The following is a 72,089-nucleotide window of genomic DNA, read 5'->3' as shown; positions in this document are numbered from 1 at the left end:
AAGTCAGTTATACGCCGGCAATTGATGCGACAGGCATTTAGTAAGGCGATTTCTATGGTAACAATCCTCAGGAACATTTTCATTTTCAGCATCAAATGGGTAAAAACGCAGCCGTGATAATTAGCACTGTGTGTGTAGCTTAATATGTGTGTGTGGAACCTGCTTTAAAGGACTTCAAAAAGCCTGGAGGAAAAACACAGTTTGGTGTTTTACGACATCTCACCACTCTCTCTGCTGTCAGTCAGCATTATGGGCTGTTTTTGCCTCTTGTATTTTCTTTTGTAATCTAAAGCACCGTCCTTTTAAAACGACTCTGCTAATTACTTTATTTAATCGGGCGCCGGCCGAGGAATTATTTTTGTAGCCTGGAGCTAATTTTGAACCTGTAACAATAGCTTTTGGAATATCAGTTTAAGATAAAAAGCTTTTATAGTTAATCCTGGAGGCTGTTATATCTACACATATTGAGTTGCACTTTCATGTGGACCCTTCAAGATCATGAGGACTCTGATATAGTTGTATTGTACCTGAGGATAATTTGAAAACCAATGCAATTAGTGTGACTGTGCACAAAACAAGGAAGAGTAGAATATTTAAGAAAACAAGTCACAGTCGACACAATGTTGGATTCTTTTCGACAAAATATCCACAAAACCGCTCTCCTTTTTCTGACCCACACCTGTTCCTTTCCTAGCACCCCCTACCCCACGCTTCTTTTTCCGTTTTGAATTAGAGGGACGAAGCACAGGGCAGCAAATGGTGTTTGAAAGACCAAAAAAAAAAGACAAGGTTGGGGGTTTGGTGGTGGTGGAGAGGGGTAAAAAAAATCAAAGCGAAATCGGCAGAATGCGTACTTTCAGAGGCTGCGGCACAGTTGAACTGAGCAGGCCCAAGTCCTGTGAAAAGAAATGGAGACAGCCTGAATGCAAATTAAATCCCCCTCATTCCTGCAAATATTGTCTTAGCCATTAGTGCGGGCTTGACTAGAAAGGAGTGGTCCCACTCATTGTCGCTCGGCCAGGGAGAAGTCAGGGGAAGAATTCTATTCAGTGGCCGTCTTGGGGGCTCGGTGCACTTGGGCGCTTGTTTGGTACCATTCAAACGCCACAGACCGTGGCAACAAAGAGAGCTTTCAGCGTACCTCACTGTAAAAGCATGTGAAAAAGAAGAAAGGAGGGAGAGAGGAGGTTGGTGGGGAGGGAAAGGGGGGAGAAGCAGCACTGGAAAAGTTTAGGTGCAGGTCCTGAGTGGAACTGGGCCTGTATGTTGTTTTTTTAATCGGCCGATTGATTTTGCTTGGTAGGGTTTTGGAGCGCTTCATGCAGCTTGTGCAGTTCTCCACTGGGTGAGAAGCTGTGGGCACACACACACACACACATACACAAATGACATATGACAGAAACATATGCCCCTATATCAAGAGGAATGGTGCCATAGAGCTTTACCACACATCCTCTTAACATATGAAGATATAAGTTTATAACATAAGTCAAGAACACCAGTAAAATTAATATATGTACATGTCTATCTATCTATCTATCTATCTATCTATCTATCTATCTATCTATCTATCTATCTATCTATCTATCTATCTATCTATCTATCTATCTATCTATCTATCTATCTATCTATCTATCTATCTATCTATCTATCTATCTATCTATCTATACATACATAACATAACATAACATATTGACAGGCTCTGCGACATTATTTCTATTATATACATTATGCTCATACTGTAGACGTGTTATTTACATATAATACGATATATAAAATGAATCTTATATGGTGCGGACATATATGTTAACCATGTAGATTTAATTTATACATGCAAGTTCATGACAACAAAATACACGGTCTCCCATAAAGTTGGAATAATTTTGTTTTTTAGACACAATCTTCTGTTAATTGTGGTTTTGAGAAGACATACACTTTATCTATCAAAATAAATCACATTGTCACAACCATCTAATGGAAAGAGGTTAAAAATATTTTATTCCAACTAGGGCTGCAACTAACGATTAAATAATCGACAGATTAATCAATAAAGAAGATTGATTGATTGATTAATCTGTCAATTATTTAAACGATTAATCGATTAGTTGTTTGGTCAATAAAATGTTGAAAAATATCAATCAGTGTTTCCCAAACCACAAGATGACGTCCTCAAATCTCTTGTTTTGCCCACAAACCAAAGAGATATTCAGTTTATTGTCATAAAGGAACAAAGAAACCAGAAATATTCACATTGAAGAAGCTGAAATCAGAGAATTTGCACATATTGTCTTTAAAAAACTGGTCAAACCAATTATTCGATTATCAAAATAGTTCACTAATTAATGTAGTAATCGATTATTGTTCAATTAATCGATTAATTGTTGCAGCTCGAATTCCAACTTTATTGAAGATGTCGATGCATATTACATTTATGTATGGATAGACACACATATAGAAAGCCTTCTAGCGGCCTGCTTGGCCCGTCTTCATGTAGCACCCATGAGAGACAAAAAGATCAGTATAAAAGCGTAAAAGAGTGTTGTCTCCCTTAAAGCTGGCTGTGTGTATTTTTGTATTTACAGACATTTTTACAGCCAGGCTCTGCTTTGCACATCAGCTCTAGTTTTGCTCTCAAACTTCTTCATCAGGCCGTCTGAAGTGTGCTTCTGACCCAAAGTGACTTTCATGCACACAGAAGACAGGTAATTTTTTAAGGCAGAGCACATATATCTGAATGGAGGGCCCCCCTTATGTTCAAATTCCAGAGCCTTCTGCTGTATCCATCTGCTCCTAAACCAAACATGACTGTTCACGAACAAATTATTTGTGTTTGAATCCACATGAGAAAGTTAAACCTGCAATGCACAAGTGGATGAACGCTAAGTGAGCCAGAAGGTTATTCTCTGCCACAGGCCTTAAACATTACCCAACACCAAGAAAGACTATTATAGAGCGATGTCTCATGAAGCACATACACAGGAGTGAAGAAGTCAGTAAAGAAATACCGCACAGGTTTGTGTTTGTGTGTATAGGTGGAGCTGGGGTGTGTGCAGAAAGCAGAATAGCCCTTGGCATCCCAGATTTGTTTTGACTGGTGCGTTTACAGCTGCTGCATAGCATGGGCGAGGAAGGGCCCGGCCGAAGTAAAACAACCAAATTCTTACTTTTCTTCTTCTTCTTTTCTTTCACTCTTTCTCCTCTCCTGTCTTCGGAGAGATGGCTCCCGGCCAGCCAGCTGTATAATCAAGCCCTTCGTTTCTGCTTTATTGACAGATGCTACTTCCAGCCTTGGTTGGGGGAATACGGTTTGTTTTTTGAACCTCTGGGAAAGATTGAATTCCATGGCAGGGTGATATATGCTTCGGAAGGCTTTGTTAATGTTGGACTACAGCTGCATGGTAGAAGTGCTGGAATGCTTTCCTCCGTTTTGTCAAGAGGGAGAAACCTCAAAACTTGCACTAAGCGAGAGAAAAACAGTATAGAAACGAATACTGCTGCTTCACACTGTTGAAACATATTGTATCCTTTCCAAAGACGTCAGAATGAAGCGTGTATTATAAATAGTGTTGGTCAAGTTACTTAGAAATAGTAATTAATTACTGATTACTTCCCCAAGAAAGTAATCCAGTTACTTTACTGATTCATTTTTCAAAAGTAATTAGTTACTTTCATTACTTTTCTTAGTTACTTTTCAAAAACATGATGCACTACCTAAATACACTATAAAGCAATAGACCTTTTAGCCTTATTCTATTTTTTCTGCATATTCCATCATATAAAATTGAATCAAATGAAACAGTCGTATTCTTTCTCAAGGTGTAGGAAAGTGCAGGAAAGTAACACTAATCTAATTACTGTTTTTGCAATTGCAGTCCCTTACTTTACTCGTTAACTGAAAAAAGTAATCGGATTACAGTAACGCATTACTTCCTGTGCGTTACTGCCCATCACTGATTATAAATTCATATATTTATTGCAAATTTACTGTCAAGTAAACTGAGTTTTGCAAGTCTTGACATGTTTATTACATGATGTACAGTGTAGCAGTAAGGCCCCCCTTAGACATAACCAAGACAACTGCATCCCCCTATTATAATCATATCCATATTGATGGATTTCACCACTCTAATTATTATTATTATTATTCTTTTAGGGGGCAATTACGCTCTTATTTTTTGAACCACAGCTCCTATAATTTGGAGGCTCGAAACAGGAATTATTTGCACACAATTCTGTTTTTAGCAGCATCCCAACGACTTGGAATCAAGGTTGTGCCTGAAGCTGCAACAATTATTTGATTAATCGAACAATAATCGATGATTAAATTAATTGTCAACTATTTTGATAATCAGATCATTGGTTTGAGCAGTTTTTTAAAGACACTAAGTCCAAATTCTCTGATTTTAGCTTCTTCAATGTGAATATTTCTGGTTTCTTTGTTCCTTTATGACAATAAACTGAATATCTCTTTGGTTTATGGACAAAACAAGAGATTTGAGGATGTCATCTTGTGGTTTGGGAAACACTGATTGATATTTTTCAAAATTTTATTGACCAAACAACTAATCGATAAATCGTTTAAATAATCGACAGATTAATTAATAAAGAAAATAATTGTTAGTTGCAGCCCTAGTTGGAATAAAATATTTTTAACCTTTTTCCATGAAATTATTGTGACAATGTGATTTATTTTGATATTATTTATTATTATTTTGATATTATTGATATTTTGAACATTTTATTGACCAAACAACTACTTGATTAATCGGTCGATAATGAAAATAATCGTTAGTTGTAGCCCTAGTTGTGTCATCTGTGTGTTCAGATTTGACTGACTTAGGGATGGTGTACAGATTTTAAATCAAATTGCCGCAGGCAGGTGAAAATGTCCACTGCTGCAGCTCCAACTGCTAACTGTGTTGGTTAAAAGGCCAAATCAGCAGAACAAACTACAGCACGTAACCTCCTGTTGTTGTTTTCACCGCCATGCACCTGTTCTTTTCACCTCAAGCTGGATCTTTGCCTTCCATCTCTGCTGATATTGACACACAAGCACAGATTTGTTTGTAAATGTGCACAATTTGGCATGTACAAAATGTGTGAGTGATGGCAAAGGCTCAACATTCAAACAAGTCAGCCGTCACTTCTCATTCTCTGCTCTGTAATGTCACCATCTCACCATGTGCTGCCTCATGCTACAGAAACAACCAAGAAGACTCTGAATTACTGCATGTGCTCTTTAGATTTGGCTAATGCATGTCAGCCAAGAAATCCTCGCTCACACGAAACAGAGGAAGGCACACGGTGCCAAGACAATCTGAGGTGACGGAGACGGCAGGTTGGTGTCGGTGACAGATGGGATGGAGAGGCTCACTTCTTTATTTTAAGGACGGTATCTTGTATCTCTTCCTGCCAGCATGCCGTTTCACTCTTCTATCGGTGCCTGCGTGTTGTTGGGGTGGGACAATCTTTCACCTCATGCAGTTGCTGGGAAGACTGATGCATGTTTACAGCACACACAGTGACAAGGAAAGTCACACACAAAATAAACACATTTGTGTTGTTTTCCATGTGCACAATCACACACTGCATAACAGGTTTGTCTAAAAACAAGATAAAAACACTAAATCTGAGGGGAATGATCTTGCTGCATGGACAGATTATTTCACTTGACAAGATTTCTTAAATTAAGATGATTAAAATCTAGAAATAAGCATGTTGTACACTTTAAATCTGAGGGAAATTATCTTGTTTTAAGAGTTAATTTCTTATTTTGTGTTTTTATCTTGTTTTAACCCATTTAAGCCGGGAAAGAATTACCGCATTTCTACCATTAAAACCGGGATCGCTCTTGCGTTATTCTACCATTAATAACGGAATGGTAGGCGTAGAACGACGTATCCGAAAGCGGATACGTCGTTTTGTATTTTTTTTCCACCTATTTTTGGTCTCTTGGCCAATGAAATGCATCAGAATACATGTGGGAGTGTCGCAATGCAACATGGGACTTTTCCAGAACTTTGAAATCATGGTGGAAGACGACTATAGCGGAGGGGGCTCAGAAGTAAGTGACGGAAGCGATCTTGATGAAAACAGCACCGATGATTTTATTGCTGATCCGGACTTTGAACCCTCAGAACCAATTGACCGGGATTTATGTATGAGGAACATGTTTTTAGACGACATATTTTCACCGAAGAACAGACAGATTTGTGGCCATCTGGAGATATTAACAATAATAATACTAATTGATTGTGATGATGATATAAGAAATCATGACTGTTTATGTCTTATATTACTTTATGCGTCGTTGAGTACCCTGAAAAGTGCAATATAGATAAAATGCGTTATTGTTTATTATTATTATGATTTTTTTTAATTTTTTAATTACAGTAGGCTAATGAGAACTATGACTATTTCTTCCAATGGTCATATCATGTTTGCATCTTGCTAATGGGCATGTATTAGTGTTATGCATAGGATTTTTTATTCAGTCAAATGTAGCATTTGCTGAGTTTGTTGATTTTTAAAAAAACTTTATTGAAGGTTTGGACAAATAAAGTTCTCATGAAAGCCACGGGTATAAGCTCTCAAATACTTTTTGAATTTCATTTCTATCTGCTACAGAGGCTGAAAAATCTATTTCCAGAAAAACTTCAGGTTTTAGGGGGTTCTTTCAAAATCGCCCAGAGGTTTTCCAGGCATTTTTTCCAGGCGTTTTAGGCCTAAATGGGTTAAGACACATACTTTTTTTTTTTACAGTGCAGCCACAGGTTTGCAACTAGCAGCTCCAAATTCTCAGATTGTGGGGAGAGAAGGGTTTAGAAACATTGATGAATAACATCAGCCGCTTTAGTAAAGAGTTTATCCTCCAGTTACTCAATGACATAATATTGTTGACTTGCCTGGGAAAAAAGAAGATTTAAAATACCTGGACTCTATTTACATAAGATCTCTCTGAATCATATTATGCAATATATTTGTCTAGACGTGCAAATATGATTTCAAGTGAGAGAGCTTTTTATTCATACTGCATTTGCAGGTGTTCATTAACCCACTGAAATACAGAACCTAATCTTTATATAAACGTTGGAGGTTATAATTTCTCAATGATGATTTGCAAAACCAATTCAAGCACAGAGAGGAAATGTCTTCAAGGTCATTCCAGCTAATTACAACATGGGTCTCATTTTCATTCTCCTTTTGGTAATATACTCAACAAGTTAATTAGTTACATCCAGTTCTAACAGGTGAGAAATATAAGCCGTCACTCTCTGTGTTGAAAGTGACCCACAGGTTAGCCCAACATCATTACCCAAACTGTCTTTGTGTTTGTAAACATCATCAACAGTTCGCAGATGACCTTATTCTTTACATTGACCCACCATGCTTGATATAGTCCTGGGCATAAACTCACAATAGTGTTGTTTTGTGCTGTCCATGCAGTGAATCGATTATTGGAAAATGCAAGTTAGTTCATCATGACAAATCATCTATAATAATGATTCTCTTAAAAAAAATCACACAAATGCTTGCCAGCCTGAAATTCCATTCCCATACAACCAAACCATATGGTTAATTACATCATGAGGGACATATTTTCTCCTGGATTGCAAAAACCTTTTAATCTTAGGCCCCGTTTACATGAGGACGATTGCGGGTAAAATCGACAAAATATTTTATCGGAAGCGCCTTTCATTTAGACGGTGACAGCGTTTTTGGGGCTTAAAACCGCAAAAATGTGAAACCACCCTCCAGAGTGTAAAACTGTAATCCGCTCCACCGTAGCATGTCCGTCTACACTGCAAAGACACAAAGCTCTGCTCAGATCTGCTCACGTCACATATGTGTTTACGTCACATACGTGTTTACGTCACATACATGCTCCAGTACAGGGAAATAAACAAACGTGGGATTATTTCCATGCGTCGGACCTTCAAGCTGCTCTGGCAGCTCTAATAAACTTACAGGAGTCTTTCCACCAAATGTACAGGATATGTACAGATAGTATTAGTGAACAGAGAAGGATCGTGAATTACCTCTATCATATTTTGGATGCACCAATTGGTCGGAGCGAGCCAGGCGACTTTGGACGAGACCTGGGAGATCTAGTGGATGGAGTAGCTGATGAAAATGCGTGGCATGAAAACTTGCACATGCCCAAAAATGCTCTTATCGCTTTAAGTGATGCCGCCTGGCATGCATTCCCCAATCCAATTCCACACACTTTAGCGTCACCATATGCACACAGATTTCCTCCTGAAAACACTCGTCTAAATGCGGAATAAAAAGTGAAGACGTGACGGCACTTTTGCGTCTTCTGTTCAGACCGTCATCATGTAAACGTAGCCTAAGTCTGCATAGGGAGGACATCGAGGTTGAATGCTTGGGTCAAACAAACATTCACCTGTTGTTAACATCATGAAACCAAAAGTCAAGATTAGATTATTCTCACTTACATAACTAAGCTAACTCATTTAAATGTTTTACTGTTGTTTTGTCAATCCACACAAACCACAAGGTAGTTGGCAGTTAAAATGTATCTTTCACAAAAGAAAAACAACACAGAACTTCTTGGACATGTTCAGGCTACAAAAGTGCTTGGTTAGGGGTCGGAAAAGATTGAAAATTTACTAAACCCAAAACCACCCAATCAACGGGTTCTGGGTTAATGCCATGGAACACGCTAAAGAGGTACCCTGCATGTTAAAAAGTGATGCTAAGGGCTCCAGACTTAGCATCCGTCTGAGATGAGTTGGAAGTAGAACAGGTTGGCTCATGTCTCTTGCCTCGCTGGACTTGTTGGACTTGTTGTTGCATTATCACTGTGTTACCAGATCTCAGCTGCTGTTTTGATGGATACAATTTTATCGTAAGTGACAGAAATGATTTCTAAAACTACCAAAATGAGACCCACGTTGTGATGAACTAGAATTATCCTTTAGCTCTGCACACTCATGGTGACTGTGTCTGGTTTTGAAATTGTTACCAACTTTAGTGAGAAAAAGGAATGAGGTGCAAGATTCCAGAAAAGGCTTGTTGACATCTGTGTTTTTCCACTTAGAGAGAAACTCTGCCAAGTCACAGGAACACCTCAAACCCACATCCACTATCCACTGCTACTGTGGCTTTGTGTTTTTAAAAATATAGCTCTACCCGCCCCATAAGTGCTGGCAGACACTATTTACAGAGGATAATTCTGCTTATTTCTAAAAATATCTTTGGTACAGGTGTGTGGTAGAGACAGCCACACCTGGACACATAACCCGGACTATTTATCATCTCTACTTCTCCGCTCTCTCTCCGGCTTGCTTGCCTGCCGGCCTCGACTATTTCCCCTCTAGCAATGACAGGATTATGTCTGACATGTTTAAGGAAGTGGCTTTGGCAGGCAGTGTTGAGGAGGCAGGCAATGAGACGCACACAAAAACACACACACACACACACACACACACACACACACACACACACACACACACACACAGGTGCACGCACATTCCTGATGCCAGCCTTGACTCAGTAACCTTGTATAGCAGGGCAGGTTTCGACGATGCGTCTGTCTGTCAAAGCGGAGCTGAAATTAATCTGCGTGTAAAGAGAACTGGGAGATGAGGCAGGGAGGCTTTAGCATTAACTCTGTTATCATTACAGATGTCAGGCGGGATGACAGGGGAGGGCTGATGCTGTTGGTAAACCGATCGCAGCCGCTTGATTCCAGCGGGGAATTAGCCTCGCTTCGTTTAATGGAAGTGTTGGGACAGGTGAGCTATTTATTTACACTGCTGCTGCTGCTGCTGCTGGTGATGATGGCGCTTTTTTTTTTTTTTTTTGGGATTGAAGAGGCCTTCACTTGTCTCCTCCGGAGCTGCATTTGTCTGCCAAGAACATGACAAATGACACTTTGGAGGAAGAGGAGAGTAAATACACTCCAGCTCTGGCTTCGCACGGCCCAACCAGACCGGCTCCATCTTGCGTTTCAAGGCCGCGGAGCCAAATTCCTGGAAAATGACTTAATTGTGGGGTAGATTTCCAAATGATGATTCGAGGCACAATGACAGACAGAAAAGAAAAGAAAAAGAGAAGCCAGGGTAGTGTGGGAGTCTCATATGACTCCTCGATTTTCCCAACAGGTGAAATCACTGAGGCTGGAAGAGAGGTAAAGGTGGAAGACGGAGGAAATAGAGAGGAAGCAGGGATACCCTCACAAGTTCTCCCAGTAAGAACTCAGACGATAATTGCAGACAAACGTGTCCAAAATGAGGGGAGCTGTCTACATCCGACATCCTGTGCTTTCAGCCGGGTTTTTATCCCAGAGACGGAGAACAAATGGCAGGAACTGGAGTGCCAAGACGTGCTGAGGGGCTCCTTGTACCTGCTTTTAAGTTGACGTGCCTGAACATGTCGTCCCCTCCGTCACCCCGGAGGTTTGCTTTTTCCACTCTTGATGCAGACAGGACGCACTCTATCTCCCTCTACCCACAACCCCTCTATTCATCAAGTTTTATATGAAGTCACAGGCTGTAAATCAATGCTCTTAAAGAAGGGGATGGAGAGAAGAGGGGAGACGATCAAAGAGCGTCTTTGAAAATCTTGCATCGTCACTAACAGGTGTTTGGTTTTATGGTGTTTGTGTTTAATTGGGACATTTCTCAGATTCACATGAAAGGGAAGGTGAATTGCTATTTTTCAGGCTGAGAGTGGCTCAGTTTGGGCAATTTTCCTCTGAAAGATGCATTCACCTCCACACCCACCAAGCACCCCGGAGATAATATGGTAAACGTTCCTTAGTGGTATTTCAGGAGTTCACCAAATATTTGGCCTTATAAATTCTCAGGGAAGAATTACCAAGGTGTTACCTGGAGGGTTCTTTACTCCTTCGTCTTTTTTTATTTTTTTAGTCACGCTAGCAGCTCTAGGGATGGCAATATTGGCCCACCACTGGGGTTCAGACTGAAATACAGACTGTAAACAACTACTATGTGGATGGTTGTTCAATTTCATACAGAGTGGCATGTTCCCCAGAGGATGAATCCAAAGCACTTTGGGTCATCCCAGACTTTTCCTGTAACACTACCATTAGGTTAATATTTACATTCAGAGAGAAAAACCTTCACATCGATTGTCACGATCACTGTCAAATTTGCCACAGGCATTCATGGTGCCTAGGGGATATACTGTATATGAATTACCCCTACACTTTACCTCAGGCCCCACTACCTGGTTAAAATAAAATTGCTTGACGTCTTCTAAATTAAATGGCACAAAACGTATTATAGACATTGATGGTTCCCAGACCTAATGATTTTTCCTCTAGTGCCCCACATATTTGGTCAGGAGTGACTTGCTAAATGTTGGATGGATAGCCATGGGATTTGGTACAGATATTCTTGATCCCACAGGATGAATCATTATGATCTTCAGATTTTTTAATTGCAGCCCATTGATTTTGAGAACTACTGGAAATTTATACTGAAAATACTGAAATTTGTAACAGATATTTATGTTCCCAAGAGGATGCATTGTGATGATTGTGAAACTCAGATGGTGAATGGCAGACTCCCATGCACTCTTCAAAGGTTGACATGTTACTGTAAGAGAGAAAGGGAAAGCATAAGACCATGTTCTGTTCTACTATTACACCGCAAAAGCACATCTACTATATAATCTTAATCTTATTATCTAATCTAGAGTATGATGACAAATGCTAAGGACTTAAATGCTCCAATGCCACATTTCCACTGCATAATATGGCAGGGCTGTCAATTAGATACGCTCTTTTATGTTTTTTTCATTAGCAAAAGTCGCAGATAGTACCTCTTACCTGATCATTTTTCTGTACTACGTTGGTTGAGGTTTCAAATAGAGGTGGGAATCCGCAGAGGCCCCACGATACGATTTTATCCAGATACTTGAGTGTCAATATGATATTATTGCTATTTTAGGCATTTCGCGATATGGTGAATATTGCGATACATTATATTGGGATTTAACTTTTTAACTGCATTTTATGTACACAAAATTAAATTCTATCAAGAATTGTTTTGTCCAATAAGAGAAAATGATCAGTCTATTCATCTCACTTCAGTCTTTTTATTTCTCCACAATGAGAGTCAAACCAACAGACTGACCAACAAAGTATTCAGTCAAACTGAACTGAATTGATATCAAACATGTATGGACAACAACAACTGCAGCATTTTCTTAAACTTTCCTCAACTTTAAGCTTTACTGCTCTGAATTTTTTTGAACAAAACATAAAAAACGTAACTTTGGGGCGTTATTTCTAAATCTTAGATCTTCTTGTTTCATATGATACCAGTATCTCCAGTATATTTCTAAGAGTGAGCCCACTATGGCCTCCGAAAACGTTGGAAAGCTAAATATCGATAATTGGTGGCCATGAATCGATATAATATTGCCACGCAAAATATCGCGATATTATGCTGTATCGATTTTTCCCCCACCTCTAGTTTCAAACAGTCGCTAACACGACAGAGGACATTGTGTTCAAGCTTGCCATTTTAACTCTATGGAGTCTTGGGCTATTTTGTCCGTTGTTGTGTCTTATTTTAGTCATTTTGTGTCTTTTTTTGGTCATTTTGTGTCTTTTTTTAGTCCTTTAGTCCAACATAAAATGTGATTTTGAATCTTTTTTTTTCACTTTCAATACACTATCATGCTCAATAAAGAATTTTAAATGTTGAAAATGTTAACAAAGGTTGCAAATATAACATATAAGAGGGTTACATCCAGTTCTATCAAATATATTTGAGCTTGTCTCCAGTTTAACTTGGTATATCATCATCAAACTGAAACTGGCCTCATGGAGTTTACAGCCAGGACTTTAGAAGTAAATTTACAGTAGGGCTCCACGCTGCTTTGTTTTCTAGTCTGGATGTAATGAAGAAGTCATGCTTTGGCGCTTTTGTTGACTCCAGAGTGTTAAATAGCCATACTACCACCAATAGCAATTATTTGTATTCTTTTTATTCACTCACCCCAGATTTTAAAGAAATATTATTGACAAAGTGCAGACATCATTGCTGATGAAACAATCTGGTGACTGTGACATTGAAGATAATGTCCAAGCATTTTCACATGGTGTTGCTATGTCAATCAGCTGGGAATCCCACCTACACTGAGCGGGTACTCTCCGCTGTGGAAAACGAAAATGAGAAAAGTGTGATGGGTTGAGCCGAACCATAGTGGAAAAGAGGCAATAGATCAAACACCTCTCTCATAGAAAAAGGGGAAAAAGAAAAACAAGAAGTAACCTCACCAGTCCTCTATGATCAACCTTCCCTGATTGCCTATTTCTCCTATTTTGCTTTTGAAAATTTTCCTCTCTTTGGTTCTGGTACATGAACAGCATGCCATATAAAATAAAAACTAATTGCAGACTCTCAAAGCAAGCTATGTTGTAATGGGGTGATCTTTTTCTATTTTATGGCTGTTATTCTTGGCATTGTGTTTTATTTTTGATTTATTATCTAATGGTAATAGATTGTGGTTCTGGTAAATACCGCAGCTGTCCGCTCAGAAGCGTGTGTCCTCTGGACTGCTCACCAGCGAGGCTAAAATAAGTCTCGGTTTGTTATGCTTGTTTGAACAGAAGCTGTGGCCTCTTCATTTTGTGGCTTCCAGCAGAGCTGCTGTTTTTTTTCCTCTAAATATAATCCTGAACACCACTACCTCATCTCACTCTCCTTGTGCCATTGTAATAGCTGACCAACCCAAACACATACATTTTTACATTTGAATTTACTAGGGGGAACAAGTTCTTGGAAACTTGTACAGGACATTAGTAATTGACTGATTTTATTTTCTTAAAGCCAGACGCCACTAAGCTAAGTGGTGCAATTCATCATAGAAATCCACTTCAGCCAGCTTTTACTCACAAATGTGGGAATTGTCCAGTGTGTCAGTAATGTGTCACTTGCTCCATTGCTGAAGTCATTACCATTGAGGAGACCTCTGGAAATGGCCAGAAACAACACATATTGTTTCATTCCAGTGAAGTGCTGTAAGTACTACAGATGGAGCAAGACAGCGAGGAAAAATCTCAGAACAGCTTCGCATGAAAACTCTCCACTAGTGAAGCGCTTACTAATGCCTTCAGCTGTCAGTCCAATAATGTAGTGCTCCGAAGTTGGTGCTACTTTAATGACCTGAGGCGTGGACAGATTATATGCAACAAAAAAAAAGCGTGCTGTCAAAACTGTGCCAGAGCGAGCGAATCAGCAGCACCTCATCTGTTTTCCACTAACACGCTGAAAGAGAAATCACAAGTCCGTGTGTCTATTGGAGCAGATTGAACTTGGCGGATGTGTGTTAAACGGCCGGGCCCCTGGAGTACTGAATAATGATTCCCAGTCGCCCCTCACTCGCTCGGTGTGGGAGTGCAGCGCAGGAGAAGTCTGAATGGAAAAATCTTCTGTCCAAACAACGGTCTGCTGCTGTCTCCGCCGCGCGCCCTGAGCGTCTGTCATCAGCCGTCCACATTGTTTTTGGACAATTGGCACTAATTTGCCATCTGGTTGAGGGAGCCTTTGTTGCGCGGGAAGGGAAGCATTGTGTAGTCATCAATGGCGAGTCCACTTAGGGAGCCACCGGTGGACAGAGACAAATGAGGAGACAATGCTCTTTATCTCGGCTCCGCTCTGGTTCACTTTACTGGCGTGACTGTTTATCAGACGATATTATAAAAGCAGAATATGTAAATTTATGTTTAACCATACTGATATGAAGAATTAGTTGATTTTAAAACGTGATTTACAAAACATTACATGAGCTTCAATCGGTAACACTTTACAATAACCAACTAAGTGATGTTTATAGATGGTTTATAAACCAATTATTAACCATTTACAAAGTGCTATACATATTTAATCTTTAAATGTTTTCAACCAATTTCTTAAAGGTAAATGAATCATTTCAAAATCATTACATACTTAATATGGTGGTAAAAATGTTATAATGACTGCAACGAAAACTATTAAACTATTACTTGTAATTTAATTGTTTGTTAATGGTAAAGTAACTATAAACTTACATTAATATACCATCTATTTGCCATTTATAAATTATTTAGTTAGTTAAACATTCATAAAAATATGTATTTACCATTCTAAATGGCCTATATACAAATATAACATACAGTACTATGTACACAGAAAATATCTGCAATAATTGCTGAAACATACAATCAGAAACTGTTGAAACTGAACAAAATATGTATATCTGAGTCTAAAGTCAAAGTTAAATGCACTGCAAAAAAAAGAAAAGTTGGGTGAACTCAAAATTTCAAGGCAACAAACTTTGATAAAATTTTAAGTTGGACAAATAAACTAAATATTTTAATTTAACTTTTGTTTTTGAGTTTGCTCAACTTTGAATTCAGATTTTTGTCATCTCAACTGTAAGTTGTACTAATTTATAATTTTACATTGTAATAACTTTTAATCCTTACTTCTGCTAACTTCTGCAATGTGCTGAATTGGCACGATTGTAACGCCGCTATGAAATGTCAGCTAATGTTGCGACCACAATTTTGAGTTAGCATTGATATGCTAATGGCTACTTTTGTAGCTGTAACAAGCAGCGCCGCTAGCATCAGTTGGCCACTAGCATCAGTTAGCCACTAGCAGCAGTTAGCCGCTAGCTTTCGCTAATGACCGAATTTCACCGCTTTCCTGCATTTCACAACAAAGAAATAAGAGTCAGCAGAACTATTGTCCCTTGTTGTGAACCCCAACTGAAAGATATAGGTAACAGCAACCCACAAACTTGTTTTTGAGCAGACAACTGGCTTCCTTTGTTGTGCTAACTTACATTATTGCCCTTAATGTCAATAATTTATATTTCCAAGTCTTACCAACTTAAATCACTGTTTTAGGCCAAAAAATACAAGTTGGCTTTTTTGCAGTGTGCATGTCTGTATTTGGTCGTGTTGTCTTTATTTATTAATTTTACTGTTTACTGATTTAGAAGTGTATTGCTGCATGTTTCAAAATCCTCATACAGCAGTGTGTATATCTTACAAAAAATATTTTATAAAAATTGTGCGTCATCATATGAATGTCAAGCAACACAAGCGATCACTTTGTCCATGCAAGCCCCCGCTGTAGAGAGCCTGCAACAAGTAATTGGTTTAGTTTCAGAAAAGATTGTGGTTTCGAAAAAAAACAACTAATATATTCGTTACGTAACTTCTGTTTGTCAAGTTATGTAACATGAGACATAACAGCGATCTCCTGGGTGAAAAGTCCTGCGTTTGTCATTCTTCATACCTGTTCTGCTTAGTTTGGTTGGTTCAAAACCTGCTTGTTTTCCCTCTTGTAGTGGTCCATTTTGGGCAGGTGTGAACACAGCACATGTTAGTTGCGCGCCAAACCAACTGGAGGTGTCTCGTTACGTTTTTTTATTGTTCTAAACAAACTCTGAAGTGGCTTGTTTGTGGTGGGAACATAATCTGACCTCGATCCGACCCAACTACCAGCTCTACGGCTCCTGTAGCCAGCATCGGAGTAGGAGCAGCTTACTGGAGAACTGCATTGCAATGTTTCGCTCTTTATTTTAATATACACTGTAAAAAAAAACAGTGGAGCTGTGGTTGCCAGAACTTTACCGTAATAATTACGGTAGAACTTTTTTAAATATTACAATAAAAGGATATTGGCACTGTTGATTTCATGTTTAAGATTGCCATTTTATTCCATTTTTTACTGTGTAAATAAAACGTTTTTCCATCAAAAGAAATGCTGTTCTGCCATATAATTGACAAGAAAATACTGTATAAATGCTGCATAAATGAAATATTTTACCATTAAATATTACAGTATATTTTTGCTAGAGATATGGTGTTTAGTACATTTAACAGTTAGAAAAAGTATATTTTACAAAAAGAGCAAAAATTACAGTGATGCTATATATTACAGTGTATTTTTTGCTACACAAACACAGTGACAGTGTATTTTACAGTGGAGTAATGTATTTTAAATACTGTTTTGGCTGATATATACATTTACAGTGTTTCATTGTTACTGAAACTTAGTTAACCCATTTATCATTTACGGTCTTTTACTGTCATGGTTTAGCAGTTTTTCACCCTAAAATCTACAGACATTTTTTACAGTGTACACTCGTCCAGAACGCAGGACAAAAACTCTAAGTACAAAACTAATCAACTGATTCTGCCCAGTGCAAACTAACTATCGCTATAAAAACACTGACTTCTCCATAGAGGCATGCTGCACATCCTGGCTCACGATTATGTGGATTATATATGAATAATAGTGCAGGTATACGCACTTTTTGCAGGTATAAGCACAAACAGTGAATGAGAACAGTCTGCATATTTACATGTTTCTTCACTTGTGGTGCACTGAGCTTCTCTGCTGAGAACATGTCAAATGAGCAAAAACACATTTTCTCTGGCTGGAATAAAAATTTGCACCCTCTTGGGCTCAAATAGCACAGAATCACACACTTCATGGGTTAAGACTCTTTCTATTGCAGAATGCCCAAGAGGTTAAGAAGACCAGGAAAGTAGCTTCTCAGAGCAACAGCCACTTCTCTCCTCGCCTCAACTTTTCTATTTTTCTTGCCTCCTCCTCTCCACCCCCCACCTCCACCTTCCTCTCTCTGTTCCATCCTCCGGGAAAATGCACAGTGATGTCACCGCAGCTGAAAGAGTAACAAAGCGCTGGTGCCTCTGTTGTTTTTTCCAGCTTGTTTCCCTCTCTCTGTCTCCTTCGACCCCCACCCTCCCAACACCCTTGCACCCCTTCTCTGCCCTCTCCATCTCCCTCCGGTTTTTGTTGTGTACTACCCCCACCACCTCCACCAATACCACCACCACCACCACCACCATCAACCTCTTCACTCCAATCCATTTTGCAGCCAGGGCCTGGAAAAGATGAGAAGTGGTGCTTTCTGTCCACAAATCAATAGGCCTTACTCACCTTTGAGTCAGGCTGCAGAGGCAGCATCATCACTGTATTCGGCTGTACAGTATGTGCAGTGGGGGGGAGGTAGAGAGAGAAAGGGGGGGACCCAGGGGTGCTAGCCTGCCTGTCTAATGCATTATTGAGGAGTGCATCTCAGCCATCAGTTGCAGGTAGAAGGCTGAAATAGTCTTATTAGCTGCTGCAGACTGAAGTGTGGTGGAAAACACAGCTGACCGCAGCTGAAATCCAGCGTCTGTGAGGCAAATACTGATCATACTTTGTGTGGGGATGCTCAGGGATTTGTCTGATGGGACTCTGGAAAAGTTGACTTGCATTGAAATACTGCTTGAGAGTTATTTTAGAGGCAAATCATCCTCTCTCAAGATTATCAAGATTAAAGGTCATGTGGCAGCACATTTTTTATTTTGTTTTCTTTGTCTGAGAGGAAATGTTTAGCCATTTTGACATATTAAAAGAAAATCCTGTCGGAAATCATAGCATTCTTTATCAAAATAATAACTTCATTGTCTTGGCTGTATATGGATCCATGTTTTATGAAACCCCCACTGAGTGTTACAGTAGATTCATATCTGTATCTATTTAATTCATAATGTGTTGGAGGCTGTTTTGACTCCATAAGCATGGGTCCTTTTCATTGAATTTTCAATAAACATCTCACCCTGGGGTTGTGCTCTTGGAAAAAATAATCTCTTCAGGCCCTGTCAGCATGGAGATCCAACAGCATAGTTAAATATTCTCCACCAAAAACCCAGAAAGCAGGTTTAATTTGGAAAGTTAATTCACGCCCCAGTGGGTCTGTAAACGCTATGAAAAACCAATGAGCATTGACATGCTATTAAAAATGCATGTCCCCAATAGAAGCATTTGATTCAGTCATCCATGGGTGAAATATGGGTGCTGTGTTAAATGTCTGACATGTAACTTATTCATTTAATGTTTTGAAATTTATGTGAATTCCATCATGCTATGAATGAAAACACTGCTACGCTGCCAGTTAAAAAATAAATGACAGCTACATTCGTAGAGTTTGAGAATGAAAAGTCAGAAGTATTTCTATGTTCTTCTGTGTTTTAGTGATAGTGAACAAGCTTCGGCAAATACAACTTCCTGCCTTAGTATCCTGCCTTAGTTAATATTAATGGCTTACACTCAAAAAGCAAACACTTTGTGAATAATCCAAACAATGTCAGTATCTCTTGTAAAATAATCTCATGTAGAGTGTGTGTGGAGAGAGGGGGGGTGACAAATCAGACTGGTTTGAACAATCCTGTCAATTTGGTTTAATTGGTTTGTGGAGTTTTCTGGAGCGTGTGACAGCGTTCAGCAAATGGCATTTCATAGATCTGAATCCTGACATTCCTCCACAGATAATGAACAGAGCTGCATCTGTTGGTACGCAAAGGTCCCTTTTGTCAAAGCGGGTATGGTCTCTCCTTGTTAAAAAATGAATGTGCAACTTTGATCAGCAATAAAGGCGCAGGTGTTGCGCTGTCTTCCTCGTCTATGTCGAGTATACTTTACAGTGAATGTTCTAACTGTACATGCTCTGTCTGTCCGATGAGAAACCTCAGTAATGTTAGGCTGATAAGATTTACAGGAGGGAGCTGTTTTTGTCTAATTAGGTAGAGCGGAAAGGGAACTTTAACTGGGGCAAAGAGAATCCAGGCCAAACCCTATTATATTTAAATACCTGATGCTGTGAGACAGCACTGTAATTGCACCAGCTAGCTAGCTAGCCTCAGGACGTGCTGCGCAGATCCACCTATCATACAATTGCCCAGCTGGGTTCGGAAAGAGCAGCTACGCAATGTTGCTTAATTACATCTCGCAAGACTAACTTAATTAAATCTCCTCTGCCTCTCATACGAGGCCTAAAAGCTGATGATTCAGATCCATGAAAGGAAAATGTGTGAAATTGTGGGAATACAAGCATCCCTTCAACCATGAGTAGATGGTAAAGGGTTTATATTTTAATCCCACTTACTGCTGGGATGTATGTAAATGAGTGATTCCCAACCAGGTGTAGGCTACTTGTACCCCAGAGAGTACTTTCTCCCATTGCCAAGGGGTATGTGATGTGAACAAACAGAAATGTATGATTTCATCACATATTGAGTCAGCTGTAACACTTCAAAAGGTAGTGTGTTCCATTTGAGTGTGCATGAAAGTAAGCATGCAGGCAGAGAGGCCTAACCTTTTAGTTAAAAGAAATGGCTACATAAAGTTGCTAAAAGTACCCAAATGGTGAAGCTGAAACAGTTCAAAGAGCTGAACATAATCTCCAGATGGATAAATGGAATTATAACTAAAACCGAAAAGTGGTTCTCAAATGGGGGTATGCGTACCCCTGGGGGTACGTGAAGGCACTCCAGAGGGTACGTGAGATTTTAAAATATACATTTAAAAAGGAGCATCCATGCAAAAATCCTTTAAAAATAATTATTTAATAAATATTTTAGGAAAATATAAGTATAAGTTAATAAAATTAATTTTATATTCAGTAGGCTATTCAATTTCATTCTCCTAAAAACCCAGAGTCTCCCGCATACCAGGATGGTGCGACCCAACCTGCCACCTGGCATCATCTGTCAATCACTTGAAAACTCAAAGATGGAGTTGTGGTTGAAGCGTAGCAGTTATAGTTTTAAATGGTTATATGCTCACTGTTTTTACTATATTAGTTTGAATCACTACATTTTAGTGATGAGAAATATTTACAATACATTAAGTCATGGATTATTAACATTTAAAATGTTTGAAATAGTTTTTTTTTTCAAATGTTTGAATTTTGTATGTGTTTATCAGTTTCAAAAATGTAATAATAAATCAGACACTGATGGCACAGCGCTCTGTTTTTAAGTCTTTTTTTTTTTTTTCAACCAAAAATGCTTTGCCCTGTTTAGGGGATACTTGGCTGAAAAAATATTTCACAGGGGTTACATCACTGAAAAAAGGTTGAGAACCACTGGGTTAAAGTAATGAATGAATGCTTGAAATGGTTAGCTAAAACTAATTGATCTAAAAAGTGTTAGCTAAAACTAATAGGTCTATAAATTGTTAGCCAAAAGTTCTGATAAATATGGAACATGTTAATTAAAAGTAATTAATAAAAAACTCTTACCTAAAATTCGTTAGGTAAAAGTAATAGATAAATGGTTGGAGTTGAAATTGTGAACTAAAATGAAAGGACAAAAACTGTTACAAAAAAATGATGATAAATGGAAGAACTTGTTCACTAAAAGTAATAGATAATTGTAGTTGAAAGAGCTCAAAGTAGCAGATAAATGGTTGAAACATCCGTTTTTTGTTTTTTTTTGCAATAAGTGATAGAACTATGAATGCAAACTTGATCCAACAGGCCAAATCACAGACAGTTCTTAAACAACTTTCAGTGTAAAATCAATTCAAATGGACATATTTGGAACATGGCTAGTGCCCATGAAGGGTACTTGAGTTAACATAACCCAGTTTTAAGAAAGAATGTTGGTTTGGAATCACTGGTGTGAATCAGACAACTGTAGTTCAAGCAGAATATTCACGGGCTGAAACTTGACGGAACGGCGTCAGCCCATGCTGACAAGTCAGACCGCATTGCTGCTCACATTAGTTTGGTCGTCACTAGCCTCACAGACGTGTCACATCCAATTACCTAAAGAGTGAACTTAAGTGATATGCATCTGGAGCAACTGCCATCTTACAACTACACTACCAAATATTGTGTGAATTGATTCATTGGCCCGTAACACAATCTCTTATTCACACACTGCAAAAACCAACTGACAAAAAATAAGAAATAAATAATAACTAGAATTAAGCATGCTTGAAACAAGTAAAATTATCTGCCAGTGCAGTAAGTACATTTTTCTTTGTAAGAATTTTTTAAATAAGTAAAAAATATCTAGGCACTGGAAAAACAACGATAGCTTGGAATAAATACAAATGTACTTATTTTGAGCAATTGTGGCTTGAAAAGCCCAACTGTAGTAACATTAAAATAAGCCAGCAATACTTGAAACGAGCATGTTTTGGTGAGAGAAAATGCTTTTTAAATAAAATTAAAACTACATGCAACTAAAACTCTCATCCAACCAATATTTTAGGTAAAAACTCACCAATTCAACAGCAACAATCAGCTTGAAAAGCATGAAAAAGCTAACAATGTTAATCCTAAAAAGAAGTCTTTAACAATAAGATAATTACATAAGCACATAATAATAATAATAATTAAATAAGCACATAAAGCTATGGTCAGTAGGTAAATTATACTTAAAACAATATAATAAAGATACTATTGCTAGATATAAGAAGCAAATACTTTGTAAGCTTCAGGTTTTTTTGCAGTGTATGTTGAGGCGCAGGCAGATGCATGTATCTTTCTTTCTTTCTAACACATACATACACACACAAATATACGTGCTGCTGCTCCACTGAACTGTGCATCCCCTAACAGGTCCTCAGTGGAAGTGAGGACTCCGCAAAACACTCCTGTGTTTTGAACAGTAGCTCATGGTGACATAACTGGACACAAAAGACCTATTGTTGGCATCCAGTGATACTGAAACTGCCTTTGTCATTCCTTCTATACATGCTAGACTCACCATGATACTGAGGCAGATTACTGTCAATAGCTTCAGTGTATTATACGTTCAGTCAGTGGCCTCACATGAAACGTTAGAGGCTGGAACCTGCTAAAGCCTGTGTCAGGGACCAGCAGATAACACAAGTAAGCTGTATCCATGCTGACCACTTCAACCCAGCCAGTAGTAGGCTCTTCACAGCACAGCACTGGATCGCCTCACATTCCTTGCTCTTCTCTAATACTGTAGGTAACGTGCAAACAGGCAGCAGGCCACGCCCTGAGGCTGAACCCAGTGTGACCTGATAACTGCCTGCCAGGTCAGGGTAGGGTGTTGTCCAGGAAATGGATAGTTGTCCTCTGCACTGCTCACCCACGGCACTGTTTGCAAACCCCTGTTTACTCAACATTGTGCTCAGTTTGCATGTCCTTGAAAAGTGAAGCAATGACGGAAAACTGCCAGGAATCTTGAGCAATTTACCAACATTTCTGGAGAGGAATGCAATGCAGGTGGAAATATTCTAAAAACCAGCAGCTGTGGTTGCCAGAACTTTACTGTAATAAATACGGTGCAACTTTTTTTAATATTACGTTAAAATTATATTAGCACTGTTGATTTCCCGTTTAAGATTGCCATTTTATTCCATATTTTACCGTAAAAAATAAAAACGTTTTTCCATCAAAAGAAACACTGTTCTGCCATATAATTGACAAGAAAATAGTATATTTTTGTTACAAACACGGTGCCAGTGAATTTTACATTTTTCAAAAAGAAAATGTAAAAAATACTGTTTTGGCTGATTTATACATTTACAGTGTTTCATTGTTACTGAAACTGAATTAACCCATTCAACATTTTACTGTCTTTTACTGTCATGGTTGAGCAGTTTTTCCACCGTAAAATCTACAGACATTTTTTACAGTGTACATTAAAATGACTTATTTCTCATTCTTGTTTGACTATTTGCAAGAAAAAATAGCTAGTTGGAGGCAAAATGGTAAGTACCCCTTACGATTGTGTGTTGTTGTAAGTCTGAACTATGGATCATTTTAATAATTTGTAATGTCTTTTTCAGTCGATTTTCTTCCTTTAGAAAAAAAGGTGGCTAACACTGCTCATGGTGGAAACCAAGTTTGACTCCCATTGGTTTGATGACCCAATAATCAATAGTGATCTTTCTCTACCCAAAACCATGCCTAAACCTAACCAATCCTTAACCAAAGCACTGTCAAACCATTAAACATTGTTATTATTTCAGGAAAACCTTGGCAGTCGCTGGACATATCTGTATGTCAGACAAATGGGATGTCAAAACAATGAGCAGTCCCCTTTAAATCAAACCACTCCTGCTGTACAAAATTACAAAAAAAGTTACCACAATTTACCATTAGAGAAAAAAGGTGGCTAACACTGCTCATGGTACTGACCCACTTCGACTACTTTGTGTTCCCAAATCCCAATGGTCCAGTGGCCCAATAGTCAGAAGAAGTGATCTTTCTCTAACACTAACCAAGTGTTTTTTTGTGCCTAAACCTAACCATTATTTAACCACAGTGTTGTCTCAACATTAAACATTATTATTTTTTCAGAAAGAAATTAGCAGTCACTGCAGTCTTACATATCATATGCATAAGACCAATGGGATGGGATCCTCTTCCAAGTAAGTCATTCCTGCTGCATACAATTACCATTATTAAAAGCCTCTCTAACAACCAGAATTCACTACAGGTTGAAAATAGGGCTGTTTCCACTACCGAGTAATAGCCGGACAATACCTGGAAAGAGGCGGGTGTCACTCGCCGAAACGCCCCTAATTTGAATACGAGCAGTCCACAGCCGGCTTTTGTCGGGACTTTTTTAGTCCCTGTAGAAGAGCAGGGTCTTTTTTCTCCCCTGAAAACAGCCTGGTTACTGATTGGATAGATCACTAAGCAGGATGTGACGTAGTACTCTACACAACAACAACACACGCCATTTGTAAAAGCCGGCATAGCAGTGTTCACAACTTAGTCACTTTGTCGCTGAATTTAGCAACTTTTCAGACCCCCTTAGTGACTATTTTTCAAGAAAGCGACTGGAGGCAAATCCAGTGACTCCTTTTTACTCTTCCCTTCAAAGAGCCGCAGTTAGCTACAGTTAGCTCTGTAGCAGAACAGTGTGTATGTGCTGCTGCTACAGGAGGTGTTCACTTAGCAATCTCTGTTTGTTTACAACAAGCACCGGACACTATGTGCACAGTTAGCGATGCCGTTAATTCACAATCACTATGTTTATGTGCATAATTAGCCATGCTGCTTTCATCTGCTGATGTTGAGCACAGTTAGCGACGTCGAAAACCATACGTCACCTCCGGAGTCTCTAAATCCCTCTGGGCTTGGTTTGTAGTGGAAACACGCAGAGTGAGTGGACTTTTGAGAGGGTGTGGCCTGAGACTTTCCTGGTGGCCACTTCCCCCCCTAGTCGAAACACGGCTAATGTATATTTACAGCATTTATGTGAAAATTCAACAAAATCCAATTTTTAAACAAAAGCCTCGAAAAAGCAATGCAATCACATTGAAGAAGACATGATCCTGCATACAACCTCTGCATCATAACTCCTTCCAGTGCTGATAACACTAATATATGGCAAAGGACCAAAATCCCCACTCTGTGTAACAGCCAGAGTCAGATTGCATTGTGATTTAAGGAACAGAATGTGTGGACCTTTCCCTCTGTGCACGGTGGTCTCTGGTTTGAACACTAAGCAGGCCTGTGGAGGTACAATCCCAAAAAGGGGCCTATCCAATCAATCTAAGACGTCCAAATATAAATAAAGCTGTATGATGGCAGCAGTGGGTGGCTGGGTAGCGTTCTCGGCGTGGGGAACCTCAGGGAAATAGAGCAAGAAAAAGCAAGCAAACCGTGACCCGAAGTGATTTGTACCTCGAGAGTAACTTCATTGGGACCCTCGGGGTGCTATACAATGCGGCGTATATTGGATTTGTTTACACCTCACTTGGCCTCAAAGGCCACCACAACGGGTGGTGGTAGAGGGAGGGTCACAGAAGGGGATCATGGCTCCGTTTGCAGATTGAGGGCGCGGAGGGAGAGCTCTGCCTCTCTTTTGAGCGCAGACGCGAGGTCAGCGGACTCAGATCTCGATTGTATATGCTCCAGATGGGAGGACAGGCTAATAACTGTTTTGGGATCAGAGGGAGATGAACGCCCGTCTCAAGGCAGACAGGACACACGCAGAGGCTGCAGACACGACTTGACTTGTGGATCACATTAATCCCATCGGTGCAGCTTAACTCCTTAATTGATGTCAATCTTCCTAACCACAGTCTTTATGCACATGGAGAAGACAGACAGACAGGGAGGTGGTGGTTAGGAAAATGACAGAATGTGTGGTTATATGCTGAAATATGAGAAAAAAATCATTTGGCAGTTACAGGTGGATTACATGAAAGAGTTAGGGTACGATGAGTGGCAACAAAACAAATTGCCTGTTCATAGTTTTATTGTAATTCCTCAGGATATAAAAACTGGAAAATTTTCTATAAATTCATCATTTTCATTCCCTGTTAGGAGCTCACCAGATGACCAGTATTCTACAGAGTAATGACTGAACTGTCTGACAATGTTGGTACTGTACAGCCGTGGACCTGAGGCCGTTGTGTAGTTAAGGGGATCACTGTGTGAGTGTAAAGGGCCAGGGAAGCAGGAGCTGCCTGCCAGCAGAAATGCAGCTGCAGGGCTTAAGGAGCCAGAGGCCCGGCTGTATGAATGCATCAAGTAGATGTTAATTGGCAGCCCCGCTTTCTGCCACTAGTTGAACTCCTCCCCCTTCCCTCCCTCCCTCTCTTCCTCCCGCTCTCCCTCTTTTTAAGAACAAATGCCACATTCCTGCCATCAGTTATCTGCTCTGCTGACAGCCCCAGTGGCCCGTGGAGGACTCCCCCCTGCAACCTGTCCACTCCAGGAGGAGGCCTGTTTACACAGCGCTGATTGGGAGCGCCCTGCACTGCCCTTGTGACCTCTCCCCCCTCTTACGCCCCCACTCTTTCTCTCTTCTCCCTCTTTCTTTTTTCTACATTCCTATTCTCTCTTGGCCTCTCGCTCTGCCCCCCCTCTGTGGTTCTTGCGCCCTCACAACCCACCCCTCCGTGGTTCTCTGAAGCACTCACAGTGGGACGGGGGGCGGCGCTGCTCTGCGGAAGCCCAGGCAGCGGAGATGTAAATCAGTCATGGTTTTTACAGGCCTTCCTTAAGTGAGCCCAAGGGCCATGGTGGGTCTCAGTGGTGGTTGGCCCAGATTTTCAGCTTATTCATAGGGAAGAAGTGACTTTTGTTCTGCTTACAGACACTCTGTTTCAATACTCCAAGTTGCCTTAATTAAAAGAGATTCAGAACCGGACTAATGTTTCCATTTTTTTAAATTGAAAAATAAGATGGCAGGGGAAATGACTATCGGGAGCAGGATGACAGTTGTGGTACATGTGAACCTAGATTGGACATTTGATAAATTAAGAATGATATAGCTGATATGTGAAACTTTCTGGAGGTTTGAATGTAAATTAGAAGAAACACTGGCTCAGTGTTTTCGTAAGTCAGATTTAACTTGAGATATTTTGTAGTTTTGCAGAGCCATTTTAGAGCTTCATCAGCTCTATCGGCCAACACTCACTGTAATTACCAACTTATCCTCATTAAAGGTCCGTATATTGCGATGACCCCCTCCCCCCTTCTGTGTTGTGGCTTGTTGTATTTGTCTTCCGTTGTAGGAGGAGCCACAGGTCAGGCCACTCCTCCAGTCTGCAGAGGCTGGAGGAGACTGGAGAGGCACACCTGAATCCAGTCTCAATCACTGAGGCTACATAGAGGAGCTGAGGCCTCAGTTCTCTCTCTCCTCCTCCACAGCCACCACCTTGGTTTGTTTTAGTTGGTTTGGTCTAGTCTAGTGTAGTTGGTTTGGTCTAGTTTAGTTGGTTTTGTTTAGTTTGGTAGTTACTTTCAGCTTATACACCTGCATTTCACCACATTGCATGCATGCACACACCTCACCACTGATATTCTGACTCACATAATTAAGTTTCTTTGCGTTTTCAATTAATTAAATATTATTTTCTTATAACTTGAATACATGTGTGGTCTCGTTTTGTCATGATCATGAGCCGGTTCATGTCTTGTGAAAATCTGTGCGCAAAGGTTTTTATATCTTACAAAATATGACCATCCACTTGGATGATTTTTGCTTCTACAATTGCTGTTTTAAACATATAGTTAACGTTGTGAAACAAAACTACTTGCTTAAGTTTATGCACAAAAATGGTTAGAAAAAGATCACAGTTTGGGTTAAACTAACTACTTCCGTATGTAATTACTGGACACAATAATGTTGTATGTAGTATTTGACACATCTGTGCATGGCAGTTAATTTGCACGTTCAAACTCCAACAACAATGTTGACTTTTGGTTTCACAAGAGACACAAAAGTGAGTCCTGTATTTTTATTTAAGGACTTTATCTGTCTTTATACTATGTCGCCTTAGTTCCACCCTGTCTTTTATTGTCATCTGTCATAATTACTATGGTCACTAGAGGTCTTAGGTTGGCTCAAAATTACATGGGTTATATACAAATTACAGTGCATAACTTTTTGATGGATATAACTACAGTGAATGAGAACAGCCTGAATCAATTCTACCAAATAACAAGAAAATCTAATTTAATGAAATGCCATACAGGCACCATGCAATAAACACTAGCTTTGCAAAACCTATCATGTTTTTCAAGACTTTACTTTTCAGATTGGACTTTTGCATTTTATTTTGGGTTTGCTGCAATCTTTTATTGCTAGCAGCTCTGTGAGGCTGGTCTTGTGCTGAATGCTAATGCCAGCATGCTAACATGCTCACAATGAAAATGCTAACAATGCATGTAGTTGTACTGAGGGCCACTTCAAGTGAGGGTGCGGGCCGTATGCGGCCCCCAGGCCTCCAGTTGCCCATCCCTGATATACATGATCAGATATAATATCCTTGTGTCAATTGATGTTCAAGTAGCCAGACAACATGCTGTTGCTAAGAGAAGAGTGCATTGCACAAACCAAATTTCTACTCCAAAATAAATTCCATAAATTAACTGTTTGCTGTGCTGTAAAAAACAGACTTCAAATGAACTGTTAAAGACTTTGAGAGAGAGGGCGTGTCAAAGTGAAGCAGGAAGAAAAAACAGGCAGAGCGAGAAGGGAGGGGAAAAGAGTTAGATAAGGAGGGAAAAGAGGGAGGGAATGGGCGGGAGAGGAGCAAACAGACAAAACTGTACATTGGCGTGGTTTGTGTCGAGGGGCCAGGCGCACGCCTCTGAAGACTGGGGCCCCACGAGCTTCCAGCTGTGTGAAGGGTTTCTCTGGAGCTTGTCATCACATTGGGAGGAGGCTGCACAGAGGCGGCTAATATCCTCCAACAGCAACCGCCCCATAATCTGCAGACTACACTACTCTGCACTAAAGAGAAAACAAGGGAGGTAGAGAGAGTCTGAGCTGCCTTCAGTTGTTTATGTGGAACCCAAACTCTAATTCTAACACAATAAATGAGGAGAAAATTGAGATGCTTAGCAAGTGAACCGCTATCAAGTAAAACAAATCACGCCCCAGATATTCTTTACAGGAAAAAACAGAAACCAAGCTCTGCAGAAGACTGTTTGCTGCAGTACTCACCAACACACACTGAGTATGTTTGCATGCACACTTATTTACCACTATTGTTCCTCTTACGACATTTTAAGTATGATATGCCATGTAAACAGCATATTCTGTTTGGATATTCAGAATATGCTGTTTCTTTGGATATGTATAGAATAAGATAATATAATAATATTTTTTATTTGTAGAGAACTTTTCAAAACAAATGTTACAAAGTGCTTTACAAATACAAGTTAAAAACAGACATGAAACAACAGATAAACATAATGTTAGAGAATGACATATTCTGTGCAATTAAAATAAAGTTCAAGGGAAGGTACAGTTCAGGTAAAATCAGGAAAGCTCTCCGATAAAAGTATGTTTTAAGAAGAGATTTAAAAGAGATCACTGATCCAACTGACCTGATAGAACACATTGAGGATATGCATCCGAATTGGGTTTTTTTTGGTTTGTGACTGCACCTTTTAAAGTCCTGACAAATACTCTTTCTTCCTCACTGAGAATTTTGGCTTCTGGCCTCATCCTACCCAAAACGCTAACCTTTTGCAACTTTTCAAAAAGGTTGTTGAAAAGAAAGAGGGAGGCTGTCCACATGGCTGTGCATGGTCCACCACCAGAGGAAAACTCCTATTTTGATGCAAAGAAAGCAAAAGATACAAGCAGTTCCAGTTGCTCCACTTTTCCATGTTTTGCCTTGATTAATATGAATTAATTGGAGTATGCACGACTGCATGTACAGTAGCTTGCAAAAGTATTCATACCCCTTGGAACTTTCCACATTTTGTCACTTTACAACCACAAACATAAATATATTTTATTGGAATTGTATGTGAAAGACCAACACAAAGTGGCGTACAATTGTGAAGTCGAAAGAAAATTATACATGATTTTAATTTTTTTTACATATAAAAAACTCAAAAATGCGATGTGCAAAAGTATTCAGCCCCCCTGAGTCAATACTTTGTGGAACCGCCTTTGGCTGCAATTACAGCTGCAAGTCTTTTTGGTAATGTCTCTACCAGCTTTGCACATCTAGGGACTGAAATGTTTGCCCATTCTTCTTTGCAAAACAGCTCAAGCTCAGTCAGATTAGATGGAGAGCACTTGTAAACGGCAGTTTTCGGATCTTGCCACAGATTCTTGATTGGATTTAGGTCTGGACTTTGACTGGGCCATTCTAACACCATTCTAACCATTCCATTGTAGCCCTGGCTTTACGTTTAGGATTGTTGTCCTGCTGGAAGGTGAACCTCCGCCCCAGTCTCAAGTCTTTTGCTGACTCCAACAGGTTCTCTTCCAAGATTGCCCTGCATTTGGCTCCATCCATCTTCCCATCAACTCTGACCATCTTCCCTGTCCCTGCTGAAGAGAAGCACCCCAAGAGCATGATGCTGACACCACCATGTTTGACAGTGGGGATGGTGTGTTCAGAGTGATGTGCAGTGTTAGTTTTCCACCATACATAAGTTCAATTTTGGTCTTATCTGACCAGAGCACCTTCTTCCACATGTTTGCTGTGTCCCCCACATGGATTCTGGCAAATTGCAAACGGGACTTCTTATGGTTTTCTCATAACAATGGCTTTCTTCTTGCGACTCTTCCATAAAGGCCAGATTTGTCCAGTGCACAACTAATAGTGGAGTGAAGGAGTTCAAGTATCTCGGGGTCCTGTTAAGCAGTGAGGGTAGAACGGAGCGTGAGATGGACAGGCGGTTTGGTGCGGCGTCTGCAGCAATGCGGGCATTGTACCGGACCGTCATGGTGAAGAAGGAACTGAGCCTGAAAGCAAAGCTCTCGATTTACTGGTCCATCTACATTCCAACCCCCACCTATGGTCATGAGCTTTGGGTAATGACCGAAAGAACAAGATCGCGAATACAAGCGGCTGAAATTAGTTTCCTCCGTAGGGTGGCTGGGATCAGAGTAGAGCCACTGCTCCTTCGCGTCGAAAGGAGCCAGCTGAGGTGGGTTGGGCATATGGTAAGGATCCTCCCAGGCGCCTCCCGTTAGAGGTGTTCCGGGCACGTCCAACTGGTAGGAGGCCCCGGGGAAGACCCAGAACACGGTGGAGGTATTATATCTCTCTCCTGGCCTAGGAACGCCTCGGGGTCTCCCAGGAGGAGCTGGACGTTGTGGCTGGGGAGAGGGACGTCTGGAATGCCCTGCTTAGCCTGCTGCCCCTGCGACCCTGGCCCCCGAATAAGCGGAGGAAAATGGATGGATGAATGGATGGATGGATGGATGACTAATAGTTGTCCTTTGGACAGATTCCCCCACCTGAGCTGTGGATCTCTGCAGTTCGTCCAGAGTCACCATGGGCCTCTCGGCTGCATCTCTGATCAGTGCTCTCCTTGTTCGGCCTGTAAGTTTAGGTGGACGGCCCTGTCTTGGTAGGTTTGCAGTTGTGCCATACTCTTTCCATTTCCGGATGAGGGATTGAACAGTGTTCTGTGCCATGTTCAAAGCTTGGGAAATCTTTTTATAGCCCAACCCTGCTTTAAACTTCTCCACAACTTTATCCCTGACCTGTCTGGTGTGTTCCTTGGACTTCATGATGCTGTTTGCTCCAAAATAGAACATCTTTATTTGTACTGAGATTAGATTACACACAGGTGGACTCTATGAAGTCATTCGGTCAACATTCGATCATTCAGCAATCATCAGGAAACTTCTAAGGGCAATTGGTTGCACTCAGAGAAAAGGAGGCTGAATACTTTTGTCCATCGCACTTTTGAGGTTTTTATTTGTAAAAAAAAAAAAAAACCCAACAAGATGAATTAAAGTTGCAGGCAGTGATGAACTGGCCTGAGCAGAGTGCACTGCAAATTATTTGGTTTTTACAAAGATAAAACATTTTTTAGAAATAAAGATTTAGAAGTGTTGGATAATTTATCTTGTTTTAAGAGTTAATTTCTTATTTTAAGCACTCAACATGCTTATTTCTAGATTTAATAATCTTAATTTAAGAATTCTAGTCAAGTGAAATTATCTGTCCATACAGCAAGATCATTTCCCTCAGATTTAGTGTTTTTATCTTGTTTTTATATACACCTTTTTGTGTATGTACAATATTTAAAACAAGATTTGCATTGGAAACAACTGAAATGATCTCACCCCCCTGGTTGGATTATCTTAACTTCTTTTCAGATAAAATAAGATTTCACTGCTCAACACCAGACTGAATGACTTGTTAAGCAGCATGGGTGGATTCGTTTGCTGTGTTGAGGAATATTGTTGCTCATGGCATATTGTAGGTTGAATGGGGACAAAAAAGGGGAGTAATGGAGGGGGTGACCTCAGAAGCAGTGACCCAGAGTGAGTCCCATGTCCCCCGGTGGCCCTGCCCCGCTCAGCCCCAAATTCCTGAGCGTCTCCAACCTTCGGGCAGCCTCCTCTGCAGACAAACAGCAGGGTCCACGTCCCATTTAGTGAGCTTCTTGGAAAACTCTTTTATCTTGTTTAGCGCACGCTGCCCCATGTTGGCACAGGACCAACACATTCATGCAATCACACGCGCACACGGGAATATGTGCACGAATGCAAACACACAGATTGAGGTTTAGGTTACTGATTCACAAAGTGTTTCAAAAGCTGTCATTTACCCTATTGGTCTGTCATTAAATGCATTTAAATGAGATCAGAGCAATTATAATGTACAGTGCTTGATGGTAAAAGGGAGAAGATGAGAAAAGAAAACAGTCAGTGGAATAAAGCAGACAGTGCCTTCATGTGGTTGTGCTTTTGAAACCCCCTGTGAACCAGAGGGGTGTGTGTGTCTTGTTCTGTGCCGAGTTGAATCGACAATACCTCCAGGGCTTAAATATTTATCTTGTATGTACTTTTCCCAGTGGTCATGGAATTTCTGGAATATTATGGAATTCAGGGAGGCGTATACCAGATGGGAGAATTTGATTAAGTTTGACAAATTGTGTGGGTGAAGGGAATCTTACATATTCATTGCGTTAGATGGCTTTCAGCCAAGCAGTAGTGGAAGACTGTTCACACTTTAAAGAAAATAGCAACAAGGAATGACAGCTATTGGAAAATCTGTAATATTTGGAAATATTTACTTATAAACATGTGTCACTAAAATGTATTAAATATCAACCTTCAACCTCTGCCATTGTAGTGGCTTCAACTTGCATTCTTGTGCAAGGGTGCATCTACACAGGTTGAAAAAAAAGGAAATTGTACAGAAGTTTATGAGAAAATGACCCTACTTCTCACTGGATTATTACCTCAGTAAACATTTTCAGTTTCAGTTTATGTTTTCAATCTCTTATTTCAAGTCTTCATGTCAGTATGATGTAAATTTGGTAAATTATGGTCTCTTTTAGAGTAAAATAGAAGATAAAGCACGGTATGGTTTAAAACTGTGCAGAGCCTGAAAAGGTAATTCTAATTTTAGATTGAATTCCAAATTATACTCCATTTATCATTTGAACTTCTTCTAAATCATTTAGCTTCCAGGTACTCCTTTAAGGTCAGTTTGCTGAGATCACCACATTGAAAGGCAAGTTACAGACAAGTGGCATCTAATATATATGAGAAACAACACATTTGAAGGCCCAGAGTAGCATGTGAATGGAAAATAAAATGGGACCAAGAGCAGAGCTTTGGGGTACTCCATGACTCAAAACAGCATCAGACATGTCATAACCACAACAGAAAATGAGCTAAATACAGTATAAACCATCTAGGCCATACGTTTAGTGTGTTCAGCAAAGACAAAAGACAATGAAATGGAATTTGACATCAGAATCAGAAAGAATCCTGATATGTTTGATTTTGTCTGAAATACTCAGCAGCAACAAATAGACCTGGTTTACAGAATAACACCATAATTTGTACCAAAGTTGAAAGGAAGTGATTCGTCTTGGAGCAGAGAGCACACACTGATGTCATGGTGTGAAATGCTGGAGAGAAAAAAGGCGTGTGATTGGGAATGAGGGCTCTGACTTAGCCCTGTTGTTGTCTGGCTAATGTTTAGAGGTCAGATGGACATAAAGGCCTGACTGACAGTAAGGACAGGCCTGGTGTTAGAAGGGTCAAAGGTCAGGTCTCCGCTGAAAAACCCCGATTTATGGCTCCTTGGACCGCTGGGTCAGGAACTGGGCATTGTTTGGGGATGTGATCATTTCCATAACACTGTGAGTGTGTGCTTCTGTGTCCATGTGAGGGAGAAAGAAGCTCTCTGAGCAGCTACAGAGTTTGTGTAATCCTTAGGAGATCTGGATGGCTGTGTGTGTGAGAGAGAAAGAGGCTTGTGTGTGTGTGTGTGTGTGTGTGTGTGTGTGTGTGTGTGTGTGCTTGAGACAGAGACGTGGTGTCTGGAAATAGCAGCGAGGAGGCTTGCTCTGCTGTTTGCCTTCCCAAGTTTGATTTGACATCCTAATTGCCACATGGAGGAACAAAATACTCTGAGGTTCCCCAAATTGAAGTCGATGTTGAACCAAGCAGGCTATGTTTAGCGGCCTGGGCTATCTGTGGAGGGCCTACATTTACTGTCGCTCACTCTTCCTCTCTATGCTTCTGTTTTTTTTCTTCCTCTGTGTCTCTCTTCCTGAAGGAGGAAATATGGAGACAGAAAAAGAGAGAGAAGATTGACTCGAGGGTGCCGGCACAAGAGAAAAGTAGGTAGAAAGAGAGTTAAAGATAGAGGGAGAGAGAAAGGACGAGCAGCAGAGACAAATTGGAAGATCACTGCTTTTTATGCACCCCTCCAGTGAAACTCCCCAGCCAGGCCGAGCACGCACACACACAGGCAGACACACACTTTTTCTTCCCTTCCTCTCCTTCTCTATCCATCCCCTTATCTACCCCTCCCTTGCTTTCTGTCTCTATACACCCTCTAGCAGCGGCAGGCAGCCCAGGCAGGTAGCTGACAGGCAAACTGAAGCCTGGCAGACTGGAATAATTACATGTGGCTGTCTGCGTGGTACATGACAGCTCTACCTTCAATTAAGCCCGCAGAATGCATTTTCATCACCCGCCGAGAGCTCCCGGCCTCGCCCGCCCACCAGCCTGCCAGCCGGCCTGCCTGCCATCGTCCACCACGGCGGGGCACGGAGCTGCAGGATGGAGGAGAACGAGGAGCGAGGGAGGGCAGGGAGGAGAGGGGAGGGGAGGCAGCAGTGACACGCACACACCACTGTCGATACAGCACCAGCCTCCCTCAGATTACGACTATTAATGAGCGCCAAATGCGATCAGCGCAAAGCCTTTTTCCGTGCCAGTCAAAAAGTGAGGGGGGGAATCAAAGTGGATGGAAGCTACACGTGGAGTAACAAACCAAAATACTGACAATTAACCTCTGAACCCAGCTTGACGCTGCCTGTACCCGACTCCTGCACCCCCCTCCCTCACCAAAACTGAGCCATCAAAGGGTGACATGGCTCTGATGCTGATGAGCGCTAACAACAGAAGCAAAACGTTGGGACAAGAGTCGCTAATGGTGGGTACACACTTTGTGTGCACACTTGAAATGCACTGTGGCTGTTATCATGACGAAAGGAAATACATTTACTTTTTTCTCTATTGCTAACCAGCACTGGCTCAAAACTGAAGTGACATTTTCAAAACTCTCCAGACAGACCTATTCAGGTTCTACAAAAAAAATCTACAAAATATGGCACCCCTTCTTGGTATGTTATGAGAAACCCTCAACAATAATTTCTGAGTATATATATATATATCTATATATATCAAAAATGTTCTTCCTGTACAGTGATTGTCTTATACATACTTTGTCATCAATAAAAACTAAAAAAATAGAAAACTCTCTACACAATCAGCAAAAAAGAAGACTGTGTGGACATAACTGTTAATAATTTTTCATTGCTTTCACAAAAAATGCATTGAATAACCACACATGTTTGCATCACATGTTTAACATGCACACCTGCACAACTGCTCAACACATTCAAAACATGTTGGCAAATGCCATGCATTTCTGCAGTAACCAAATCGAAACATATAGAAAATCTTGCAATGAAGTAAGAACAATTTTAAACACAGCTGATTACAACACAAGCTACAACCTGATTTCCAAAAAGTTGGGATGCTGTGTAAAACCAGGCTATTTCCTCCACAATTAATCCTGCAGTCAAGCATAGTATTAACTCCTCACTTACAACGAGCGCAGGAAATACTATATGCAAAGATATAGAAAAAATAGGAGTATTAAAGCAAATTGCATTTCTGATTAATTCTTGTTTCACGTACTTTAGTTCAGTCTGTAAAGTGAAAAGGTGTTATTCTCATTTTCCTTTTTTAATTTTATTAATTCTTCTTTTCAAACTGAAGAATAAACAACAACATAAACTACAATAAAGTAGGCTAGATGCATATACGTATACATACAAATACTCACAAAAACACAATTATACAGATGTACATATAAACATTTACACACATACAGTATATATAGCTCAATACATATACATGTATCTGCCCCATCTAAGTAATAAGATAGATATAAAAACCAGTTAACTTAATATTCAATACACATTTCCTTATATCATTTTGGTAAAAAAAAAAAAAAAAAAAAGGGATTAGGCTGAAATACAAAATACTTATCTAGGCCTCTCCCCTGTTACTCCACACTTTAAATAAGAGAGTCACCCTATATATAGCCACTTAATGTCAAATAAATACATATTGTTATTATTATTATTAATTTATTTATTTTCTTATCAGTCAACCTGTACTGAAATACTGATTATATGAAAAACAATTCAAACTTTAAAGAGAAAATGTATTATTTATGTGATGCTCCCTGTAAGTGTTTTTAAGGTCAGTGTGTTATGAATGACAATGTATGCATTCTGAATGAGAAGTGTTCTAGTTGAACAAGCTTATTTTGAGACAAATATGAAGTGTTTTGTTGGGCTGACTGAGTTTTGGAGGTGATATTAACTGTTTGGCTAAGATGCTTGTTGGTAATGCAGACTGTATGACGACTTTTGCTGCAGTTCTGACCAATGCTTGTTAGTAATTGGAAGAAAACTGTAAAAAGATTATGATGAGAAAATTGTGGCATTTGGATGCAATTTCAATCACTTTAGCTCAAGTAAGAAATAAAGTAATAAGAAAAATAGCCCGTCTGCAATAAAGTACATTAGTAGTTGACGTCCCCTCTCTACCCATCACTTCCCTTAAAAAGTGTGAGGGGTTAATTATGAATCTGACCCCTACGTTCCAGCCATAGCTGGGCACAGACGCGCAGATCCTGGGGAGTTTTTACCTCACAAAGGACACAGAACGGAACATCGCTTACATTTAGCAAAATCTTAATTTACATTTAGAGTGATTACTTTCCCCCCTCAAAGCAGTTTGAAGAAGTCTCCTTCACTTGCCTCTGCAAGAACTTCCCAATTAAACAGTGCAAAAAATAAAAAATCACAACCACCACAGTACCATTTTTCGTACACTGCAGCCATCAATGTCACAGGATGTTGCTGAAAAGTATAGAAAAGATTGATACTGGTGCCATAGTTGACAAGGCTAGCGGCTGAAAACATGAAACAAGGAACGAAAAGGAAAGATACACAATTGGAGCAACGGTTCTGTGGCCTGTGTCAGCCCTGGATTAGGATGTATGAGCCTGGACTCCTCTGCCGCGCCACTTGAGACGAGCACTGGGGTATAGATTGAACAGCAAGGTCAAGAAGGTGTGAATTAATGGTACAGATAATCAGTGGGTTTACTGAGGCAGCCCCTTCACAGGCTTCCTCCCCTGCTGTGCAACCCCAGCAGCCCCTGGCGTACTCCAGGCTCCCATGGCAGCAGGGGTAAACATGTGTGTAAATACTCTTTTGCTACGTGCACACACGCATGAACGCACCCGTGCACAAACACACAAAAGGACAGATAGAAACTTACAAACAAGCTGTAGGTATGTGCACACATAGACACACACACATAATGAAAGAATCTGAGAGGGAGGACTGACAAAAATGCCTCAGGTAAAATGAATTGAATCCAATGAGATGTATTGGGAGGATAGATATGTAAAGGGCTGCTGCTGACAGCTGCTATTGCTCCCTCGGTGGCTGGTGCCAAATGACAGGCCTGCAGAGAAAGGTGCTTTTGATAATGCAACCACTACAATCCACCAGATCTTCATTCCCTTCAGTCTATTTATATTTCCACATTGTTGTCGGCGCTAACCTCGAGTCAAAGCATCTTGGGCTGTTTTACAAGCTCGCATGTGAAATGCACTTTGTTTCTTTTTGCAGGCTGTGAAATGTTGTCTTTAAAAATAGCATATCATCAAGTTTTGGCACTTTCAAATAACAGTCAGACACGCATAAATACACAGATCTCACTTCCTTTCTCCTCCCTATTTGCTGCAACTCCCCCCACCTCCCACATGGCTCAGATAAATATTCAGGCAGGAGTGGGTGGAGGGGCTTTTTGCAGCTCGGTGGGGCTAACATGTTGCATTGGGCTCCTTGAGTAGAGAGGACAATGACTAGGTCCACAGTGCCCCTATTAAAGCAGCAGCCTCCAGGCTAGCGGATTAGCCTGAATAGGCTGTGCTCCCCAGGTACAGGATTTGGTTTACATTAGCCAGCTTTGCCCTTGGCTGCCACTGCTAACTCCTGTTCAGGTCACTTAGCTCTGACTCACCACACAGGACACTTTTTTTGCTAGCATAATTAGAAAGAAGAGCTTAATTGACATTACTTTGTGCCACAAATATGTTTGCTGTTGTTTGAGGAAGCACTGGCTGTGCAATTGTTCAAACAGACGCTCGGAGGAGAAGAAAATGTCTCACTTTGCAACAATCTTGTGTGCATGACAGTGAGAGGGCATGTAGCTCAGGGCAATGGGACCACTTTAAATTTTAAACACAATTTCTGCTTTGCCTCATTTCAATGCAGTACGGCTGGAGGTGGAATCAGAATGCATAAAATTGACTGCATGAAAAGATAATGTATAATAAATGTATTCCGCGTTGGGCGCCAGTGGATCGAATCATTGATTAGCACTGGGCCCCGCCGCTGCTAAACATCCTTGTTTCATACATATTTCATTACAGCTCTGACAGTGGCTGGGTCTGCTGTTGTGGGACTGTGACAGATGTCCATTAGTTGGACCTGGGACCAGTGGAAGGGAGGTCCTGGTAACCTGTACCACCCCAGATCTGGTGTCCCCATCTGGCTGGCTGCATGGTGACCGGGTGGCTCTTCTTCCAGATTATGCTTCTTGTCCAGGATGTCAAGCCTGACTGAGAAATGCCAATTCTTTTTGTTACAGCTGCCTGCGTGGCATCAATATGGCTCTACCTACTTTATCTCTGTTTTACTTATTTTCTGCTACAGAAAAGTCAGCAGCAGCAGCAGCAGCACACTATGCTATGAGTGAAAAATGTCATCACAAATTCAATAAAACTGGCCCTAATTTTCACCATTCCAGCTTTCTAATATGTCCAAACCAAAAAAATACCTACAAAAACCCACAAAGGTTTAGGTTCACTTGGTCCTGTTTGACCTGAAGAAATTAAATCATGATATGAGCAGTTTGCAATGCACGCCCTGGTCGGTGGTATTCCCCATGGGGACGGACTTCCCATGGTGGTCCTGACTCTGAGGGCAACAGGCGAATAACAACATGGCCCACAAACACAAATATCCTGAAATCATAGACCCCTGAGGGATCTCATAACGTCTGCATGAGGACCCCACTTCAACTCTACCTCACCGTATTTACCATCTGCCAAACATGGGAACTGTCAAACATGCCCATTTAAAACTATCTGTGCTTTCTTACTCTAGTGAGAGTCTGTGTAACTGTATGAATCCTTCTGAGGCGTCCGTCTCACTTCTTTTTGATTTACTATGCAACGTTAACTTGGGGTGCGTTCCAATACCCATACTATCATACTGTATGCCAGAAAAAGATTTAGTATGTCTTGAGACGTCAAAATAGGATTGGAGTTGAGGGACGACGTTCCAGTGTATTCTTGCACCATCTGTGTCGTACAAAGTTTCTTTTAAATTAACTTGTTGAATTACAGCATGCTACTTGCTGAGAAAAGTCTCTTTAGACTAAAGTGAAGCACCATGGGATTGGATTTGTTCCAGTAGTATGCAGCTAACGTTAACGGAAACGATGCAAATGTGTTTTGGGGGGCAACAAAAGGAACAAGGAAATACAGTAATGTATTTAAAATGTACAGTAATACAGTAAAATGTAACAAAACTAACTGATGACTTGAATTGCATCACTAACATGTCATATTAATTGTTACAACAAAAAAAAGTAATAAACACTGTTCACAAGTATATGGTTTAGCTAAGTTAGCTAAGCTGCTAAAAGCTAAATGGTTGTCGAAAGACAGTTCATGGGTTCAGAGGGGGCATCCCTATGTCCCCCCCTTTTTTAGAAAAGAGGTCCTATGTTCTCCATTTTTCAGAAAAAGGGTCCTATGTTCCCCTGTAGCAATACATACCGGGGAGCATAGGACCCTTTTTCTGAAAAAGGGGGTGCGGGGTTGGGGCTATGGTAAGGATTAGGGTGAAGGGTTAGCTCGAGACCTGCAGCTTTGCCACCCCTGACCTAATCTTTCCTTGTCTAGGCCTATTTGCATATACGTGTCAAACAGCCCGTAGGCCTACATAGGCCTATGTGCCATGGAATTTGGCAGTAATGGTGGAAAAAGTAACAGACCAGGGAACATAGGACCCTTTTTGGGAAAAGCGGGGAAAAAGTTCTATGTTCCCCAGTCTCATACAAGGAGGGGAACATAGGACCTGGGGAACATAGGACCCGGGGAACATAGACACGCTCCGGGTTCAGAGATTGCTTTCCTGGCAATGCAGCCAGCCTCCTTAGCTCTCTACATGGACTGTTTATCTGCAGTCAATCAAGCCTGCTCAAATATAATTGACTCCAAACAGACTACAACTGGAAAAAAACACCCGTCCTGTTACCTACAGGATATGCATTCCTGTGTAGATATCTGCATATAGAGATTACAGTACGTACTTTACGTACTGTAAAGGCAGCTGCAGGAAACTAAAAGTAGAAAGAAAAGTAGGCAATTTGGAGTGTAGCAGTAGTTTTGTTTCCTGTTTCATACCCGCTTGCTGACAGGAAATTGGATCAACCAATCAGCCTGCTTGTTGAGATTTGGGAGGTGTGCATACAGACTTTCCTGTGAGCCTCTGCAACTTATGATTATCCATTCCATCCTTCTGTGCGTGGATCCACTGAGACGTTAATGTGTGCCTTTGCAGAACTATAATTTGAGCCTTAGTTGAAACGCTGTCATTCAAATGCAGAGATTGAAGGGTTCACCCACTTCTATGAACACCATGAGCACAACCTGCCAGTTTGGCTGTCTACTGATATGCATATGTCTATTTCAAAGGCACTCAGTCAATCAGGAAATAATATATGTGTAAGTGTGGGAATAAAGGTCACTGGATGCCAGAAACCAACCAAAACATCACACATTGCAAAACCAAGCAGACTCGTAAAACTTTGTAAACTTTACATCTGCTTGTATCATCATCACCATATGAGGTAATTTGCAGCCTTTTTCATGGCACATGTTTCATGTCAGAAAACAATGTTGTATGTCTAATGATCTTCTTAGCATTTCCAGTTCAAAGAGATGCTTTAGACACATGTATTCTCTCCTCAGTGTCTACGCTTTTTACAGCGTGAATGCAATTTGTCAGGTGAAGACGAGGAAAAAATGAGGCCAGCATATGGGCCCCCTGAGTGTGTATGTGTGTGAGTATATGAGAGAGAGAGAGAGTGAGTTTTCCTCTCTTTATTTTGGGGAACTAGAGCGTCGTCTCAGCGCTTCGCTATTCCCTACTAATCAGGTGCTGCCAACCTGCCAGCCAAGGCGGGACGCGAGGCCTTTCAAAACACTCTACTAATTAACAAGCCCCCAATGCATCCCTTCCGCTTTTACAGCGCTAGCACATCTGCCATAGAAACTCCGGAGAAGAAAAACTACATTATCGTCAGCCTGAGTGGATCCCTTCACTTTGCACACAGCCTGAATAGATGTGTGTGTTGTGTTGTGTGTATGCGTGTCAATCGCAAAGGTGCGCACAAAGTTCTTCACACAAGCTCCCAATTTTTTTTTTCTTGAAAGTGTTGGCTTTGCATTGGTGCGCTTGCTTGTGTAGACATTGGCAAGGCGTCCTGCATCTATCAGGCAGCTGAAAAGCATGAATAGCGTTCCCACCGTCTTAATGACTGTTTACATGTCCCCAGTGCAGATTAAAAGATGTTTCTGGTGTCGCCTGGGGTCTTGCTGAAACACATCTTTGACAACCCTCTTGCATGATTAACTTCAAAAGTGTTTTTATTTTCTCACTTTCTTTAAGCATTGATTTGAGGTGCTGTGAGACATAAAGGAATCAAAAAAAGTACCGACTTCATAGACCCAAGTGTTATTAAAGGGCGGGTCCATTGTTTTTTTATATTTGTATATCATTCTATAGCTTCCCAGTAGTCTTTCTTGTGTATTTGAATCCAAACATTAACATTTTGGTCGAATTACATATGTTTTAGTGTCAAAATGCTACTTTCTCAAGCCCCTCCGATAACACTTTCCCACATGACCTGGCATAGGCTTCTTGAAGATTCTTTGGAGTAGCGGCATGGAAGCTAAGGCAACACATTCTCATCCCAACTCATGGCCCCTGTCGATACTGACGCACAAGACACTCTGTTACGTCTGTAATCAACGTGTCAGGGATGGTGCGTCACTTTCTGCTAGTTACATACATAGTGGCTTTTCAAAATATACTACTGTAAGTAGAAATTGTCAACTTTAGGCAGGAAAACCATAAGGTTTGGGTAAAAGAACAGGGTTACTACTTCCACACTGAACTGCTGTACACAGTTACGCAGGTTGACTCCAGATAACAACATTCAGTGCGTTTACATGCACAGTTTAGTCGAGCTAAGCTTAAAAATCGATATTGGTGTCTAATAGGACAGTTCGCTAATGCGAGCGGCTAATGTGCGAGGGGCTAATGTGCGAGCGGCTAATGCGAGTGGCTTTCTTGGATGTTTTTGTTCCGGGGTCATACACTAGTGCGGGGTGGAGCATGCGTTGTCTTGTCATACATGCCGGCGAAAATCCTAGTCCAAACGCATTATCTGGGTGTCCTAATCAGAGTTGGAAAACTCTGACATTAGTCGGATTAACACGTTTACATGCACTTCAGTTGTCCAGTTATAGTCAGATTAAGGCAATAATTTGTTTTTTTCAAGTGTCATCTAAATGTACTGATTGACTGTTGATTTATCACTGGAAACGAACACTGTCAAAGTCTGTGGTTGTTCTGTCTGTTTGACCCATCTGCGCCCTATACGGACATTTGTGCTCTTTATATGATGTCTGTTACGCAGTTTAAATATACGATATATCAAGACTATTTTCACCCCTTTACTTTGCCATCATGCAGCCATTTACAACAGGCAACTGAAGCAGTTATCCATGCTTTCTTCAAAGCCACCCAAAGACTCCATGAACAAAAACAGCAATTTTACTTTGTTGCTGTTCTGACATTACCGCCACCTCATTGTGTTCGGTTGTTGGTGGTTTTTGAACATGGTGTCCCCATCTGTATATTCTGTGCTGTGATTTCCAAACTACGTTGACTCAGTTAGTGCTAGCGTTCACAGCTTACTGTAGCAACTTGTGTCCCTGCTGTTTGCTGAGGCTGAGAGGGTGACTCCATTTCAAAAACCCGGAAAAGAACACAGATTAAATGAAATACAGTATAGCCAACAGTTGTATGATAAAATGTGTTGATTTACTGGTGGCCTGGTTTGATGCACTGGTGACAAAATGGTGGGCATGTAATCTGAAGCCCATTTTATACTCCAAATATTGATTTAAATAAAAACCTGGTGAAACACATGCTTACACAGGTAGAGAGGACTTTCATGTAAAATGTAAAATCAACACTTCTCATGTTGACTGTGGGTAGAAAACAGCCTTTTTAACATGGAGTGTAATTTACACAGGACGTTGGTCTTTGAAACCCCCCCCCCCCCCGGTAAATTGGACAAAGCAGCCACAGTGACCTTGTTTACTTTGGAAAGGTCTGCCAGGGCTCTAAAGGAACCATACATTCAGACGCTCTGGAGTTATGACTTTTTCCTAGCCTGGAATTCCATCTCCTTTTACGTTTGCCAACCAAAGGCCGGCCGCGGCCCAGGAGATCCTCTCAGCTCATTTCCTCTCTGTCAGAAAGCCATACCATGCTCTCTCTCTCTCTGCCTCTGATGGAGCCTCATGTTAATCTACTGCTACCCCCCCACTCTCCTCACACTTATGAAATTGTCAATGAGCTGCTCCAAAGTCCTGAAAATGAGCAAAAGGTACATTTTTAGAGGTCAAATGTCTGAAAGTGATCTGAAACTGGCTGAAGGCAAAGTGCAACCTTACATTGGATTTAACATTGAACCGACTATAATAGTTTGATTTGAGCTAATAATATAGTTATTTACTTCAATTAACCTAGGCCCATGGAATTCATTGAATTCATCAAATATGTACCTGTAAATGTACCAAGCATATGTACTTGGTTCTTCTCTTCCAAAACACCAAAAAGTACAAGTTCAATGCTGTGTAATTCAAAACAAAATGCATCAGAGAATAAGTGTAAATACAGTATTTACAAAAACAAGTTTCCTGCGACCTGCATTCACTTGAAAACAGTACATATTTAATGATTTGCAAATTATTGCATTGTTTTTCACAGCAACCTTATTGAAATCAGGGTTGTAACATTCCAACAACAGTTTACCTATTTCTTGATTTGTACTTGTAATATATATTGTACTATTTTTGTGTTGAATACACATAAATTAAGTTCAGTAAAACTGAGCTATTATTTCCCTTTGATTAGTATAGTGATGAGTTTTTTTGTGATCCATGTTGAGGTGTTGTTTTATTTCTTTTGCACTCTCCACAGGAAGGTGGGAGGTCAGGATGAACTGTTGGCAGAATTTAATACCTTGAAGTCATGGTGGTGTCCTGTGTTTTCTTGGGATTTTGGGGTTCTAGTACTATAACTCTTCAGTGCTAGTACAGAGAAACACGGGATTAATGGGAGCATGGTGGCTGATATAGCTAATGTAACCCCATTTTCTGCATGTCATACATTTTAATTTACACTTTACCCTATATCAAGAAGCATTAGCTGCTTGTTTTCAGATGTGTCCTGGACGATTTCAATGTTTCCAGACAAATAGTAGAAATTCAGGTCCAATATTATTTGTGTTAATTGAGCTCAGAAACAGTTGATTGGCAGGCTAGGTAAAGAAAACACCATCAAAACATGTAGATTTATATGTGTATTGAAAATCAGGGTTCTTTTGCTAATATTTCAAATAAAATAATAGAATATTGTGCAGAATATCACTTTTAAATTCACATTTATTTACTTTAAAAAATAAACTCACACCCAAAAGCATGGAAACAACATGGGATCTGTTATCCCTGGATTCAACCTGTTGAGTGGTGTAAATATATATTTTTTGAAAATGGGACAAATTACACAGTGGTGGCTGTCTATCTGACTCATGCTAGCATGCTAGGTATGCAAACTACAATAAAAACTCTGCTGGCCCATACAGCCTTGTGTTTACCACTGGAAGGAGCTACAATAGCCATGTTTCGACAAGGGGGGGCCACCGGGAAAGTCTCAGGCCACACCCTCTCAAAAGTCCGCTCACTCTGCGTGTCTCCATTAGTTAGCCCCCAGAGGGATTTAGAGACTATTAGAGACGTATGGTTTCTGCCGTCGCTAACTGTGCACAACGTCAGCAGCTGAAAGCAGCATGGCTAATTATGCACAGAGTCTCTGCTGATCATAAACATAGTGAATTAACGACATAGCTAACTGTGCACAGTGTCTGGCGCTTGTTGTAAACAAACAGAAATTGCTAAGTGAACACCTCCTGTAGCAGCAGCACATACACACTGCACTGCTACAGAGCTTACTGTAGCTGATTTGTCTCCAGTTGCTTTCTTGAAAAATAGTCGCCAAGGGGGTCTGAAAAGTCGCTAAATTTAGCAACAAAGTCGCTAAGTTGGGAAGACTGTTTTGCCAGCTTTTACAAACGGCGTGTGTTGTTGTCCTGTAGACTACTACGTCACATCCCGCTTAGCGATCTATCCAATCAGTAACCAGGCTGTTTTCAGGGGGGGAAAAAGGCCCTGCTCTTCAACAGGGACTAAAAGAGTCCCGACAAAAGCCGGCTCCAGACAGCTCTTATTCAAATTAGGGCCGTTTCGGCAAGAAAGACCCGCCTCATGTCTTGTCCGGCTATTACCCGGTGGAAACAGCCCTATTAACCACGGTTCTGCAATATGTTGGTAAATGATGCCAAGAACACAGCTTTCATGCTGATTTAACTCAGAAAAATAGAACAAGATCTCAGAATAGATTGTTTTTCAATACCACCTGTAATGACAGATATCACGATACCACGGAGCGTTCTATAAATAGCACACACGTCATTATACATACACGTATGTTTTCAGTTGTAAAAACGGCTGCAGTTTTTCTGAATTTAGGATACAACCACTAGGTTTAAGGCAAAAACTTCCTGGTTAGGCATTTAATTTTTATTTAAATGTAAGTAAATGCTGGCAGTGAAGTAGTTACAAGGGTGAGGCCTCCTTCCCTGCCATTTTATCTAAATCGTAAATATTAGACGTATTTTGCTGCCTTTATTGTTTTTTCTGAGGGAATAACAGTCTCAAAAAATAAGAACTTGTGTTTAAATGTAGTTAAGAGATCCATATAGCAATTGCAACCACAGCAGGAACAGCAGCAGAAAGTGTTTTAGTTGAATCTTGGGCCTAAGCATTTTAGACTGAAATGTGTTTTTCGGGGGGTGGGGGGCTTGTTATTCTCACCATCTACAACGAGGAGGCCCTGGCAGAAAAATGCCAATCAGGAGGTAAGTCGGAATCCCATCATCCCTTTCCTGCCTAGAACACCTTCACTTTCCATTTGCTTCAATATGCAAACCAAGCTGTTTAGGGATGAGGAGAGAGGCGGCTAATGAGCTGCCTGCATCAACCCTGCAGAAAAAGAAAGACCCCTCATCGTAGCTGCTCAAGAGAACACCTCCTCTGGGCATGCTCAGAAACAGCAAAACAACAACAACAACAACTATACAGCCACGGCAACACAAATTGATGTGATTAACCAGTGGGAATGACAGTTATTGTGCGAGGGGCTGGATGCAGAGCAAGCAGATTTGGAGTGCGGCGAGTGTGTGCAGCTGCAGATGACTTGCATTGTGGAAAAGTTTACATGGTGAGACGTCAGCTGTTGATATAATGTGCTTGACCTCTGAATGACATAAAGTTTTCTCTCTTTACCACTTCTTCCTCTCCTTGTTGGTTGGTGTCTTACAGTTCCAGTGTGGTGTAGTCGGTGCTCCATAAAGCTGTAGAATAAATGACAGTAGGGCTGGTTGGCTCTTGCACCCAGGAGATTGGCTGGCATCCTGTACTGTAAATCAATCTCTGTGAGAATAATGATCCATTACAGGGTCTAACAGGCTCTGTTGATTGTTCATCTGCCAGAAAATGCTATATAGATTATACTTTGTCCTGAAGACATTGTAAGATGGGAAACTTTTTACTGTCATCAGATAAGAAGAGCATATTCTATAATTCTGAGATAAAGTTGACTAAAACTCTATTTAGTTCACCCAAGAGCAGTATCTCAGCTGAAACAGTTCAATATTCAATGTCATCCCACAGAATTCTCAAGTTTGTGACAAGCAGCCATTTCAAATATGGAGGCCAGGCTGGGGCAACATGCAATTTTAGGAGTACCTAATACTTGTCTAATAAATAAGTTGTGTTTATACGAATGTTGCAATTATGTTCAATTGATAAAATGGTCAAAAATACCAAAATACTGCATTTAGATAGCAAGACTTTTCAGAACACTGTAGAAAAATCATGTTGTTATTTGGTATCATAAACTTTCAACATTTTGCATTTCCTGCAATTGGATGACGAGCAATTCTGTTCTGGAAACTGCGAGAAACCTCATAGTCAGTATACCTAGGAAATATCTCTGAATGTTCTAGGTCTGTAGTTTGTGGTTGTAAAGTTTCATGAGGCTGTCTAGAGGTCACAGCAGTTCGTTTTATACACTGAGGTCAAGTTTAAAGAAATGGTCTCACTACATTGAAATGGCTACTATGGGGATAAACTTCATCACACATTATGCACAAATCTTCAAATACAATGGGTAAAAATACCACATTTGTACTGCATGCTCAAACTGCATGGGGTTTGCATAAAGTGGGCATGTCTGTAAAGGGCTGACCCATAGAATCCATTGCAATTTAGATTTTTGTAGGTCAGAAGGTTTTCCCTCATCAAAATTTAGCGTAATTTGGAGCATTATTTCTTCAGGTTTCCAGTAAGATATCATGACATTCTTGGGGCGACTTTAGCTTTAAAATGGAGCCCACTACAGCCTCTTAAATACAGTCGGGTGGGCAATGTCTAAAAGCCTGATTTCCACCGGGCGCGGAACAGCTGCGCCGTGGTCACCGTTGCCACATGAAACCATTTCCACCGGGCGCCGTGTAACGTCTTAGCAGCGTCCCAGCCGCTCTGCAGCACTGTCAATCAGTAGCATCTCTATTTTTACCACGAGCCGTTGCTAAACCGCATCAAGCTCAACAGAGCAGATTGCACCTGACAGGAAATCTGACTCAGAATCCACGTAATATACTTCTGCCCCCTTTCAAAATAAAACACAATACGCAGTTCATGCAGCCTAAAACTACTTCACATCAACATTATGTTATGACCGAGGCACCACATCAGCAATCAATCAATCAATCAATCAATCAAAGGGTCTCAGAGGGTCGGAGACATGGACGACGAGAGACTGATTGTTGAAGTGGAACAGCATACGATCATTTATGACATAACACATTGATTTTATAAGGATAGATGGTCAGATCAACAGATCTTCCACGTTGCAGAAGCAAAGTAAGCTGTTTGTTGTTGTTGTTTACTTTATACACACAGTTTATCACGGGATCTCGTGGTCTCCCGTATGTTCAGGATTATCGCGTGTTCTCGTTATCTCGCGTGTATACGGCTGGCTCGCTACGCTGCTGTTCTGCGCCTGGTGGAAATTGATGCCGGGCAGAGGACGGAGCAAAACTGCGGCCGAGCTTCGGCGGAGTTCCACGGCCGGTGGAAATTTCCAGTTAGAGAGAGTCCTGGCTTAATATTCAAAGGGCACTGGCCCCCCTTGCCCCCCCCATAGAACTGCCATTGGTGATGAGTGGAAGCATTGGTCATTGCATACACACAGTTAAACAGTTAGATGAGTCCCTATACTGTAACATGAGCAATGTCACTGCCAAATTTTAAATACTACAGTATGTAAATGTCAATGTACCGAGGTCCAGCTCAATCCACCGTCCAATGTACTGAACTTTTGCACTTTCCCCAGGCCGGCAGGCATTTTGCTCCGCCACAAACCATCACAAACAAAACACGAGGGCAGTCTCGTTTCACATAATTGCTCAGCCAGAAAATGTCCATTACGCTCTTGTTTTCCTTGGCTCATGGAGTAGAAGTTTAAACCATGAAAGAAAAGCAGTGTGGGAAGTTCAAATGGTATTGTCATTAACGCCTCAACACAGTGATCATTCACAAGGGGCTTGCACGTACAGACAATGCAGGCCTTTCTTGCTGTGGCGCAGATGGCATCGTAAAAAAAGAGGCCTTCTCTGCAAACACCAAAAGCAAACACACAAACAGTGGTGACCCTCTGAGTCCCCAATCCATCTTTTCTCCTGTTGGGCGCTTGTTGTCCCAGTAAGATCAAGGCGTTTTCACTGAACTGATGTTTTCATGCTGTTATGCACGCTCATTTCGGGCAACTCTTGAAATGTAAATGGAAACTTTTTTTAAATGTTATATTTCATCCAGCTTTTGTTTTGACTTCATACTTGTGTAGATGTTCAAGCCTTTGGGTTCCCATTGCTTTAATGTACAGGAATTTATTGCCGCTCATCAATCTTCGTCAACCCTATTAGGTCAAGTTTCAGGCTGATTTACATGTCTCTCTTTTACCTACTCTATTCTATTTTTGTGTGTGGATTTTGTTTGCACAACCAATCACCAGTGTTTGGTGAATACACAGTGCAAGAGACTGTGGCTCCATTTGGTTAAAGGCAAATTGGCTAACCTTTTGAAATGGCTAGTGCTGGACCTCATCTCTCCTCCAAGACCGTTGGGTATCTCGTGGATTGCCCTTCAGAAACACAGATGTTCCATCTCCTGAGTAATGCAGCCTTCCTTAGGCCTAATCCCTGGATGCTGGCACTGCCGCGGCGCAAATATTCCCAAACAGAGCTTCAGCACTTCTGTGTGCAGCTGTGCCTCAACATTTGTCAAATCTTGTCATCAAGTGGCGGAAACGAGGCTGAAGAATTTGGTTATGATTACATTGCACACAAGCAGATACTCACACATGCACGCACACTTGTGCACGTCCACACACATGCACAAAACAACCCCAGCAGACAGAAACACACACACACACACACACACACACAGCATGATGTATTTGCGGAGTGCAAGCTACAATATTCTAATGACAGCTCAAACTGCAACTGATGGTCCATCCCACATATTTTAGGATGTGTTCACAATATGCTCAGTTGGAGCAGAACTTTAGTTCATTAATTACTTAGTTTGAGCAGGTGAGTACAATGTCATTTAAACTCTGATGCTGCCAAGTAAAAAAAAAAAAACACTGATGTGGCTCACTCTAAATACCTGGCTGTTGCTAAAGGATTTTAGCAAATAATTGCAGCCAAGATTTAAAAAAAATGCAGAACTATATCTTCCTTTGAGGGCCCTAACATGCAGTTTTTTCATTTACTTCCTAATTGCCTAAAGCACTAAAATGCAAAAATCCGGTGTAAACACAAAGTGCTGCAGTGATGACATTTTTTGTAGGCCAACCCGTGAGGGGTTCATCCCTATGTTCGCTGGGTCCTATGTTCATAGGACCCTTTTTTTTAAAAAAAAAGTTCCTATGTTCCCCCTTTTTCCCAAAAAGGGTCCTATGTTCCCCTGTAGCAATACATACCGGGGAACATAGTACCCTTTTCCAGTAAAAAATGTCCTATGTTCCCCGCAATCAATCTTTCCGGTAGACTCTCAGCATGGGCAGCAGGCCTACCGTCACATGGCCCACCTTAGCTCAAGCAGCCCAAAACTTAAATTTGCACAGCAGCTACTTTCCGGTTACTTTGCAGTTATTTTTTTTGCTTTTTAAATCTAGGATTACTCATGTTTGTATATTCCCACCCCTAATCGTATTGTCTGGCATGGAGGCTTAGCTTTTTCCTTTTAGGGTTAGGTTATTTGCATATGCGCGTCAAACAGCCTGTAGGCCTACATAGGCCTATTTGCTATGGAATTTGGCAGTAACGGGGGAAAAAGTAACAGACCGGGGAACATAGGACCCTTTTTGGGAAAAGCGGGGAAAAAGGGTCCTATGTTCTCCAGTATCATACAAAGAGGGGAACATAGGACCCGGGGAAAATGGACATGCTCCCCCTGTAAGTTAGCATCACCCTGGTTCCCTTGGAAAAAAAGCCAAGGTTTCAGAAGATTTGAAGAAAAATAACATTGATGGCAATTGAAATATAAATGATTCTTAGACATTTTGTTCAGCAAGAAAATCTTTAGAGTGGCATTTATTTGTTAAGTAGAATTGCAATCGCCAGAACTAAAGTGCTAGCATTAGGCTATAAACACACAAGACAATCACAAATTCTCCACTATCAAGCTGATGATGAAGTTGAATGTCCACAACACTGGACTCATTTGGTCACTTGTTGGCAACAAGTCTGGGCTGAAAACCAAGCCAAGAAGGAACTGACTCTATACATTAACTCACAATATTGAACATCTTTCAACATCAGCAGCATCATCAGGTCAGAAACGTATATAGTCCCAACACTTTGATTTATGAAATACCTGAATCAACCAAATATAAAACAGCAACACTCTAAGCTTTTCCAACAGTCAGACTCAGGAAAAACATAGGTACAATTCCACTTCACACATTGACATGAGCTGTGAGTAAAGAAGCTGATTTGTTAAGTGTTTGCTAGTGTCTTAATAGAGGGTAATTGTGTGGGTTTATGGGTTTATGATCTTCACACTGTTCAAACTGACCCAGGAGAGCTTAGCTGACCCCACCTTAAACACACTCTCTCTTACTCACACAAATGCACAGACCTCAACCCCCCACCCCTCCACAAACCTCCATTTGCCAAAAAAGGTTTGCAGCAGTGACCTGTTTTGTCTTTCCCTCTTTCGTAAGAAAATTTCCAAACATGGTTCCAGACGCTTGCACTGGGGTCAAGCACATTAGTTTATAAAACGACTACATTATTTCCTGTTAATCAAGTTATTATTTTTTTCCCTTCCACTTTTAATATCTGACTGCTTTGTGCCCAGTGGTGAATATGTCAACAATTTTAATTTGAACTTTTCAACTCTGATTTACAACAGTGATTTTTGCCCAGTCTGAGTACTGCCACTGACCTCTAAGGAACATTTCAATTTATTTGCCCCCCCCCCCCCCCCCCCCCCCCCCCCCCCTCGTAATTTATTTTCACTTATTAATGAGAATGGAGTTTGGGAACTATATTGCTATTGGAGCGAGCAGCAGGAGATTGCAGAATCGCAGCTCTGCATGTAATGGATTGTGTTATTTGATGGGTTATCTCCAAGGGAAACACCAGGTCAAGCTGAATAGATTAATAATTGGAGGTTGACTAATCAGACACAGAAGATTACATGGGCACCCCAATCATTAGCAATCCTCATTTGTTTTTAAGAGCAAAGTAATAAATCCAAACAAAATGACAACTCGTAGTGAATCCCCTGGTGTCACTTATGGGTTTTCCACCCATTCCTCCCCTCTGTCTTCATTTTATAATCTCAGAGTAAATTGGATATTTTTTGTCCCTACTATTGGTTAGGATAAGGATCCAGCATGATGTTGACTTCTTTTGCGGTCCTTCGAAGTTTCATGAATGATTAAAACCTCTGGGCCTAGACCTGCTCATAAATAAACAGCAGGCAACAGGACTGAACAGGCTTCTCATGGACAGGGAGAACTGACAGATTGGCTTCCAAATCATACCATTCAGTGGTAGCTAATCCACTGTATAGCATTTTTATGCAGGAGCAGCCTGGTCAGAAATCATGCATATGCACTAAGGGGGTGGAGAGGATGTGTAAAAGTAGATGAAAAAGCACTCATGATGAGTGGAGCATGCACTTGTAACACACACAACCAACTTCTTGTTCTTATTTTTGTCCAAACTTAGGACATAGAGGGAATATAAATGAGTCTGTGTGCTTAAAATGATGCCATGCAACCTTTTCCACTAAATAAAATGTCATCCACATGTGCAGCTGACAGAGAACCCGAACCAAAATGCTGCTGGTTCTCTCATTACCTTGAGGCAATATTATGATTTTAAGTCTTCAGTCAGTCCCTTAGCGGGTTTAAGGGTCAGTGCATCCATATGTCCTTTTTTCAGCTGTTCTCCTCTCCAAGGTGCCATAGGACGACCCTCCATCTCAATCTCGCAACATAATGAATAGTCTGAGGCCAACAGCCCTGCACATGCTGAACTTTTGGCTTCAGAATCACATCTCGGCCAATTTACTCCCCCGCTGGTACTCTGTTCACCCCAACCCCCTCCCTCCCGAGGTCAAGGGCTTGGAAGCAGTTTGCCACTTCAAACCAAATCACTAATGGCTAGAAATAGCTGGGACGCTTTCCATAAGAGTTGCAGGTTTGCTAATTGTATGCATTTCCGTCTGTTTGGCCAGAACAGCTGAAGGTGCATTTCATGTGGGCTTGTTAGCATCTGGACGCATTAGGGAATAAGCAGGGCTGATTATCCAGTGTTTCCCCTACATTCATGCTGAATTACATGGGCTGCTGCTGAAATTTCACATGATCATTAATATCAATACGCCACTAATGATTTCTACTCGCACTGTGTGACCACAACAACACACAACGTTATTTTCGACTTGTTTTGAGTCATCAACGAGCACATCAAATGCCGTCAGACCCTCTTAGGACATCAACCTAAAAGATAACGTTCAAGCTTATACACGGTCTATATAGTGAGTAGCGCAGGTAACGTGACGTAACGTAACGTTATACCGTAGCTCTTTAGGGCAGTGAGCTCCAGTTTTGCCAACTTAGCAACTTTGTTTGCGTCCCAGTCCTCCTGCAGCAGTCTCTCCCAGCTGCAGTCAGAGAGCCGGAGGGGATGTTAACCCCTTAGCGTCCAGTCTCAAAATTGCGCATGTGCGAAGTTGCCCCTGGCTGGTTTACAGTCAGTGTCTCTTTTGGGTCACTTCAGCCTTTAGTCCCGAGGCCGGATTAAGGAGGAGGGTTGAAATTGTGACAGAAGACAGTGAACTATCAGTGCTAAACATATTTAGGGTTTTTTTTACTTACTTTTTGTCTTCCCTACAACGTTATTCCTCTCTCCTACAGCATCCATTACAAGTACATGCACATGGTACATTATGCAAATTAGGCAATGACGTCATTTAGCGACTTTTTGGACAGCCAATAGCTACTTTCCTAACTGAGGAGTTGGCAACACTGCTCATGGCCATGGACACAGCAGCAATGCTGCTGCAAAAAATTCTAAGCAAAACACTGTTTTCTCTATTTTTTGGGGGAAGTTGAAGCAACATTATAGAGGCTGTCCTCCCCCACCGAGCCCAGTAGGTCATTTGCACAGCAGCTTAAAATGACCCATATTTACGTTTGTAGTGAGTGCCGCCCTCACCAAACCAGAAGTGACATTATGGAATGTGACAGCAAAGGTGGGAGGGAGTATACAAGGTATAAAGAATGACAAGGTCCACTCAGGTACGAGTGTTAACCCAAGTAAACACAGGACTTGTATTTGGCATACTGGTGTTGTTTGTGTCCTGAGTAAAACCAAAAGTCAGTGTTGTTATTTGAAGTTAAGTAGCCAAACTTCCATGCGTAGCCTGCGTGTAGCTACATCATCTACGCAACTACCGCACCTCCAGTAGTTAAGTCCATTTATTTTACTTTCTTCTATCTTTTGCAAACCTAACCATGTACTTAACCTCCTGACCTAAAAGCCCCCCTTGACTCAAAAATGTGTTGTTTTTATATTTAATTAATTATTATTAATTGCGCAGAGGTGGCCAGTAGCAACATGAGAGCCTATAATTTGAGGACAGAGTTCTGTGCACTTCCCTACAAGCTGAGATTTAAACGTATGTCTGGCAAGCTACATAAGATGCGTCACTCCTTCGAAAAAGGCAACCAAAAGCCATCGATGAAACCTGAAAATTCTAGTTCTGAGCAGAGCGAAAACACAAAGTTTTGGTGCACAACACACTCAGTCTGGATGTTCACCAATGTTTCCTGTAATGGAGAAAGAAACCAGACATGACACTTATTTATTTACTTTTTATGTGGGAAAACCAAACAAAATCTGAAGCATAGCAAAGTATTTTTCACATACTTTTAAAATGCATCTTGACTTTAATGAAGTTGTTGTGTTGCCTAAACCTCACAACACCACAATGTTAACAACATGTTTAAAACGGTGACTGCTAACTTTAGGTAGGGGAAGGGTTGATCTCTGAAATGCTCCTGCTGGTTGTATTTAAGAGGAGGAACCTGAATGTCATGTGGTTTAAAGGCTCCGTTGATAATTTATATTACATCTAGCAAGATGAAATGAAATGTATCGTGCTGTGAAGCAATCAAAATAGATAGACACTTTCTATACTTACTAATCATGCTTGAATGATTTGTAATCAACTCTGCAAATTGAAATATATCATACAGAGGATATAAGGAGAGCAACACTCAAATGAATATTTCGAAGGTGTTCCATCAAAAGAAAAACATCTTTGTGATGTTATCACTAGTTGGAGATGAAAGAGAGGGGGATGTTCTGATTTGCTAATTGCTGTGTTTATCTAACAGGTTGATGAAGCTGTTAGTTCATTACAAGATTCATGTAAAAATAATGAGGTGGTCTTTCCATCCAGCATTGCTCAGGTATGATGAGTGTCGAGGCTGGGGTTTAAAAAGTCCTCCCTTTTGTCACTGAGCGCCGTCACCTGACACTCTCCCATTCTTTTACTGATTTACCGTATCGCTCTAACCAGATTTGTGACACAAATTGGGATATTATGACAATGACCACAAGGGTTAAATGTTGTGTTCGCCAAACACGGACTGGTTCCCCCACTTTTCCACCCTCCCCCTTCTCACTCTTTTCTCTTTTCAGCCCATTATGTCGTGGCCCCAAACCTGCTAAACACATTTCTAAATGACAGTTACTGCGTCTCTCTTCAAAGAAACCTCGAGTTGTGGATTTTCCTCGCCTAATGTGGCATCTTTGGCTGCGCAATAGAGTGGAGGGAGAAAGGTGGGGCCCTTTGTGAACAATGGTGGTTTGTCTGGGGGATGGCAGTGAAGGGGTCAAGAATCAGAATGTGGAGGACATTAGCAGTCAGCAGATTGATACAGGACCATTGATTCCCGGCTTCTTTTTTCCTTCCTCCTGGACATGATCTGCATTGCAAATGGCAGTTCTGTCGCATTGGCCTTTTCTGGAGTCAGAAAAGATTGGGGGGGTTGAGCAGGGAGATCGGGGGTTCCCACAACACACAGGCCCTCTACACTCTATAACCTCACACCCCTCCCTGAAAAAAACCCTGTGCTGGACTCCTCCTCCCCGAGTCCTAGCCCCTTGTCCCGGGATCCCACCACAGCTGCCTCTCCGGTCTCCCAGGACTTCTCCTCACTACTGAGGAAAGCACAACAGGCTCATTGTTCTGCAGAGAGGAGGCTTGGACAACTCTGCTGCTCCTAGGTGTATTGTCTCCTCTAACAAGCCCCATAAGGTCTAAAAGGGGAGTGCTTGAACAGAGTGAGGAAAGTTAGTCCTCTGCTTTAAAAGCCAAGTAATGAGGCTGCTCCTTTTGGCCTTGGCTGTGCAACATGCAATCAGTGTTAAGGAAGAACTCCACACTGAATTATTAATTATATACACTATACACATCACAACACAGATTCTTGTTGACATGATAAAGGTGATTTTTCCAACAATACAACTTCAGTGTAAAAACGGTATTATCCGCTCAAATTTAGCTTTCATTTTTTACATTTTAGTCAAGCTTTGGTAACACTTTACAATAACCAACTAAGGGATGTTTATAGATGGTTTATAGACCAATTATTAACCATTTACAAAGTGCTATACATATTTAATCTTTAAATGTTTTCAACCAATTTGTTAAAGGTATATGAATCATTTCAAAATCATATGCCGTTAAAATGAGTGCAACTAAACTATTGATAAACTATTAGTTATAATTTAATTGTTTGTTAATGGTAAAGTAACTATAAACTTACCATCTATTTGCCATTTATGAATGATGTAGTTAGTTAAAAATTATTAAATTATGTATTTACCATTCTAAATGGCCTATATACGGTTTATAAATCTGTTTACCATTTATAAATTAGGGTTATTGTAAAGTGCTGCATGGAGTCCAGACATCAATATTCTGCCCTTGAAAGAATGGCTGACTTCTAACTTGGCAGATAGGTAAACAGTTCCTCAATAAAACACCACAGAGTCTTCAGGTTTTTGATGCTTTACTTGAGAAGAGCTGTAAAACTGCAATACCCAAATAAAAAAGGTATGTCAGACTTTGTTTTGTCTGTTTCTCATACTTTCATAAATATACGCAGCAGCATACATGTGAACAAACCCCTGACACTCTTAAAGGGACAGCACAATCAACATGGTTTTGGTGGTTGATGATCCTGCTGAGGCTGAAGCTTATGACTCAGTGTTTGGGAGGTGAAGGGGCCCACAAAGCAGAACCATGGACGTACTACAAGCAGAGAGAGAGACTCATTTAAAACAGCAGCAAGATGATTAGCTAACAACGTAGGTGTCTCTCATAGATGTAGGTGTGCTCAGCTTCTAAGAACAAGCTGATTTCACAATGACAGCCACTAACAATGACAGCAAGGAAAGACAGGATGTATGACAAATAGACAACAGGCCTAGGCATGCAAAAGAATAGTCTTTTTGACTGAACTTACACTAGAGCTTAATTTCCAGCAGAGAGATGCACACTGTAAAAAAGGTGTCTAAAAACAAGATAAAAACACTAAATCTGAGGGAGATTATCTTGCTGCATGGACAGATAATTTCACTTGACAAGATTTCTTGAATTAAGATTATTAAATCTAGAAATAAGAATGTTGAATGCTTAAAATAAGAAATTAACTCAAGACAAACAAGATAAATTAAAGCTGCAAGCAGCGATGAATTGGCCCGAGCAGAGTGCACTGCAAATTAGTTTCTTACCAAGATAAAAAAAAAACCCTGAAGATTTAGAAGTGTTACATAATTTATCTTGGTTTAAGAGTTAATTTCTTATTTTAAGCATACAACATGCTTATTTCTAGATTTAATAATCTTAATTTAAGAGATCTTGTCAAGTGAAATTATCCGTCCATGCAGCAAGATCATTTTTTCATCATTATTTTGTTTTTGGATTCACCTTTTTGTAGTGTAGAGTCTGACAGTATCAGCACATCTAGACTTAGAGTCCTGTATGTCTCCACAATCCATGTGATACGGGGTTTCCAGCAGAATTTTTCAGGATATAGTTAGGCTTCAATAATTCACAATAGCCTTGCTTTTTCCTAAAAACTACTGGGAATAAAACCTTGTACGAACACAAGTAATGGCAAAAAGTTTTGTGCAAAGCAGCCCTACATCATTACAATAATCTTCCAGCTCTGTTTGTTTCCCTGCACTGCTTTTTGGAAGGACACAGCTAAGTGGCAGGTTAATCAATGCAAGTTTAGCAAGCAAAGCGTACAAAGAAGTTTCACAGAGTGATCTGGACAGGCAGACAGACACAGAAAATGTAAGGCAAAAATAAATAAATGCAGGAAGTACCAACTGTGGACACTGCGAGTGTTCCAGCTAATAATGTTCCATCACCTCACAGAGACAGTGGAAGTGATATGCAAATGGTTCTTCACACACACTGAGCGTGTCCTCCAATTATAGGCTCTCATGTTGCTACTGGCCACCTCGGCGCAATTAGCCCCCTCCGTATCCGACTGTTGAGCCATGTTAGCGTGGTCTGGAGGCAAGTTAGCATTGCAAATGAAACGAGAAGCAGCGTTTCCAGGGGTGTCATTATAAATTAGTGTTGCATGATGGGCACAAATTGCCATCCCTGCTCAAACTTGCATCTCCAATAAGTGCTGGCTTATTCCCCAGGAAATGCTATTTATCCCAGTGTAAATGTGCAGTGAATCTGCTCTCAACAGGGACGGACCTGTGCATGACAAGTAAGTCTCTTAGAGTTACGGAGAGAAATATGAGAGTGAAAATGAATTAATAGTTTTGGTCCCAAAACAGTTATGTATGCAGTTATGATTCACTGCCTTCGGTTGTCTTTATAAACTGATACATTTTAAAATCCTCCCTCTTAGCCAGGACACTGTCTAATATCTCAGTCTGGGCTCCCAGCTGTGAAATGTGAGCTGTCAGCGATGGGTTTTACCCCTCAGATGACTTACACACTGCAATGTGTTTCCAATAACTGGCTGAGTTCACCGTATCCAGACGTCAGTCACTATCTTGCTCGTATCTTGTAGCAATACCCCACTACATCTGTGTGTGTGTGTGTGTGTGTGTGTGTGTGTGTGTGTGTGTGAAAATGAACTATACACTGCAAAAAAAGGGTCTTAAAATAAGATTAAAAACACTAAATCTGAGGATTTCACTTGACAAGATTTCTTAAATTAAGATTGTTAAATCTAGAAATAACCATGTTAAACGCTTAAAATAGAAATTAACTCCTAAAACAAGATAAACTATGTAACACTTCTTAATCTAAAGTTGTTGTTTTTTTATCTTGGTAAGTAACAAATAATTTGCAGTGCAGCTTGCAGCTTTAATTTATCTTGTTTTAAGAGTTAATTTCTTATTTTAAATGTTCAACATGCTTCTTTCTAGATTTAATAAACTTAATTTAAGAAATCTTGTCAGGTGAAATTATCTGTCCATTCAGCAAGATCATTTCCCTCAGATTTAGTGTTTTTATCTTGTTTTTAGACACAACTTTTTTTGCAGTGTAGTCCTTGAAGAAACCATTTCATTTCTTTTAACCTTTAATGAAGAGATAATCTCCACATTTAAGTTTTTTTTTATTTTTATATTTAGACTATTGGTAGTTTCTCTGTAGTTTTTACCCAATAGATGTCTTTGTAAATATATTTATTATTTACTTAATGAGTTCATAATTTGAAATACTGTCTCCCGTGACTGAAATCTGGCCAAAACATTTCTGCCATCTTCTTTTCCCTTAACTTTACCATGACTTTTTCCTACAGCTAATGTCAATATTTAATGAGGCAATGAATAATGTGGTCTTTGTAAATGTAATGTCAATGTAAGTTGACATCAAGAATGTATTCATAGTGAAAAGCACAGTAATGTACGGAATGATAATCACAAAAAAGGATGATTTTAAGACTCTGGAAAGATACTGTGTCTCCATTTAAGATGTTGTTAACTGAGATTATTGGTGTATTGCATATGGAGAAAGTTTGATATGGCATAATGGACAATCTTAATACATTTTCAGATATATGGCAGACATTTCTGGCTCACCTTGATAAATTCAACACTGATCTTTACTAGCAAGGGAGTTCATAGAGTGCCATCCACCTTTGCCATCTCTGGTTAGTACTTGTGTTAAGATTCTAATGTCAGTGATGCAGCAGTGCACTTAATTATATTATTATTTATTTTTCAAATATGCCCTGTTTAGTTGTTTTGTTTTTTGTGTTCTTTTTTGCTTGTTGTTTCTACTCTGTCTTATTTCTGTGTCTGTTTTCTGTAACTTGTCAAAAATACAAAATTCCAATAAAAATATATTTAGAAAAAAAAAAGAACGTATTCATCTGAATAAGTGCTTGGGGTGGACGAGGTAAAACAACATTTATAAGTCCAACTTTTCTGGATTGTACAATTCTTTTAATAAACGGTTTAGAATTTTTAAAGTTTTGATCATCACCTGCTCTCCATTAAACTTCCTAGCACAGCACTAATGTTGAGTCTTTTAATTCAATAGCTAAATAAACCATATGGGTTTCAATATGCCTTTGTCTGCCTTCCTCTGTTTTACCAATGCCTCATGGCTTTGTCATTGTGGACCATGGCTTAGCATTTAGCCAGTCTCTGGCTGCGAGACACTGTTCCACAGTCTCTGCTGTTTGCCATCCTAATCAGCTGCATTGTCTCGAAGACGACCCAACTCTAACCTCGGGCCTGCCGACTTCAAGGCCGCTACAATGGATAGCAAGGCTGTGTTTGCGGCAAACACTGATCTAAATTCATTAACCCTCCCACAAACACTTTCCCAAGGTTTGTTTCCTTGGCCGGGCTCAGCATCTGAAGGAGCGCTAGACAAGTGGTCTCGGAGCAGTTCATGGAAATCCTTGTGGTTATATGTAATTGGAGCACTGGTGGAGAGGGAGAGCAAGAAAAATCAATATCTTTAAGAAGTACAGCTGAGAGGTGCTTGGGGGCTCACCTTGATTAAGTAAGAGCTAGAAAAACTGTCATGAACCCAAGGTGAGAGTTTGACCTCTCATGTGTTTCATGCTGTTGGTGTTAAGTTACAGCAGATCTATATTAGCTATGAGTCTATACAGCAAGACAGCATAATTACATTTTTAGTTCAATTTTAACAAATAATGCCAGCTTCTTTTTCCCTAAGAAATCAGTACATCTTCTACGCTTAGAAAAAACCAAGTACAGTATTAGGGGGTGCTCCGACAAATTTTATAAAACTTGGAATCCCATTCTTTCCTTAATTGAGTCCATTCCATCATTAGATGTTCTAATAAGATAAATTGATATAATTTTGAAATGGCCTGTAACTATTTTTGGTATGTTGATTTGGTGGTCGAACACTATGCATATAGTATGAATTATGTTTAACTGGGCAAATGATACTCCAGAAACTGGCATGGCATATTTATTGCATCATATCATTGTTCTGTCCGCCTAACAGTCCAAAGAAGTTTCCTCTAGCCCTAAACAAGTGTTTTTGTGCCTAAACCTAACAATTCCTTAACCACAGTGTTGTCTTACCATAAAACTTCATAATTATTTGTTTGTGTATTTTTTTTATTTATTTTGGACCCCCCAAAGAAAGAGATTCAATCTGCTTTTGGTGTGGAAGACTTACAATTCCCCTGTATGTTCTTTTAGGTTGACTATGCAAACCATGTTTCATTCACTTGCAACTCGACTTGGACTAATAACTTGCGACTTCACTTTGACTTGAGCCTTTTGACTTGAAAAGACTTGCTACTTTCCCCAAAACCCAAATATTAAGAAGTCTGTTACTAAGGGCCGCTCTATCTCTCTATGTGTAAATGTGTGTGTGTGTCTGTCTGTGTCTGTCTGTCTGTGTCTGTCTCTGTGTTTCTGTGTGTGTCTGTGTCTGTCTCTGTGTGTCTGTGTGTTTCTGACGTGTGCTGTTGGCACAACATCCAATCAAATTCCATCCACGTTATTTTGATCTGACAGCATCCATCCCATCAAACTGCAGGACAACCAGTGAAGAAGAACTGTCAAAAAATGGCACTGGTTGCAAAAATTAGGATTGTTTTACTTCGGGTATAAGTTCACGTACACACACGTACACCCACACAAACACACACACCCACACACGCACAATATAAGATGAGAAACGACAGCACAGAAACTGATGTGGAACTAGTTATAGTGCAGTATACTCTTGTTATGCACTTGTTTGTTTGTTGTTCTTGCAAAAAAAAAAGGTTTTGATAAATAAATACAGATTTTAAAAGCATGGGTTGTTCAAACAACCCATGGTGTTTTTCTCATTTGGGAAAGGACAGTCTCTAAATTCCCGCAGTTGTTCTAGTGCTGAGTCAAAACATTGTGCCATGCATAAAAAACCTGAGATTAAAACTGCATATCTAAGAGGATCCACTATCTCCGAGCACTGTGAGAGAACTTGTTGCTCTGGGTGACTTTTCAGACTGAACAAGTTTAAGCTAGAATGAAAATGCAAAAGGAGGAGAGAGAGGTGGAGTGAGATGCAGATATAGAGAGACAGACTGATGGGAGTAGACAAACCAAGCAGAATAAGCATGAGGGTGGCGACATGCGTGGATGACACGGCTGGGGGAGAAAGAAAAGGGGAGATGCAGAGAGACATAGTGAGTAGTGGCATGCGTGGCGTCTAAGCCCAGAGTCACATTATGCCAGCTCACTGGGGCACCACTTGCTCCCCAATGAAAAGGCCTCATCTCCTAGTCCTCTGGGAATGATATCTGGGGGAGCTGGAGAACGCTGCTCTCCCTTTAAGGCCTGTCAGAGGCTTTGACGGCAGCCGTGAATTTAATCCTCGGACCTGCTGGGATGCAGAGGAGCCGAGCAGCGGGAAAGCCTTTCCTACTTCAAGGACCTTGGCTGGCTCCGGGATAGCCTGCCAAAAAAGCTTTAAACCTGATGACAAATTCATTTTGTGCAGCTGCACCCCCCAGTCCACCGCGGAAATGGGGGTAAATGATACCTCTGCAAACAAATTTTAGAAATAATTATGCAGACATTTCAAGGAGGGGAGTATCTGAGGTATGTTATTTACTTTGACTTGAGCGCTCGAGACGGAACTGGAGAAAACATCTGTGTGCTTTGCCCTTTTTCTCCCTCATTAGATAAACAGAAAATATATTCTTCTACTTATTCTGTTTTGCCAGAAGGGGATGGTTTTTTTCTGCCCTGTCACCAAGCCGCCGCTTGAGTGTGTGGCCTGTGGCACTGTGGGAGTCCGTCTAGCTGGAGAGGCATTTTGATATGAGATGATTATGTACAGAGACAGTCACTAAGATGGCAGAGAGGCAGAGGAAACCGATTTTTACAGCCATGCGAAGAGCGGATTGCAATAGCGGCAGCAGGGTGGCCTGAGGCCTGCAGGGAGTGAGGTTTATTAATATGTTTGTATCCGAGTTTTCCCCTCCTCTTAATGTTGGGGCCATGCTAATCGCTTGGTGCTCTGACATCTGGAAGCCTCCCAGTGGAGGGCAAATCGCACAAGTTTTCTACGCCAAGATTTCCAGAATATTTGAAGTGGTCACGCCTAATCTATAGAGATGAAAACCATTAAAACGGAGGAGGGCAGATTTTTTTCTCCTGCCGTAACATGGCGAGCTTGTCAGAAGTATGTCATGCCATCTTTGGTCAAAGAGAAGACACCAGGCCTTGGCCAGATCAGTCCCTCTGATTTAAAAAAAATCTCCCCTGAAGTTAATGAATTTAGCACACAGTTTAATACAGGACCCTTTTTCCCCCTCTCCGTGCCTTGCTCACGTTACCTGTGAAATCCTTAAATAACAACTTATTTTTGTTTGTGTCGACAGACCAGTGGCATTAATATGTTATCTGAATAATATATATATTCTCTGCTGCATTCTTTATAAGACTTTGGCACTCAGTCCTTCCTTCTGAGCTTTCAATCACTGGGCCCCGGGGGGTTGTGGATACCTGCTCTTTGAAGCGCTCAGAAAGAAGAAGGGGAGAGAGCAGAGTAGAGTCAGGATGTGGGAAAATCTGCCTCCAAACACAATGTGTTCACCAGAAAACAGGTGACCATGAATGATGAAAGAAGGCACGTATGAAGGTGTATCATGTAAAAGAGCAAATACCTACTTTAGACTCATAGAAAAGTGGCATGTATAACAAGTCTGGAACAGCATTAGTTACAGCAGCTTCTATATTAAGCAGGTAATCCTTCATTTGATCAAGATGGAATGTGCTCAGAGGTGATATTCCTGAGTGCTGGAGCCTGCCTTCCTCTTGGTGGGATCAGGAAGCTTCAGGACAGGAGATAAGCAGCCGGCCCAGTCTGACAGGGCCAGCAGTCCCCCTCCATCCAGATCATGTTTCACCAGCTGGAAACTAACATTTCCCTACAGCAACTGATAATGCATCATATGGACAAACAGTTTGACAAGCTTTTACAACTGGGTCACAATGAGTATATTCATTCACAACACAACATATTAGTGTTGCATTAATTCATAAGGGATGTATAATACTATTCATAGTACGGACAGATAAACAGAAGCATCCGTGCACACACACAAGAACAGATGATGCCCCCAAACCATAGGACCCCATAGGTCAGGGATGGGCAACTTAAATGCTGGAGGGGGCCACAATTTTTCATGGACACTACCACAGGGCCACATATAGTATAGGACTTAACCAGATATGATGAAACTGCAATTTTAAATATGTTTACAGTGCAATAACTTAACATATTTCATGCTCAAATGCATGTATAATAGCATAAATAGGAATACAAAAGGTTTGAAGCAAATAAAAAATAGCACACTTACTGTGATTTCTTTTTTTATCACTGCAAGAACAGCAGACCAACATTAATTGCAAGAAGTCATTTTGTGCATTTTTACACTGCACATTTAAGATTTCATGCTCAAATGCATGTAGTTGTACTGAGGGCCACTTCAAGTGAGGGTGCGGGCCGTATGCGGCCCCCGGGCCTCCAGTTGCCCATCCCTGCCATAGGTTGTTTGATCCTACCCTCTAATACGGCCCACTGAAACTTTTCAGAATTGAGTACCCCTAGTGGTGACATGCCCTAATACCTCATTTTACAGTCGCAGTTTTGACCATGTAGTTAACGTTGTGAAACAGTCGTTTGCGCTTGATTAGGTTTAGGAAACAAAACTACTTGGTTATGTTTAGGAAAAGATGATTGTCTGGGTTAGAATAAGCACATTTGTTTCTGTACGTCATGTACTTATATATGAAAGTAGTTATCCAACCACACTGACCTCCTCCCTCCAGTCTTTACACCAGAGGTCGGACTCCAGTCACATGATTTGGACTCAGGTCAGACTTGAGTCATGAATTTGATGACTTTTGACTCGACTTGACAAAATGTGAAGAGACTTGCAACTCGACTTGGACTTATAACTTGTGACTTCACTTTGACTTGAAAAGACTTGCTACTTTCCACAAAACCCAAGGATTAAAAAGTCTGTTACTCAGGGCCGCTCTATCTCTTTGTGTAAATGTGTACGTCTCTCGCTATGTCTGCCTGTGTGTATCTGTGTGTCTGTCTGTGTGTGTCTGTCTGTGTGTGTCTGTCTGTGTCTGTCTGTGTCTGTCTATGTGTGTCTGTGTGTGTCTGTGTGTGTGTCTCTGTGTGTCTGACGTGTGCTGTCGGCACAATATCCAATCAAATTCCATCCATGTAATTTTGATCTGACAGCATCCATCCAGTCTAACTGCAGGACAACCAATGAAGAAGAAGTGTCAAAAAATGGCGCCAGTTGCAAAAATGATACCAAACAATTAAATTATAATTATTCGTATATTAATAGTTATGCTCTTATTATAAAATGAACACTATATTAAGTATGTAAATGATTTCGAAATTATGCATACACCTTTAAGAAATTGGTTAAAAACATTTAAAGATTAAATATGTATAGCACTTTGTAAATGGTTAATAATTGGTTTATAAACCATCTATAAACATCACTTAGATGTTATTGTAAAGTGTTATAAGGTTTTGTTCAAACAACCCATGGTGTTTTCTTTTTCTTTTGGGGGAGGGCAGTCTCCAAATTCCCTTTTGCATAAAAATAAAACAACAACACTGATTAACAATTGGTGCATCCACTACATTGTGTGCAAAGCCATTGTGAGTATTGACCAACACTGACCACTAGTGATTGATGCACCATGCATGTAAGGCTCAAAATGTCCTGAAGAGATTCCACACAGTTGCTCTCATAGCTGCGGGGAGTTGGAGGTGGGGGGGCTGAGGGGCTGCAGCAACACCCCAGCCCCAGGTGGATGAGGTGTATTGTAATATTTTTGTACTGTAATGTTACACTCCCACCTCTCCGCATACATACACCTTCATAAACATACATGCGTGTTTGTGCATGCACGACGTACGCATATGCCCAGATGTTGCTCTCTGCATGCCGCCTCCACAACATGAACATTGCCTCGGCATCTGTTGCACTTCTTACAAATGCTTCAAGTGAAGGAATGTTGCAAAGTAAACAGCACTGAGGAGAAAAATGAAAGAAGTTTCAACACTGATACAAGCTTACTTGTTCTCATCGCGTCTCTTTTCAGTCACAAAAAGGAAGTTAACTAACCTGCAAACTAAAAACTGTTTTTATTGCATGTTTCTTTGCTACCTAAACCTGCTACTACTGTTGTCGTGGGAGACTGGGTAGATTTCATCAATACCTATTTTCAGAGGTTTATAAGATGTATTCAAAACAGACTGCAGCTTTTTTAATAGTTTTTTTTTTTTTAAATTGTATTTTCTAGGTGCACCAAGGGCTACAGCTACATTAAAATTAATATATAGGTCAGAGAATCAGTTGTTTGAAATGGTGAGGTTCTTTTTCCTGTTGCCCTTCAGTAGACCACAGAAAGCACATCCTGTGGGAAGCAGAGCAGAGTAATGTCAGAGTTAACATATCTAACAGTCTCTACATGCTGAGACAAAGCCTGTATGCAATCTCAGAGGGACTTCAAGACATGACATCTGTTCATCTCACACGCTCGATGCAGCGGATAGACAGAGGTGGTTCAATCCACTTGCATTTTAGGTATGAACAAATATTTCTGCGTTTACTGTTTACATTCAGCCAGAAGTTGATTTCATCTAATTGCTTTTGCTGTAGCGTGCCAGGGAAAAAGACAGCAAAATGTTGTGTCTGAGACTTTAGACAGTGTGACTTCAGCATTTCTTCCAGTTGCTTTAGTTAATGTGTGCAAACTTCAAGCTTCATTATTGTGCATTGTTGCATATTTTCAGTGCTGAAATATAAACATATGTTAATTAATTATTAAAAGTAATTGCTGTGTCAGCTTCTTGTTACAGAAGCATGACTCCACACAATAGAAACACACTTGTTAACGTTAGCTGCTGTAATTACACTGTAAAAAATGTTTGTAGAAATTACAGTAAAACACTGTCAACTTGCATCAGAAATAAGGTGTAACATTTAAAATTGTATATTAGTGTAATAGGCACTTAATTACCGTAAGTCAAGGAATAATACACAACTTAAATTGTAAAAATATATTTTTTTAAATATATGTAAAATTAATGGAGAAATACCATAATGTCACAAAGACACAATTGCCCTGAAAAAAAACCCCCACTGGATTATTCAGTCTAAATAACAATTTTTTCCCCCTGATATTTATATTCAAATTTACAGTAGGAAACCCACTCACTGTATTTTTAATGGTGAAGTTCTGGCAACCACAGCTGCCGGTATTTTACCGTAAATTAAACAGATTTTTTTTTTTTACAGTGTAGCCAGCCCTGACTAGCTGGTGCAGACTAACCTAACAGCCTGATCTCACACCAGCCACCAGCATGATTTCTTAACATATCATGTGTGTGAAATACATTTCTTTACATGACTTCCGTGACTTCTGTGAACTGTATGTGTATGTATAATGACGTGTGTGCTACTTTTAGAACGCTCTGCTGTTTCACAGAATTATGTGAAATGACTACAACTTCTTAATACGGAATTCTGTGCTAGTGGCCAAGGTATAGTAATAGTTTTGGATTTTTCATTAGTTTTAGTTTTAATTTTGTTGTGAATATTTGTTTTCAAATTCAGTTAGTTTGAATTAGTTTTTAGAGTGAGTTTGCTCGTTTTATTTTTTTATTTTTTTATTTTTAAATGCTTGGTTTTAGTTTAGTTTTTATTAGTTTTAGTGTTAGTTTTAGTTCTTTTGTCATGGGCTATGTGTTTGGTGCGAGATTTAAAGAGGTCATAATAAATTTGGCTTTATGTTTTCGCAAGCACACTTCAGATTAACATAATAACTAAATGGTTTGCGATATCAGGAAAATTCCAATGTTTTCTGAAAACTGAGAAATTGCTCTTTACAGCCAATATGGTGTCATAACGGTAATTTCACTTGCGCTTCTCCTGGAAGCCCACAAAGCAGGAATACACACACTCAGCTGTGGAGAAACAGAAACACTGGGTTATGTATGAAACAAGTTGACAAAGACGAAAATGAAGGACATATTCAATATAATTTTAGTTAGTTTTATAACCACACAATACAGTTTCAATTAGTTATCGTTTTTTTTAAAAACTCTCATTTTTATTTCAGTTAATGAAAATGTTTTTTTTCAATTCTAGTTTTTGTTATTCATGCCACCAGCATGGATTTGGTGCTGGTGGCATGTAGACATTTTGTGAGATCAGGTTGAACCTCATGTAGCTCCTATTAGCCTTCCACCAGCAGCTCCTAAATCAGGATTTAAAATGAAGCTGTCATTCGTGCTGATTTACGGGGCTCAGCGGATGAACATGCAACTCTGAACGCAGATTCCTACACATTTCTATCACATCTTAGTTCTGATAGTAAGAAAAACTAATGGTCAGTCATCCCTTCAGTCCTTCATATTCATCCGATTGCCTACTTGACATGCAAAGCAACAACTTGCATACAATTAATTAAAATTATTTTTTTAAGAAATAGGAATGCTAGGAAGAAATCTTTATTCACATCTTTGTTTTCAAATAATATACAGATGTCTGAGTCACAAAATATTTTATCAGTAATATTTTTATTTGGGAAAGTTGAGTTGTAATTTCATTTTGCCATCACATACTTTTGAATCCCATATCCCTCCTCCCCGCCTGAAAAGTCAATAGCAATTGATCAGAACATACCTGGGCTTCCCTTCGCTGCCCTGATACTTCAAACAGCAGCACCCCAGTTTGAAAAGGTGTTACTTTTATTCCTCCTGCATCAAACACATCCTCGATCAAACGTCAAACTCTTCAAACAAGGTGTCATCTGCAGCTGTCCAGTTGGGTTTGATGTGAGGAGGTGTAATGATACAAAGGATGTGCTGAAGCTATACAAGCTTGAACTCACTTGGCCGCCACCTTCTCTGATATCTCCGTACAATGTCTCGTGGAAAACCAAATGAAAACTGACAGTGTGCACCACCCTGCTCTGTCTTTTCATTCATGACTAATTTGTATTTCTACTCCAACCCAAAGCTACAATTCATGCTGCCAGTGCTACGGCTAGGAATCAATACTTTAGATTGTTATTTTACCATTCACAGATGTGAAGCTATTTGGCTGCCATACCTGTGAGCCAGAGTGAAGGAAACCACTAATAGAGCTCTAGCATGGTCACAAATCAAAACCAACTCTCTAATGGCCTACCTGTTTACACAGGAAATCAATCCATTTGAACTATGTACAATTTGCTACACCACTTTACTTGTGGGTTGCTGTTATTTTTTTAAACAAAAATGGACACAAGCTTCTCTGGTTTCACTGCGGGGCCCGGCAGTGGAAGCCAGCAGCCTCACGCAGGTCCGAGAGGCAGGAACCCAGCTCGAGTCCAGTTTGCTGCAGGTCTCCCCGAGGAGAGGAGCGGTGTTGATTTTGGCACTCGCTTCCAGTCCCTACCAACAAATCCTGCCTTTTTTCCAGACATGTTGGCTCAGTAACTCACTGGAGGACTGGGGAAGAAGAAGAAGGGGAAAAAAGGAGAGGAAGGGGGGATGGGGGGAACAGCCCCAGGGCTGGAGGAAGATATTGTATGTATGTGCACTCAAGCACAAGGTTTGTGGCCAGCTGCTTAAGGATTTTTCTGGGGAGTCAAGATTATCCACAGAGTCAATAGAGTGAGAAAGGGAGAGAGGGAGAGTCTTGTCTGCTTATGCCAGTGCAACTCAATTCTACTGGGGTAACACAGACACTGTCAGCTCTGTTTTTTTAATTTATTTATTTAATTCCTCTTTTTTTCTCAGACCTAGCTGGTAAAGAGAACAGCACCATGTTACTCAGCATGCATACAACCATTCATACCAAAGATCTGTGAGCAGAGTGGCTTCCAATGAGTTGTACGAGTGCATTTTAAATCCAGCACACCTTGATAAAACTCTACAGGGGATTTGACACTCCTGGTCCGCAGCAATGTATGACAGGCTTCACATATTCGGCAGGAATCCTGTCAAAACTCACTGTTCAGCTCACGATCACTCTCATCCCTCATTTTCTTTTACTTCACTCAAAGAACAATGATGTCTTATGGGATGTTGTTATCTTTATACCTCTTAGAATTTTAAGCTTTCATTTGAGATATTAAAGTGCGAGTGAGGCGCGCACACAGTTAGCGAGAGCGTAGATCAGGAACAACATCCCCTCCTCCTGTGGGTTGAAATGGAGCGGGATAAGAGCTGTTGCCAAGGTCACAGTTCTGCATTTGCACAGCCATGGTTGTCAAAGGCTGAAAGGGCTCAAGCCCTTGAAACACCTTCTGGCTAGCTCCTCCATTCTGCATGTGGTGAAAGTGCTGAAGGCGAAAGAGACGGAGAGGAGGAGAGATAGAGAGCGGCTGGGTGGATGTGAGAGGGACGAGGGCAACAAGAAGGGAGTCTGCATTTCACTGATACCAAACCCTACCACACAGTCACACTTTGAATAATTGTGAGGGACAGGCTGTGGGCACCTCTGAGCCAGAATGTAGGCCAGAATAATACCCCTCCTCGGGGCTTTCTCTGGCAGCCCTGCGCTGAGGCCTTGGCGGTAGCGCCATGCAAAGCCAG

The sequence above is a fragment of the Centropristis striata genome, chromosome 23 (assembly GCF_030273125.1).
Source record: "Centropristis striata isolate RG_2023a ecotype Rhode Island chromosome 23, C.striata_1.0, whole genome shotgun sequence".
Taxonomy (NCBI): domain Eukaryota; kingdom Metazoa; phylum Chordata; class Actinopteri; order Perciformes; family Serranidae; genus Centropristis; species Centropristis striata.
Note: the sequence above shows the minus strand (reverse complement) of the source record.